Here is a 72,089-nt window from a genome sequence, read left to right on the forward strand (position 1 = left end):
CTTAACTTGGCACAACAAAACTCAAAACTAAGATAAGGAGAGGTTGCTACAGTAGTAAACAACTTCCAAGACACAAAATAAAAACAAAGTACTGTAGGTAAAAACATGGGTTGTCTCCCATAAGCGCTTTTCTTTAACGCCTTTCGGCTAGGCGCAGAAAGTGTGTATCAAGTAACATCGAGAGATGAAGCATCAACATCATAATTTGTTCTAATGATAGAATCATAAGGTACCTTCATTCTCTTTCTAGGGAAGTGTTCCATACCTTTCTTGAGAGGAAATTGATATTTTATATTTCCTTCCCTCATATCAATAATAGCACCAACGGTTCGAAGAAAAGGTCTTCCCAATATAATTGGACAAGATGCATTGCATTCAATATCCAAGACAACAAAATCAACGGGAACAAGATTATTGTTAACGGTAATGCGAACATTATCAACTTTACCCAAAGGTTTCTTTGTAGAATGATCAGCAAGATTAACATCCAAATAACAATTTTTCAGCGGTGGCAAGTCAAGCATATTATAAATTTTCTTCGGCATAACGAAATACTTGCACCAAGATCACATAAAGCATTACAATCAAAATCTTTAACCTTCATCTTAATGATGGGCTCCCAACCATCTTCTAGCTTTTTAGGAATAGAGGCTTCGCGCTCTAGTTTCTCTTCTCTAGCTTTTATGAGAGCATTTGTAATATGATGCGTGAAAGCCAAATTTATAGCACTAGCATTAGGACTTTTAGCAAGTTTTTGCAAGAACTTTATAACTTCAGAGATGTGGCAATCATCAAAATTCAAACCATTATAATCTAAAGCAATGGGATCATCATCCCCAATGTTGGAAAAAATTTCAGCGGCTTTATCGCGGGCGGTTTCAGCGGTTTTAGCGGTTTCGAGGCGGTTTTCGCGCTTTGCATTAGAAGTGGAAACATTGCTAACACCAATTCTTTTATTAGTATGAGTAGGAGGTGCAGCAACATGTGTAGCATTAGCATTACTAGTGGTGGTAATAGTCCAAACTTTAGCTATATTCTTCTCTTTAGCTAGTTTTTCATTTTCTTCTCTATCCCACCTAGCACGCGAGTTCAGCCATTAATCTTATATTCTCATTAATTCTAACTTGAATGGCATTTGCTGTAGTAACAATTTTATTTTCAATGTCCCTATTAGGCATAACTTTCGATTTCAAAAGATCAACATCGGAGGCAAGACTATCAACTCTAGAAACAAGAATATCAATTTTATTGAGCTTTTCCTCAACAGATTTGTTAAAGGCGGTTTGTGTACTAATAAATTCTTTAAGCATGGCTTCAAGTCCAGGGGTGAATTCCTATTATTGTTGTAAGAATTCCCATAAGAATTAGCATAACCGTTACCATTATTATAAGGATATGGCCTATAGTTATTACTAGAATTGTTCAGGTAAGCATTGTTGTTGAAATTATTATTTTTAATGAAGTTTACATCAACATGTTCTTCTTGTGCAACCAATGAAGCTAACGGAACATTATTAGGATCAACATTAGTCCTATCATTCGCAAGCATAGACATAATAGCATCAACCTTATCACTCAAGGAGGAGGATTCTTCGACGGAATTTACCTTCTTACCTTGTGGAGCTCTTTCCGTGTGCCATTCAGAGTAATTAACCATCATATTATCAAGAAGCTTTGTTGCTTCACCAAGTGTGATGGACATAAAGGTACCTCCAGCAGCTGAATCCAATAAATTCCGCGAAGAAAAATTTAGTCCTGCATAGAAGGTTTGGATGATCATCCAAGTAGTCAGTCCATGGGTTGGGCAATTTTTAACCGAGAGATTTCATTCTTTCCCAAGCTTGAGCAACATGTTCAGTATCTAATTGTTTAAAATTCATTATGCTACTCCTCAAAGATATAATTTTAGCGGGGGATAATATCTACCAATAAAAGCATCCTTGCATTTAGTCCATGAATCAATACTATTCTTAGGCGAGAGATAGCAACCAATCTTTAGCTCTTCCTCTTAATGAGAAAGGGAACAATTTTAGTTTAATAATATCACCATCTACATCTTTATATTTTTGCATTTCACATAGTTCAACAAAATTATTGAGATGGGCAGCGGCATCATCGGAACTAACACCGAGAAAATTGATGGTTCATAACAAGATTCGGTAAAGCAGGTTTAATTTCAAAGAATTCTGCTTGTAGTAGCAGAGTGGAGCAATAGGTGTGCATAAGAAATCATTATTATTTGTGGTTGTGAAGTCACACAACTTAGTATTTTCAGCGTTGGCCATTTTAGCAATAGTAAATAAAGCAAACTAGATAAAGTAAATGCAAGTAAACTAATTTTTTTGTGTTTTCGATATAGCAAACAAGATAGCAAATAAAGTAAAACTAGCAACTAATTTTTTTGTATTTTGATTTAGTGCAGCAAACAAAGTAGTAAATAAAATAAAGCAAGACAAAAACAAAGTAAAGAGATTGAGAAGTGGAGACTCCCCTTGCGGCGTGTCTTGATCTCCCCGACAACGGCGCCGAGAAAATATGCTTGATGGCGTGTATTTCACACGTTCGTTGGGCAACCCCAAGAGGAAGGTATGATGAGCACAGCGGCAAGTTTTCCCTCGAGAAAGAAACCAAGGTTTATCGAACCGGGAGGAGCCAAGAAGCACGTTGAAGGTTGATGGCGGCGGGATGTAGTGCGGCGCAACACCGGAGATTCCGGCGCCAACGTGGAACTGCACAACACAACCAAGCTACTTTGCCCCAACGAAACGGTGAGGTTGTCAATCTCACCGGCTTGCTGTAACAAAGGATTAACCGTATTGTGTGGAAGATGATTGTTTGCGAGAAAACGGTAGAAACAAGTATTGCGGTAGATTGTATTTCGGTAAAGAGAATTGGACCGGGGTCCACGGTTCACTAGAGGTGTCTCTCCCATAAGACGAACGGCATGTTGGGTGAACAAATTACGGTTGGGCAATTGACAAATAAAGAGAGCATGACAATGCACATACATATCATGATGAGTATAGTGAGATTTAATTGGGCATTACGACAAAGTACATAGACCGCCATCCAAGCTGCATCTATGCCTAAAAAGTCCACCTTCGGGTTATCATCCGAACCCCCTCCGGTATTAAGTTGCAAAGCAACGAGACAATTGCATTAAGTATGGTGCGTAATGTAATCAACAACTACATCCTTAGACATAGCATCAATGTTTTATCCCTAGTGGCAACGGCACAACACAACCTTAGAACTTTACGTCACTTGTCCCAGGTGTCAATGCGAGGCATGAACCCACTATCGAGCATAAGTACTCCCTCTTGGAGTTAAAAGCATCTACTTGGCCAGAGCATCTACTAATAACGGAGAGCATGCAAGATCATAAACAACACATAAGCATAACTTTGATAATCAACATAACAAGTATTCTCTATTCATCGGATCCCAACAAACGCAACATATAGAATTACATATAGATGATCTTGATCATGATAGGCAGCTCACAAGATCCAGACAATGATAGCACAATGGGGAGAAGACAACCATCTAGCTACTGCTATGGACCCATAGTCCGGGGGTAGACTACTCACTCATCACTCCGGAGGCGACCATGGCGGTGTAGAGTCCTCCGGGAGATGATTCCCCTCTCCGGCGGGGTGCGGAGAGCGATCTCCGAGGATCCCCGAGATGGGATCGGCGGCGACGGCGTCTCGGTAATGTTTTCCGTATCGTGGCTCTCGGTGCTGGGGGTTTCGTCACGGAGGCTATTTGTAGGCGGAAGGGCAGGTCAAGAGGCGGCACGGGGGCCCACACCACGGGCCGGCGCGGCCAAGGGGGGCCGCGCCGCCTAGGGTTTGGCGCCCCTGTGGCCCCTCTTCGTCTCTCCTTCGGACTTCGGAAGCTTCGTGAGAAAATAGGCCTCTGGGCTTTTATTTCGTCCAATTCCGAGAATATTTCTTTACTAGGATTTACGAAACCAAAAACAGCGAAACGACAAGCGGCACTTCGGCATCTTGTTAATAGGTTAGTTCCAGAAAATGCACGAATATGACATAAAGTGTGCATAAAACATGTAGATAACATCAATAATGTGGCATGGAACACAAGAAATTATCGATACGTTGGAGACGTATCAGTGCATACTAAGGACGATCACTTTATGGATATGCGAATATCGTTAGTGCCCAACTAGTTGGAGGATTGGGACGCCTGACGTCTTCAACCTTCGTACATTCCCATAAAACTTATGAGTTTATGTAGTATCACTAGATTATATTCTATCATCTTGCAATAAGGTCTTAGATATCACATATATCTCATACCTCGCTTATTTCTGAAAACAAAATTTCCAGCTCCTTACTTTTCAAACAGATTTGAACTTCAAGTTGCAAGGAGACAAGATGATTTTAGGTACTAATTGAAACCATTGTTCTTTGAATCAGCAATGTGAGGTTTACTAAAAGTTTGCAATAGGACTTAATCATTTCTTGATTCTTTAACAATACGGTACCAGTCCGTAAAGTTACTTGTCGGACTTAACGAGTATTTCTATCTCAATTACAAGACTAGCGCATGGTAGAAAACGGATGCCAATTCTACAAATTTAATTCAAAATACTATTCAGACTATGTTCATGATAATTAGTTCATGTTTTCATCTAATTACTAATGAACTCCCACTTAATACAACATCCCTCATAGTTGTTAAGTGGCACACGATCCATATCCACTACACCAAAACCGATCATCACGTGAGATGATGTAGCTTCAACAGTGAACATAACATGTTGATCATATCATCCATATGACTCGTGTTCAACCTTTCGGTTTCCTGTGTTCTGAGGCCATGCATGTCTGTACATGCTAGGCTCGTCAAGCAAACCCAAGTATTTCCGCGTGTGCAACATGGCTTACACCCGTTGTATGTGAACGTAGAATCTATCACATCCGATCATCACAAGATGCTTCAAAACGACGAACTGTAGCAACGGTGCATACGAGGGGAGAACACTTTATTATCTTCATATTAATGTGAGGGATCATCTTATAATGCTACCGTCGTGATCTAAGCAAGATAAGATGCATAAAGTATTAACATCACATGCAATTCAACATGTGATATGATATGGCCCTTTAGTCTTTGCGCCTTTGATCTTCATCTCCAAAGCACGGACATGATCTCCATCATCAACGGGCATGATCTCCATCATCGTCGGCGTAGCATCAAGGTCCATGGCGCCGTCTTCATGGTTGTTCACCACATGTAGCAACTATTACAACTACTTTGAAATAATAGTACTACATGAAATATAAAGACAACCATAAGGCTCTTGCCTGTTGCACAATACAATAATGATCATCTCATACATATTCATCATCACATCATGGCCATATCACATCACCAAACCCTGCAAAAACAAGTTAAACGCCTCTAATCTGGTTTGCATATTTTACGTGGTTTAGGGTTTTCGAGTAAGATCCAATCTACCTACGAACATGAACCACAACGGTGATACTAGTGTTGTCAATAGAAAGAGTAGATTGAATCTTCACTATGGTGAGAGAGACAGACACCCGCAAAGCCACTTATGCAATACAAGTTGCATGTCGAGTGTGGAGCAAGTCTCATGAACGCGGTCATGTAAAGTTAGCCCGGGCCGCTTCATCCCACCATCCCGCAAGATGCAAAGTACACTAACTAAAAACAACAAAAGCATCAACGCCCACAAATCCATTGTGTTCTACTCGTGCAACCAATCTATGCATAGACACGGCTCTGATACCACTGATGGGATTCGTAGCATAGAAAACAAAAAATTTCCTACCGCAAGAACGAATAACAAGGCAAGATCCAATCTAGAAGATGGTAGCAACGAGAACATCATGAGACTAACCCTCGAAGATTTCCAAAGCCTACGAGATTAGATCTCGTTGTTGATGTAGTCGATCACTTGCTCCTTTCAAAAGCGCATAGAAGATCTTGACGGTGCCACAGTCGGGCAGCACCTCCATACTCGGTCACACGTTCGGTGTTGATGACGACGTCCTTCTCCCCGTTCCAGCGGGCAGCAGATGTAGTAGATCCTCCTCAGAATCCCGCCAGCATGACGGCGTGGTGACGGTGGTGGTGGAGATCTCCGGCACGGCTTCGCCGTAGCCGTGCAAGAGGGAGGAGGAGGAAGGGCGGCTAGGGTTTGGGGAGAGGGGGCAAGGGCTGCGACTTGTGCACCTCTTGGGGCACCCCTTGCCCTCCTTTTATAGGTGGAAAAGGTCCTTGGGTCGTCCAAGACCTTCCCCCAAAGTTTGGGAGAGTTCCGGTAGGTTTCTGTCAGCCGAAACCTACTAGAACTAGGACTCTTTTGCCAAATCCGAATTTGCCTTAGGGGAAACTTCTTAACCCTTAAGGAAAACATGGATACACCTATTATGGAACCCTCCGGACTTCCTTAGACAGCTCGGGTCGTCCCGGACACTTCCGGAACCTTCCACAATATTCCGGACTATTCCGGTCCTTCCAAAACCTTCTAGAAGCTCCGGTCGAAAACACCGGATTTTTTCCGAACCCCGGAAAATGACTTCTCATATATGAATCTTATTCTCCGGATCATTCTTAACCTCCTCGTGATGTCTCGGATCCCATCCGAGACTCCGAACAACATTCGAACTCCATTCCATATTCCATATCTACTTAAAACGACATCAAACCTTAAGTGTGTCACCCTACGGTTCGTGAACTATGCAGACATGGTTGAGACTCCTCTCCGACCAATAACCAATAGCGGGATCTGGAGATCCATAATGGCTCCCACACATTCAATGATAACTTAGTGATCGATTGAACCATTTACATATGATATCGATTCCCTTTGTCACGTGATACATTACTTGTCTGAGGTTTGATCATCGGTATCTCCATACCTTGTTCAACCTCGTCACCAACAAGTACTCTTTACTCGTATCGTGGTATGTCATCTCTTGTGACCTAGTCACATGCTTGCAAGCTAATCAGACGACATTCCACCGAGAGGGCCCAGAGTATATCTATCCGTCATCGGGATGGACAAATCCCACTCTTGATCCATATGCCTCAACTCATACTTTCCGAATACTTAATCCCATCTTTATAACCACCCATTTACGCAGTGGCGTTTGATGTAATCAAAGTACCCTTCCGGTATAAGTGATTTACATGATCTCATGGTCGAAGGACTAGGTAACTATGTATAGAAAGCTTATAGCAAGTTGAACTTTAATGACTTGATCTTATGCTACGTTTATATGGGTATGTGTCCATTACATCATTCATCTAATGACATAACCTTGTTATTAATAACATCCAATGTTCATGATCACGAAACCATGATCATCTATTAATCAACAAGCTAGTTATACAAGAGGCTTACTAGGGACTCCTTGTTGTTTACATAACACACATGTATCAATATTTCGGTTAATACAATTATAGCATGGTATGCAAACATTTTATCATAAACACAAAGATATATTATAATAACTACTTTATTATTGCCTCTTGGGCATATCTCCAACAGTCTCATGGACTTTAAGTTACCAGTTTCATCTGAAAGCTTATTCCCACACTGATGCATAAATATGTTTCTCCATCACCTTAACTGAGCACAGCTTTAAAGTTTATTCACATTGATGCATGAATAATTTTCTCTATATATCGATTAGTAAATTCTTAAAATGAGGGAGGGGTACTGTTTTTAATTGGATTGATTTGGGGCACGCTACCCATTAGCTTTTTGATATTTTCCTTGAATGATAATCTTGAATCATGATCCACCTTTTTTATTTTTTGAACTTTGACTCTATGCATTAATGGATATTTTTTAACTTCCTAAATTTGTAGTTTGTTAGAAAGATGTATATTCAGGAGGACAGATAATATGCTGCCGTTTGTGAAAGCAAGGACAGAAACTAGAGAGCTCACAGTGGAAGCAGACTAGTTACCATTATCGGTGCTCTTCCCTTGATACGTGTAGACTGTAGTTACATTCATATTTGAGCTGAATACTGTATCTATGTTGTAATATTTTGGACAACCCTCCCAGGGTTAATTAAGAAGCAAAATGAGATCCGTTTTTTCATAGTATTCTTCACTTTCCAACTTCTTTCAAGCATATAATGAGATAATCAATAACCTGATGGAGTGGGAAATTTGTATGCAGCTTATTTCAGTAAAATTAACTTCTTTTTCTCAGAGAAGCTAATATGAGGTACCATTACCAACGCTACAATTAACAACCTGGCTCTAGGAAAACCTTAACCACTAGGGACAGTTTAGTATGAACAAACTTAGCATATAGTTCTACAACCGAATCACACATTCGATGATAAATGCATAAGTTCATACAAGGACATGTCTTATAAATTTAGGTGGAAATAGTGACACCTCTAGGACACTATCCCTAATGGGTGTGCCTACGGTTGGAACGCTCCTTTTGCAGCTCCGCCTGAAGGGAGACTATCTTCTTGTTCGCTGCCGCTAGGTCGTGGCAAAGACCCTTGGTGGCAGCAACCTCCTCTTCAACAGCCTTGACAAAGGATGATGCTCCCTGCAAGAGTCAAAAGAAGAAGTTGAAGTACTTCTATTATCAGCATCATGAACTGATGATATAGAAGCGAAAGCATACCTTCATCCCAACCGAAGTCGTCTTTATATGATCCTTCCCCTTAATATGCAGGCCCACCGGGGATAACACGGATGCACCTTCAAAAGGTATTGTCGACGAGCTCACATGTGCAACCGGAGTCTCAACCCTTGGAGGCACCACAGCCCTTCACAAAGAGGAGGGAAAGTCAGCACATGGCATGTGTTTAGACCAGAAAATCTCGAGTCAATTGTAATGATACCTTGTGGAACGAGGCTTCTTTGTGGAGGGGGAAGCCTCTACTGCCTCTTCATCCGAGGAAGACACAACCAGACGTCGCTTCCCCTTGGACTAAACCAATGAATCCGGAGAGTTAGCACGGAAAACCTTGTGGTATCGTAAGAATAGGATAAAACCAGGAAACATAAGACATCACCTTGGCAACTGGATCCCGAGCCGCAGGCGACTTCACTAGATTTTGTTTGGGGGGCTGGGCAGGCTGGTCCTGAACTTGTGGTGGAGCTGGAACCTCTTCTGCTTCTAAGGTCTTCCACATTCCAGCCGACTTCATCAGTTAAAAATATAAGTACTCAAGTTGTCACAGTAAGAAGGGAGAGTAGATTGAAATCTTACTACAACAGCATCCAGCCTGCTCTCTTTGGGAAAGTGACACGCAGACATTGGGATCCCATCTTTCCACCGCGAGAAGCCAGTGGGACGGTGCGGAAGGATACCACACGCTAGAAGATATGCAAGTCAAAAACAAAGGATCATTTGGAGGAAAAAGGTACTAATGGAAATTATATGCGGATGGGATTTGGTTTACCCGTATGATCCTTGAGGGGGTCCTTCCCGGAGGCGTGGACCAAGGCAGGATCATCTCTCTTCTTTAATGGGCTAATGCACCGCATATAAAAATCTTCAGCAACATGAGCAAGTTCATTGATCTTGCATTTCTCCTTGACAGGCACTGAGTTCACCGGCGCGGTATCTCCATTCGGGGCACGGACGATGACACCTTCCTGGCTGTTGGCGTCTGAGTAACCCATCAGGGGACCAGATCCTCTAGCCTTATGTTTAGCCCACTTAAGGACGTTCTCAGGCTTGAGAAAATTCGTATGATCAACTCCGGGACGCTTGTCGTCGGGTGGTACAACATTAACAGAAGACATGCCATCTCCCACATAGTATTGCCGGCTTACCTTCTCTGCAACTGGTTTTGCAGGTTCAACCGCTGGACCCTTCTTATCAAACTGCAGCCCTAGTTCCTGAGAGGAGCAAAGAAGCATTGTCTTCTGTGGAGATGGTTTCGCAGGTCCATCTTCAACTTTCTCCCTAGATTGCAGTGTTGGCCTAGGCGTCACCGGTACTGTTAGTACGCCTTTACCCTTGTGGCTCGATTGTTGGCTGTTCTGCGGCAGAAGCTTTGAATCAATCTCATTACGTTGAGAGAGCTTTTGCACGGTGTCAGTAGCAACAAGGGCAGTATGGATTTTGATAGCCCGATCATTAGTGACATTACCCCGGGAAGCTAGGTTTTTGATAAGCTGGTCTTCACTGATTTCTGTGTGCTCCCTCTTCTGTCCCCCATCAGTTTTTTCTTTAGGTTCCTTGGATTGCACCGCCATGGAAGAGGGTTCCCTGAAGAGTCCTTGAACAATTTCCTGGTTTGTATACCCTTGCAGTTGTGCGATGTTAAAGGGCTTGAGAGTGGTTCCCACGATCTGTCGGTGGCATAGATAGGGCTTCCATTTCTTATGGTCTTCTTCCCTTCTCTTGAAGCACTCGAAGTGCTGATAATTCAGGACTGGAGCCAGTCCCTCTACCCAATTGACCCCGATATCCTGCAGCACATTTGAGAAGAAAACCTCTCTTTCATGAACATCTGGGTGCATTTTAAAACCATGGTTGTCACTGGGTTTTTCCAGCCAACGTGCCAGCACCATGCAGTTTGCACCACCGTATTCATATAGACCTTCCACATAACCAACTTTACTCTTTGTCCCTTCTTCAGTCTTGATGTAAATAAAATCATGAACCTGCAACGGTAGCAGCACAAAAAATGTAAACTGACTCCATCCCTCGAAATGTAAACAAGGCGTATGTGCAGATGACCCAGAACGTACCGAAATTCTCATTCCATAGCGGCAAAAGGATCTGTAATGCTTCCGCCATTTATCCAAGTGCGGCACATGACCTAACCATGTAAAGCCTTCTGGATTGTTTTCAGCAGATGCTGAAGGGTCATCCTAGGTGAACAACATAAATATCATTATGTGGAAGCAATCATCAGGGACACTATAAACAGAGAAATTAAAATCATCTTGAAATCATACCTTGGATGCCGAGGCAGAGGTTATGTACGGAGAATCTGCGTAAACAGTAATTTAGGAAAGAAAGTTAGACTCACTCAGCTCAACCTCGAAAAAATATTAATTCATTCTCGAAAAGGAAATTAGTTCATTCTCGGAAAGAAAAGGTCAATTCCACGTATAGGTTGTCCCTAGACCAAACATTGGATCGGATCTATTTTGTCATATATATAGTAATAACCAACATAATAGGGAAAAGCATGCATAAATCCAATGTATTCACTCAACATCTATAACAAGGAAGCCATGATGTTTAAGCCCATGAACTTTACACGCATCTACCAACTTATTTGTCATCCTAGAGAAGGAAGACATAAACATAACATAATCCAAAAAAAAAAGGTAGATACACACAGGGAGAGCATTGTCTCACGTCCATGCATGGTATTCAGTCACCACTCATTGTTAGAAAAATTAATTCAATCTCGAAAGGAAATTAATTCATGCTCAAACAAGAAAATCCAGATCCACATATCGGCTTCCATGGACCAAACATCGGAGCAGATCTATTGTGTCATGGACCAACCATATATCAGAGCATATCTACTGAGTCATAGTAATAACCAACATAAGAAGGAAATGAACATAAACCCATGTATTCAGCCAACATCTAACGAGGATCAATTCATCAGATCTATTGTGTCATGGACCAAACATCACAGCAGATCTACTGTGTCATAGTTAAGAAGAAAAGAAAACATATATCCAATCTATTCACCCAATATCTAACGAGGAATACATCAGGTCTAGTGATCCACCTACCCGCAAAAAAAAGATCTAGTGATCTACTGTGTCATAGACCAAACATCAGAGGAGATCTATTGTGTCATAATAATGACCAACATATATAAGAAGGAAAGGAAAAAAAAGGACATGGTGTTTTGGCTCATAGGTCCAAATGCACCTATTGTAAAACATGCATTTTTAATGTATTTTAATATATCAAAAAAATCTGAAATAAATCTGTATGTACATCCGGATGTGCTATGTTCACACACGAAATTTTGAGAGAAAAAGATTTTTCTTGTAGGATGTGTAAAAAGACAAATAAATGTCTCCTGAGAAGCTATGTATGAGCACCCAAAATTGTCTTTTTTAAACAAGTCTTAAAAAGTATCACTTTTTCCGAAATTTTGTGTGGGGACAAAGAATGTATGGGACCTAGAAATTTTTTCAGATTTTTTTGATATTTTAAAATATATTGATTATGCAGTAGGTGCATCTACGCCTGTGAGCCAAAGGCCGATTTCCCAAAAAAAAAAAAAAACAATGTATTCAGTGACTTCAGTCCCAACATCTAACGAGGAATGCATGATGTGTCAGCCCTTGAACTTTACAAAAGATTTATAAGTTATAACCCAGGGAAGTAGATACCGCTAATAATAAGGGTGCATAAGCAGAGCATGCATGATCTGAGATCTCGCGTCCATGCAAGCAATGGTGTGCAATCCTTGTCTTGCATCGTGAATTCGTGATACGAGACACAAAAAAATACAGTATGAACCTTGCACTACAAGTCTAGAATATTCACCTCCGCACCTAGGAATGGAATGGGACGGGGTCGAGAAGAACGATACGTACCTGCGACGAGCGACGAGAGCCAGTCCATGACCTCTCTCCTGGACTTGCACCCCAGCTGCGTGGCCTCCACCGCCACTGCCAACGCCCTGGACGGCCCCGGCGACCGGGCCGCCGCCGCATGGATGGACCACACGAACTGGTCGTGCGCCCAGTACACCATGTTCCCCAGGTCCGACAGCTTCCCGACCACCGCTAGATCCCTCTCGACCTTGCCGCCGCCGTCGCGGGGCGGCGCGCAGCGGAGATAGTAGCGCACCTCGCTCTGCACGACCTCCTCCTCCCACCCGACCCACTTCTTCGCCGCCGTCTTGCCACTGCCCTCTCCCGCGGCTGCCGGCGGAGGAGGAGAGCGCGAGCTCTTCATCATGGGAGGGCTGAGAGTCTACCACCACTACCAGTACTGTCTACCACCACCACCACCTGGCAGTGAACAAAAACCAAACGGGAGCGGCGGAGGAAGGCTTCAAACTGGTGGAGGATCGAGGGGTGGGGTCTGGGGGCAATTTATAGGGAGTGAACGTGAGAGATTTTGCACATAGTGCCCTGGAGTTCTGAGGTATTCCATTTCCCAGGTTGGCCCAAGTGTGAAAATCGGCAGTTTTTGGCCCTAATTAATTGTGCTGGGACATTATGTCCTAGGATTTCAGGTGCTTTTTCTTATGTGTACATCCATGCGGAAAATGACGAGCATAATGCATGAATGGGAGGGGAGGGGAGGGGCCAATTTATGCGCGGGAAATGGCGACCATGATATGTGAGAGGAGGGGACTGATGGGCGGGCAAATGGCGAGCATAATGTGTGCCAAAAATGGCGATCATGATAGTTATGTGAGGACGGCAACGGGGGGAGGGGGCTGATTTGTTGGCGGGAAAATGGAAATAGGGGTAGTTTATGGCCGGAACCAACGAGCATGAAATATGAAAGTGGGAATGGTATATGGGCCGGAAAATGGCGAGCATAATACAGAAGGTGTATTTATGCGCACAGATGTGGCGAACATGATACCGACAACCGCGGCCAGGGGAGGTTTGATCCGTGGGCCAAAAATGGTGAATATAATAGGTAGGGGAGGGGCGGATTTATCGGCGAAAAACGACGGGATTGACGTATGAGAGAGGGGATTGATAGATGGATGGGAAATGGTGGTGACCCTAGTATGTAAGGAAAGGGGACTAATTAATTTATGCGCGCGCTACACGCACGAGCGGTTTCCGATAAGCCTTGACCCTTGTCATAATGCCTCGGCGGTACCACTTTTACAAGCCCACTGCCAACATTAATTTGTTGGGCCGCGGGGAGGGGGTCTAATTTGCTAGGCGGAAAATGGAGAGCCGGGGGTTTATGGGCAGGAACCAACAAGCATGATATGTGAAAGGGAGACTGGTATATGGGCTGGAAAATGGAGAGCGTAATACACATGTATGATTTATGCGCACGGATGTAGCGAGCATGATACGCGAGAGCCGTGGCAGTGGAAAGGTTTGATTCGTCGGCCGGAAAATGGTGAATATGATAATTGGGGGAGCACCTGGATTTAATTATGGGCGCGAAACAGCAAGTTTAATGTGTGTGAGAGGGCGTTCATGGATGGACGGGAAATAATGAGCCTATTATCTAGGAGGCTAATTTATGGTTCAACCAAAATACCCAACTTTAAGCTCCAAGGATCAAATTCGATTTACAAGAAAATGCAAAAAAAAAAAAATCAGAAATGTACGCCTCTATATTATTTTATCACTAGTATAGAATAGCCCAGTTGTGGAGTGGTAAACCATTAATGGTGTACATTCGCACACCACCAACATGACACCATTAGTAAGTGGTACTAGTGGCGTGCGTTTAACGTGTAACTAATAATGAACATATTGTTGGTGTTCTGACGGAACCCCACTGGTAAACTACACTAGTGGCGTGTGCCTACTACCACTTGCCACAAATGTAATGTAATTTCAAAAATATAGATGAATTGAGGGGGTTTTCCAAAAAAAAGTTGTGGGTCACCTGACCCCATGGCTACGCGCCACTGATAACAAAATAAAAATAAATATATCATCCATGTATATCTCTTTAGTGCTTTCTTGACTTGCTTCCACTATATTTCTGGCTCTGCTCTATAATCCATCACATTACTCCAGATCATCGTTATCGATATTATGTGTAAAGAGGCTGGATAATTTTGTACGTAGTACAGCCCATTTCGTATGGGTCAAACCATAGTATGGCGTGTGCTTCTGCAGTGCTCGTGGAAAGAGAAGAAGAATCCCCAGGGTTGGTATGGTGGTTCATGCCATGCACACGTGGAAAGAGACATCTCTGGCTGGTGGCGGCAGTGCAGCGCCAACGGAAACGGCCTTGACGTGGCATGCCAGCCAGAGCGTCAAGCTGAACAAGAAAAGCAACTATGCGTCTATGCCTCAGCCATACCCTCCCCGGCCGACGCCAGACTTGCTCGGCGTTTGCTCAACCTGCTGTCATAATCATCATCCTTATGGTTATCAGCAAGAAGAAAAGGTTTGGACGATCCAAAGAGACATAAAACATTTGTCTTGATCTAAATCCATGATACCTTTGACACCTTGGATGCTTGACCATTTTCTCTTATGTGTCTCCGCTGCTACAAGCAAAGGAAAAAACGACGACACCAACCCCGAATTTTGGCCCATGTAAGTGTTATCCGTCTTCTAGAAAAACGATGAACACAACATGTACGTCCTCATTTAACAGATTGATAAGATAGACAATATAAGACATGTCATGGCAAGTTGCTAAACACAATGCATCATGTGTAAACCCTAGGCCAGAAGCTATCAAAGTGATAATGCCCTATACCTTTACACGTCATGTGGGCCCCGCTTCTAGATGCTCCGACCATTTCCTCCCACGTGTCTCTACTGGTCGTGTGCAAAGGAAGACGACAGCGCCAATCACAAATTTTGGCACCTATATAATCATTTTCTCATGCAATGTATTTTATTTTCTTTCTTTACATAAAAATTGATGCCCTACATTATTCTAACTTTTGGGGTACGGTGTGTCAGATAATCCGAACCTCGTGTTCTACTGAGTTCAGCGCGAATTTCAATAAAGTGTTGTATTCTATCCAACACCCAAAAAAAAAGTCCAGCGCCAATTTTCGACAACCCAGGCCCACAAGTTTAGATTTATTTTGGGACAGAGCCCACAAGTTGGGCATCAGATGGTTGAGGAGGCGTTTTCGACAACTCTGCCCGCAAGTATGATTTTGTAACAAAATTTCGTTGAAAGTTACAAAAAAAAATCCGGAACACAGTTTGGTTAAGTATGATTCAGTTTTTGTTCTAAATAAAAGGGAGAGAGCCCCCACTGCTACCACCTGACTTGTCGGCACAGGTTAAGTATCTCACCTGACTTGTAGGCCCAGGTTATCAAAATCAGTGTCCAACTTATTAAATTATGAGATATAGATTCTGTGAAACAAATTACTCTCCCCAAAAGATTTTGTTTTGTGATAAAAAAAAATTCCCTCCTTGTGGCTTTGTGATCTATGGCCCCAATAGTTGCGGTTTCCTGAAATTTCTTGAAAATAAAAGCCATGGACAAACTTTCTTTTTAGATGCACAGACAAACTTAGTAAAGCGTCAGGTGAACGATCATTTTAATTTTGAGTGTATATTGAAAAATAAAAAAAATGCTTTTGTGATGTTGAAAAATTAAATGTTGGCTTGGAATAACCCTCTATAGCTGTTGGGCGTTAGCCCCTAGTTAACCTATAATAGAAGTCACTTTGCACATATTTTAGGTTAGCTAGGAGACAGTAGTAGCAATTGCACCAACAGACAGTGAACTTCCTCGCATTTTACCAAAACTAACACACTAAGAAATCTCAACAGTACTTTACAGAGTCATGCTCATGTATCATGGACTGAGCACTTCTTTGCCAGGATATGCCATATGTGTGTGTGTTAAGACAGGTAGCAGCCTATGCAATTTGAGTAGAGAGGGAATGCTGAAGTGGACAAAAAGTTAAATTAGCTGACAGAATAGTTAATGATATACACAACTCGACGATATTCACTACTCGACCATCTACCCTATAGCTACAAACTGGGGAAGAAACCGCAGAGCTCAACCTTACAATTGGAGCAACATTTCCCTCCCTCTATAATCGTTCCATTGGTCATTACTAAACTAAGTAGTAAGTACCCCACGCCAACACAGCATTCTCAAAATGATGCCAATCCAAAAAGGCCATCAACTTTGCAAAAAATAGGGGCAATCTCCACTGATTAAATGGGTCCTGTATTTGGTTACCCTTCAGTAGCTTGCGCCCTGGCACGCGTCTGTACTTGACAAATCATGCTTAAACTTGCTGCCTGATCTCCTTGATGATTCCCTGCCTTCACAACATGGAACAAATCCCTGATAGTAGCAAAGTTATCCTCCTTCTGTGCACAGACCATCTTATCTTTAGTCGCACAGCGTCGCTTCCCATAATTGGCCTCAAAGTCAATTGACTTCTCATTAGCCCTCTGAAGCACTGATGCAGGTATTCCTGAATTAAGACAACAATATGAGCATGCATCACTTCCTGTTTCCTCTGGGATAACTACGTGAAAAGCTTCAGGCAAAAAGAGCACTTAAAATTTGATAAACTGAGAAACATAAATATTGGCTTGGAAGTAACCTGCTAATCGAGCAACATTTACACCATAGCTTTTGGGACATGAACCAGCTGTTAATCTATAAAGAAAAGTCACTTCTTCCAAACCACCTTCTCCAATGCCCACTTCGCAAGCCATATGGCAAAGTGATACCTATTGTGAGGTATTCAAATACAAAGGTTAAAACCTGTATATGACTGAACTCAAAGTATGATATGAACACTTTACCTTGTTATCCTCGTGTTCCACTGCTAACCTATGGTAGTGAGTAGAAAACAAGCCTAGACACTGCACATGACGAACTAGATAATCCAGAACAGATGCCCTGTTATAGTCCAAAATGCAGTAAATCAATAATCGCAATGTAATAGAAAACGAGATAACAAAATAACAAAAGAGTACCAGGAGTACATAACAACACAGTGTTAGGATCATTAATTGAACTTACGCAATAGCTTGTCCATCAGAAGTTGATGTGCCCCGCCCAAGCTCATCTAAAGCCACGAGAGAATTCTTTGTAGCTGATGACTAAAGTACAAGTTGAACTCAAGTAAGAAAGCATGCAAAATGCAGACAGCCATTCATATCTGGAAGGGAAATCTTACAAGCACAGAAGCTGTCTCCATGAGCTCCACCAAGAATGTACTTTGCCCAGCCATAATATGATCCCTTGCTCCCATGCGAACAAAGATGCGGTCAACAAGAGAAAGCTCCAAGTTTTCTGCTGGTACATTTGCTCCAATCTGTCAAAGAAACTGTACCGTTAGCAAGCAATGTTGACAGATAAGATGGTGGATTACCTGTGTTAAGGTGATGGATTACCTGTGCCAATATTATGGTGAAACAAACTTGACGCAAGAGAGTTGATTTACCGCCCATATTTGGACCAGTAAGAACAATAAAGCTGGCATTCCCTGGCCCACCCATCTTAATATTATTTGGTACGAAAGAACCCTTGCTTAATGAATCACTTCGAATAATGGGATGCCCAAGATTTCTTGCATGGAAAATAGGAGTATCTTCTGGACCAGAAGATTCCCTGATGATTGGACAGCAAGTTGGCCCCTCAAAATAATCACCCGCAATAGAAAGACTAATAAGAACATCTATCTCTGCATGATAAAACCAACAAAATATTTAGTGAGCTTTTGTGACAAACCATACTTTTAGTTGTTCGTCCTCATTCCCATAAAGATTTAGCACAATAATACAGAGGTATACATCTCTCCTAAGATGCAGAAGGCATGATAAATAGTACTACATATAAAGAAAAGTGATCAGTTGATTCACAGAGTATGCAAAACTAGTAACATTATCTCAATATAAATCCATCCATCCCTTTAAATTTGATATCACCCTTGTTGCTGCCTAGTAGCTAGAAATAGGGTACCAAGAACATACAACTACAATCACTTTTTTAGTAAGAAAATCCAAAAACTGGCAGATCAGGAGTATAGTGAAAAGAACAAAGAGCAATAAGGAGTTCGGCCTAACTGAGTTACTAAAAATGGTGTACAGGACAAAAAAAATCATCAGATGCAGTGTTACCAGCAACTACAGAAACCAACTGCCTCCACTTGCTGTGATGCTCAATAAAGAGATGGATTAGCTTCTGAAGAATGCCTTTCAATATTGCTTCTTTGTCTGCCACAGCCTTGGAAAGTTCTGATAGTAGTTGTTTTACTTCTGGTGTCCAGTACCGGTAGAACCCCTGGCCAAAAGTTGAAATTATGTTTAAACTTCAATTCATAACATATATCTTACTTTAAGTAAAACAACTATAAGCCTTTAGAATACATTTCAATATGTGTTCCGGCAAAATGCACAACTGCTCTAGTGCAGAGAGGTAATACAGGACAACATTTCCAGAACACATTGCTCATACTGGAAAAGTCCAAGTTTTCGAAGTGTTTGTCTTTTAAAGCCGCATCCACACACAAAGCGTATCCTAGGAATAAGATGTCTAAAAGGGGTTTCAAAGTGAATCCCACTGATGTTGTCCAACTAACGCCAAAGATGGATAGACTGAAAGGTTATGAACAAACAGAATTGGAACTAAACACGGAGACAGAGGCATGATAGTAAGTAAACAACCACCACCACACCACACCACCCCAACGCCACCCCTTCTTTTTATTTTGCGGGTAGCCACCCCTTCTTGTTGGTGGTGTGGAGTGTGGTATGTGCACACTAATGTGAAACTGATCAACTAGAAGAATGTTAAAGGTGTTAATTCTTTTGTTTTGTAACTGAAAACAACAAAATGCATCAACGTGCCAAATAACATGTAATAGTATCAGTACAGTTCCATACTTGCTTGTATTTAAGTACAAGAAGAATCATGGCTCCTTACCTTTTTTGTAGACTGCATCTCATAGTTACTAGGAACAGAACCTTTCAGGCTCTCAGACACTTCAATAAGGTAAGTATCCTTTCCAACATTAACATAATCAACCTGCACCACAGTCAACCAATTATTAGCGGTTGCTAAAGAAACTAATAAATGATCAGCAGTTTGAAACAGAAGTGCGACATAGCACTACCGACGAATCTCCGAGCAGCTCTCTTTGCTCCTTCAGGTACTCCTGTAGACTGGATTCAATCTCCTCTATGGCAGAGCAAGTGGCGTCATATTCAGGATCACAACCTTCAAGAGGTATGATTCGGCCATTACGGTCAGCTTCTGACCAATCAAATGCTGCCCTGAAGTAATCTAAAATTGACGATACATCTGGTAACCCTTTGCCTGTAAACAGTTGGCGTTTGCAAAGTGAGCTTACACATTAGAGGCAGTTAAACAATCTAATAAGAAACCAGGCCAAAGAAAGAAACAAATGAAGAGCAAAAGAGACATCGTGTAGCTTAACTAGTAAGGAAAGTTGTTATTACTACCTGGTGAAAGCAAATCATTTAGCAGACAAGACCCCTCTGCGCCTGTCAACACCCTAAGAGAAGAACATGCTTGGAACATCTGCTGGCAACCACGAAGAGCAGCAGTGAACTCCTGGAGCAGTCTCTTTGATGTGTCTTCATACTTAACAACTGACTTAGAACTCCCATTTTCACCACTGCAAAGAATGTGTAGATGAGTCATTCAGAATAATAGAGTAGATTTCAAAGGTCCAAAAGTAGAAAGGCAAAGCAAACTTCGATAGCTAAACTAGAGAAAAAATGACAAAATGCAAATGACTCGAGCTTGTTTTATGATAACACTACTAATAAGGTGTGATATTGAATTACCAGCTGGAGAAAAGGCGTGCAAGCAGGCGCTCCATGTCTGGGAGCCTAGATAAATCCTTACGCAACTGCATAGCACAATCATGCCCAACTCCCTGGAAAGATGAATTAAGGATTAAAAATAACAACAAAGAGTAAAATGACAAGGCATAATCACCCCGTCAAAAAAAACAAGGCATAATCATGCAAAACATGAAAGAAAATTTCTGGCTGCAATCCTTAGTATATGAAGTGAAAGCAGATGCACAATCAGGATATACTATTATATGGTAATCATCAGTTTGAAATGTCATAATTTTGTTCAAACATTTATAATAATGTTGCACTTCAATTCAATCTGAGGACTACAAATTTTCGACTATGAATAAATAAGCATCATACTTGGCAAACACATAGCAGTAATTGCCTCAAGGCTAAGATAGGGTCCATATATGGAGAGGTTTCCTTTGCTACTCTGAGATGAGCAAACAACACCACATTTTCTTTAAGCCACACAGGACAAAACAAGGGAACAATGTGATACTAGCAAGCATATAAGGCAGTTATAAGTACACAAGCACTTAACACCTCAATCGTAATTAGATGCCAACAGCCTTCAAACAAACATACTGTACTGACACGTAATAAAGGGCGTCAGAAAAATAGAATGCTTTTAATTACTTCCATCAATTGTGTTGATTGGTCTACAGTATAATCCTTTGTGAGGAAAATAGTAACCATATGGAGATATTTGTGATTTTCCACATGTATATACTGAAAGATATAATGTATGCGAGAGTATCATATTTTGCTCATGCCCTCACGCTGCTCCCTGGCTGGGACGGTACCAGGGTGGCCTGAACCCTCGACCCGGTCGACGTGACTTCTTTCTTTGGGCAGGCATGTCCAAGGATATCGAATTCGCAAGGCCCCATGCAATGGTGGTGGCTTGCCCCTTTCCTTCAGCTTGGGGTGGATGCCAGAGCGGTAGTCCCATAGTATGCAGGTGGTGGTTCGGTGCAGTCAGGACTGCAGGGTGGCCAGCCAGTGCGGCAGTGCAGTCTGCTCACACTCCCTGGGTGCGTTAGTCAGCAGCATGCCAGATATTACTGGCGGTGCAGCATCCGGTGGTGCCTGGTCATCTTCACCCTTTTTTCACAATGGAACCAGTGCCAGATCTAGCTCTCTCAGCAGGAAAGATGATGCACATTGATGCCTGAGTGATGATGCACCAGGTTTTATCCTTAGCAGAGTTTGTGGTTCACACATTTTGGTGCATATTTGTTGTGGCTGGTTATGGGTGTTGTGCGTATGTCTGCAGTGTAGATCTTGTTTGTCTGCTTGAGGGCTCCAGGCAAAACTTCAGATAGGCGTCTGAGCCCGTTATATGTTTTTTGGCAGTTTTTTCCATTAATTCACTCGCCAATTATTTTGTTCTATAGTGAAATGAGATAGATGTCGCTTTAAAAATAATATAGATGCAAGCACTTACGTATCTTACGCTGTATACATTTTAAAAGAAGGAAAGAAACAAAATATGGGTTTGTGATATTATAATCTATATGGTTCATTTCAGTGCTCTCTCTCGATATGGTTCATTACATGCCTGTGATCGTTCTCTCTCAAGCTAGGTTCGGTACCAGTGAAGTCTGTATTAATTTGGGATTGGTGACTCCATCCTATGAACCGGGAAAAACTTAAGGGTATGTCATGCTTTGCCGCTTCCTACTAAGGCTTAGTGAAACAAGGTGGTATGCACGGTTTACCATCTCATGCTTCCACACTAATTTTTCACACTATCTCCTGGTACACAAACTAATGCTGCATTACTTTGGAAGTATCTGAAGCATAACTGTTGCATGTAGATCAAATTTTGCCCAAGCAAAACAAAACCCACCCAAACAATAGCTTTGTATTACTTTGTTAAGTCTTCATTGCTTTTTTGCTACAACTATGATAAAAAGAAACATCTCCATAAGATCCTACTCAAAAATAAAAACAGGCTTATGCTGTTAGGAAGATTTTTTTTACATCAAAGACACAAACCTTGAAAATAGCGATGGCACCTTGACGCTGTAGTATTGCTTTGCAATTGTACAAAGGCCTTACAATCCACCGCTTGAGCAACCTTTTTCCAAATCCAGTAACACAATGATTCAATTGTTCATACAAGGTCCTGAAAGTATACACAAAAGTATGTTGACACAGAGTTCAATTTCTAGTCAAAACTAAACAGATTGAAGCAGGCAGTACCCTGAGAGACCACCAGTTGCATTCTCTAAGATATCCAAATTTTCAAGTGCTGCTGCATCGAGTATCATATGCTTCCGGGTGTTCTTGATGATCCCAGAACAGGTAAGGGGCTCAAACTCAGCACATGGAAGCATTTTGTTATACAGAAAGACTTGCTTCAAATAAAACAAAGAACCTCCCAGAGCAGAAAGCGCATATGCTTGATCACCAGCTCCAATTAGCTCACTTAATAGTTCAGGCAGACAGCCCATATTGCTTTGTGCACCATCAGTGTTTTGCGATACAGCAAGATTATCCAATGAGCTGTAGTACTGCTCTACCTCATGAATAGTTTTCTCTGCATCCCAAAATTCTTTAGATGGAAGCAAATCATTTATCAAAGGGTTTCTTGTATTATTTTTCAGTGCCCTCTCAGTTTCTGGACTCAACATCTTAGCTGGCTTTACGATTTCCACAGGTCTCATTTCAGATAAAACTGAACATAACACATGACGCTCAGCGTCATCTTGGAACTGAAAAACAACAATTGTATAATGATAAGAGACTACACAATAAACAATGCGGTTTTCGAGAAATTCATTTAGTTTGATTGTTGTTTTTTACACGTAAGTACACCTGAAAATAAATGTAAGTAACATAAAACCACCAACCTGGCCGACAATGAATTTGCTTGTAGAAACATCAATTATACAAACACCAATTGTGTGACCATCTTGACTCTTCTTTGCGCTATATTGGGAATCTTCAGTCACAGACAAGATGTATGACGGATCTGGATTTGACAGAAGGGACTCTCCTTCTGTCAGTGTTCCTTTTGTGACCAATGCACATATTTCACGCCTCACAACCTGGAGGGAGTAAAGCAGGACAATCACAAGAATAAATATGGTCATGTTCCCAACATGCAAATAACAACATATGAATATACAAAAAAAAATACAACCACAGGACAATCACAAGAATAAATATGGTCATATACAAGGTTTTGGCTCCCGAAAGAAAAAAATTCCCGAGGGTGCTCGGGATTCCCGGTTCCCGTGGTAACCGAGAAATCCCGACCGGTTCCCAAGCAAATTCAAAAACTAAAATTTGAATTCAAAATTTGTAAGAAAGGGTTATTTCGAGTCGGAACTAGAGTTATACACAACCTGGCTTCTAACTAAATGGTCAATCTGCATCCATTGCTCTATATCCGTGCCCTAGGTCTGCGGTTCGAACTTTGTCGTCCACAATTTTTGCATAATTATGTGAAATTGACCATAAATTTGACACAGACAGAGACAATAATCGTTAAAAAGAAAGAGGAGGACAAGAAAATCGAACACTGAACCTAGCGCTGCGCACAGTTGACTGGAACCACCAGGCCATCCATACAGCTCATGCTACTTTGTAGACTATGTGTTATTTATCTACTTTTATGCGTTTAAATTCAAAAAATTCAAAACAAATCGGGATTTTTTGACCGGTTAGAGTGTTTACCGGGGGTGCTCGGGAAACCCGGTTACTGGTCGGTAACCAGATTTCCCGACCGGTAACCAAAACCCTGGTCATATATGTTCTCAAACAGAAAAAATAGTCATATTTGGAATATATATTTTAGGTCATGATAGGTATAACAGAATTGGTAACATTGACCATGGAATGTAAACAAACCTTGTCTTTTGTACCCGTCTCTTTACGGCGAAGATCAAGCTGGTCAGGAGTTTCAGTCTGCTCTACAACCAGAACGCGGTAACCCTGTGATGCAATGGATGTTATTGTCAAGATGAAAAACTCTGCTCTTGATGAATAAAATTAAATCAAATATGTCCTAACCTTCTGCGCCAGTTTCTCCAAATTCACTGCTAAATTCTTCTCTGGGAAGCCACAGTGGGGTTGGTCACCCTAACATAACAGGATGCAAAACAAATAAGCAGAAGAGTTCTGGATCACAACACAAGGGAAGATAAAAACTGGAAAGTAGAGTGATAGCAGAAAAACCAATAAGCAGAAGGAATCTTCATACCTTCATGTATTGAAGATCAAGGTCCTTTGCCCCAACATGAGCATCCATCTCATACAATTCATAGAACTTTCCCATCTGATTCAAATTCATGGAAGAATGAATAATCACTAAACTAGGCGGCCTTAATTTAGTACCCAATATGCAGTGGACAAATATAAATGTACCTTAAAGAACAGAACCTTGTCCATGTGCTGTGATTTGAATTCCCACCATTGCCTCTATTAACCAAGATTAACGGTTAGCATTACAGACAAGTTACACAATAGAAAAGGGGTGTATTGTCAACATGAGCATACTACCTGTCCACCTGTCAAGTTTTTGAGGAATTGCGGAGGTAAGGAGAGAGTTCGTGGATCATAGGCTGGGTTTCCAGGAGATCTCCCTTTTGCATCTTTGCGCCCTCTACAGTTGAAAACCCATCATAACTAGTAAGTAAATTCTAAAACCCGTAAGAAAAGAAATTTGGTAAAGCAAAGTGTATGCCTAGAATATAAAGATTCCATTAATTCTGACCATATGTTTAACCAGATATACACCTAATAGTTTGAACAATGCTGTAAAATGCCTCCACCTAGCTGTCTAACTGCTATGATTTAATCCCAACTGCTATGATATGAACTGGAAAAGGAAATAAGCTAATTAGTATCCAAAAGTACTCACTCCGCAAGGAATTTGAACTTGTCCCCCTGCCGCTGCCCAAAGCGCTCAGCCAGGTCACCAGTAAGAGCAAGGTGAGCATTCTCTAATTTGTTCTCCCCTGTAACAACATCAGCAAAATCAGAGACTGAATAACCAAACTGAATCGACAATTCAGATTCCATTGCTCACCTCTACCGCAGCTTGTTGGCACTACTTTCAATTCAGCTTTCGGAGGCGTGTTATCAAGCTGAAAGCTGAACTTTTTAGCGCAGCCCAATGTAGCGACATCCACGTTTTTCCTCTTGGTCGACAGCGTCGACCCAGACGACGCGGATGCAGAACCCAGACCAGGCGTTGACCGCAGTGTTGATGCTGCACCTGAAACGGACAGGGAGGTCCTCCTTTTCTTCCCCTTGCTCGAGCTGACGGTCAGAACCTCTTCCTCCTCGTCCAAGTCCACCTCCTCGGACTCATCCTCCGGGGCGGCGTCCTTCCTCCAGTCCTCGTCCTCGGTGTCCTCGTCCTCCGGCGCGGCCGGCGCCTTGGCCTCCGCCGTGTCGGACATACGCCGGAGCCGCCGCAGCTTCCTGGCCGGCGGCGCCGGGGGCGACGGAGGGGGAGGGGCCCACTGGAACTTCTCGTTGCCGAGGTCGACCTCCTCCTCCTCCCCGTCGTCATACGCCACGCGGTGCCGGCGGGCGGCCCCGTCGTAGGCTTCCACCCTCCCCTCGTACCACGCCTCGTCGAGCGGCCAGTACACCCGCAGCCGCCGCCCCACCGCCTCCGCCGCGGGCGCCGCCGGGGCATCCGGTTTCTTGGCCTTCGGCGGCGGCGGAGGAGGAGTGGGCTTGGGAGGGGGAGGGGAGGGCACCACGAGGGGGGGTTTCTTGGCCTTAGGGTTGAGCGGCGACGGGGAGGGCTCTGCGGCGGGCTTCGGGGTGGTGGCGGCGGCGGATGGGGGTGGGGACGGGGATGGGGAGCCGAAGAAGGCGGTGATCTGGCTCTGCTTCCGGATGAGAGGGGAGCGGCCGTTGCTGAGGCGGCGCGACGCCATTGGAGAAGGAATGGATGCTCTCTTTTCCCGAGGGGTTTAGGGCTTTGGTGGGGGATTGGTGGAGCCGTGGAGGCGGTGAAATAGGAGAGAGGTGGGTGGAGTGGAGGGAAATGGCGCGGGGTGGTGGCGGGAAACGGAGGGAAGAGATGGGGGAGGCGGCGAGGTTCTGCCGGTGTGCCGGCCGAGCGCGGGGAGGAGAAGGGCCTGGGTGCGAGCCTACTGGACCCAGGTCGGCCTCGTCTTGGGCTTCACTGGGAAAAAGAAACTACTCACTTTTATGAAAATTAAATTTCAAACCGGATAATTGCTCGAACTCTAATAAAATTATTTGCAGGTTTCTCGCTTTCTCAATATCGTGTTCCACAAAGTGAATCGTATCATTGGTGTATTGAAGAATATATATATTATACCATCGATAAGTGATGGACTACCGCTTTAATTTGCCCATGAGATTTTGCATGCTCCATAATTTTAGCTAGCATATCAGCCACTATATTAAATAGCATGGGTGATAATGGATCATCTTGCCGTAAATATTTTCTCATCTAAAAGTACTACCTTTCAAGGCCATCATTGACTTTGATGGCTACACTTCCTTTCGAAAACAAAGTTATGGAATGAAGCGTGCCACCGATAAAAAAAAACTTGCATTCTAAGTTTTTTGCTGAAGGAAGGACCACTTAGTTTTATCATAGGATTTTCAAAATCGACCTTTATGATTACTCTATTCATCTTTTTTTGCAATGTAACTGATCAAATGTTCCATGCAAGGTCACAACCCCATCAAGGATATATCTTCCTTGCATGAAGGCAGTTTGAGTAGGGCGAACCAAGACATGATCAGCCACAGAATTAAACCTAACAGTAGTTGCTTTCATGAAAATATTAACACAATCATTAAGAAGGCTATTGGCATATGATGTTAAATCTTTTCTGCTTCATTAAAATGACCTCACCGAAATTTAGCGAAAAAGCTCCAATTGTTCGGCATGGAGAGCACTGAAAAAGCTCAAGCAAGTCCGTTTTGATTATCACCTAGAAATTCGGATAGAACTCGGCTAGAAAACCATTCGGGTATGCCGCTTTATTGTGTTTCATCTGAAAAATCGCCTTATTTACTTCCTCCTCGGTATAAGGAGCAGTAAGGAGAGCATTTTTCTCGTCGAAAACTTGAGAAAGGGTCATCAATTTGGGTTTCATCCATCGAGGAGTTACCTTCCTCTAGATCCCCAAACAAATTACCTTTATGGAACAACAGCTGCAGCAGGCCGTGAAACACCGGGTGAACATGTGGGCAATGTCGCAGCGACGACCGGCCCAACTGCGGTGACCACTTTGAGCATCACTCAAAGTTGTGATCGTGCTTGGCTTGATCGTTCATTTGTTGTTGGACCTGCACTAGTAGACTGTTGCAGCTGCTGAGATCTATCTGCGGTTGTACGTATTCAGCGGCGACGACTAGGCGAATGATTAGGACGAGAGAGAATAAGCATGTGGTCGTCATGAATTTAATGAGACAAGAATGGAACATGTTAGCGCATTCTCCTTGTTATGCATTGTGAATTTGGTGATAACTACAATAAGACCTGTCCGTAGATTTTAGAGGCCCTGGGGCGACACGCCACCAAAAGCTTCTTCAGAAGAATTCCTTAAAGATATCTATCTGTACTAAATTTTTGAATATTGCTCAAGGTTTAAATTATGATTGATGTTCTTAGACCCTGTAACAATTTTCGTCAACCACCGCCACTTGGTCACACGAAAGCCAAGCTTTGGGTTACCCTAAAAAAAAGCCAAGCTTTGGGTCGAATAGAGCAAACGTAATTTAAAATATTACTTAAAGTTTAAAGGATGATTGTGGTTGTGTTACTGGTTTGCAAATATTCTGGTCTCTAGGAGCTGCATCGCTGAAGGATTTTTTTGCCTTGAGCATGTAGTCGGCTCGGTGTCATTTGGTTTTCCCTTTTCCGAGAAGACCTCCGTTTCGGGTTCCAGAAGGATCGAGCTTGGGGTTGCTACGGTTAGCCGCAAGGCCGTGCCAGTCCAAATTTGGTTTCTCTGAAAAAAGATGTCCAAATTTTGTTTCTAAAAAGGAATAAAACAGACTCCGTATATATTTTCAAAAAATATAAGGGATAAAAACGGGCCACCGTCATATGAAGCCAACCTCGCATCTCCGTTCGGCTACATACCCCAAACTCCCAAAGGACGAAGAGAAAAAAAAAATCTACAGCTTGAATCCCTCCGGTTCCTCCCGGCTCCCGCGAGTGAGGGTCTTCCGATTTGTTATTTTCTTTGGTTGGATCAGGAGATTCTGAACAAGCAACCCGGCTGCAAGACTGGGAGAAAAGTGCCTCCGTTTCCGATCCCCGGCAATGTCTCCGGCCACCTCGGCCGCAACAGCGGGGCGAAAGCGCAAAGGTGCACCCGTTCGACCACGCACCGGCTGCAAGCGCCAACGAACCCCCGCTCCAGCGCAGCAGGAAACGAGCGGCTGGGCGTTGCTCCCTGCCGACATGGTCCGCCTCATCGGCTGGCAGCTGCTGGCCGAGGACGTGGTGGACTACCTCACGTTCCGCGCCGTCTGCTCCGGCTGGCGCGCTAGCACGTCCAGGCCGGACCCTGTCTCCGCCTTGAGCAAACCGTTCCTCCGCCCGCGCGGCTGGGTCGCGCTCTGCGACGGCGACGAGGCGCCCCTAGACGGCGCCTCCTGCTGCGAGTGCGAGATCACCTTCTTCCACACGCGCACGGCTTCCACAAGGTGATCAAGGACCGCGGATCTATGCTCCACATGAGCGCCTTCGTCTGCTCTTCACCCTTGTTCCCCTTCTTCTCGGTGGTTGCCCATTTCCCCGGGAAACCCGTGGCGCTGTGGACGCAGCCAGGCCGCGTGGCGTGGAAGTTCATCCGCCATGGCCTGGATATTATGAACATCCTGCCCTTCCAAGGCATGCTCTTCGCCACCGTGAGGTCGACAAAGCAGATAGTGATGGTCTACCTGAACGAAAGTAGGGTAGAAGTATTTGGTAGGGTAAGAGCCGTGCCTCATACGGGCGGCCAGGTATCCATTATATATAGGGTAGCACATTACAAATACATGATAAAATACGTACATACGTATACAATCTATACAGGGTAGTTTAACACCCTCCCACAATCTCAGCCACTATGAAGGTTGAGATTGCGCCTGCAATGTTGAAATACTGGTAGAGGTAGAGGTTTTGTAAATATGTCAGCCAACTGATCCTTGGAAGAGATGAACTTGATCTGAAGCAACTTCTTAGCTACCCTTTCTCGAACAAAATGGAAATCCACCTCAATATGTTTAGTACGAGCATGAAACACAGGGTTCGAAGAAAGGTATGTCGCTCCAATATTATCACACCAAAGTATAGGTGGACGACTCTGAGATATGCCAAGTTCTCCAAGCAGTGCCTGTATCCAGATGATTTCAGCTGTTGCATTTGCAACAGCCTTATACTCTGATTCTGTACTGGACCGCGATACAGTGGCACCAATATAAGTAATGCGCATACCTGCTCCATTGGCTGTGTGAACATGATCCTTGCCATTGTACTGTTCCTTCACCTGAAGCTTGTCGAGCTCGTTGGTGAGATGATCTGTTGCGCCAGTATCAGCATACCAGCTGGGATCCACGGGAAAGGATGCTGTAGACCCGTGGTGGTGCGTGGAGACGGAGAAGGCAGCAATTTGTTTCTCCATGTTCCGGCCATCATTGCCAGCACCAAGGAAATTCTTGTCATATCTCTTAAAGCAGCAAGAGGCAACATGTCCTGTCTTGGTACAGATTTGACAAACAGGGCGGTTGCTAGATCCACCATTAGTAGGGACTCCGCGGTACTGTCCCGACGGCGGCTGTGAGGAGAAATTGCTCTTCGGGCGATAGGTCTGCTGCTGCTGATTTCCTTTGTAAGGTGCTTTGGAACCAGCAAGGTTTGCTGACATCTGAATATCAGACTGAAGATCAGTTTTCCTCTCATCTATGCGCTGCTCGGTGCCTAGCATCTGGGCATATATATCCTTCAGCGGCATGGGATCTGTAAGAGCACGAGCTGAGACAAGTTGCACAAGAGAATCATAGTCTTGATCGAGCCCGTGCATGAGATAACCGGTGAACTCCGCGAGTGGTAAGAGGCTGGCCAATGGACATCAGCGAATCTGCGAGAGCTTTCACCTCATTGTAGTAGACGGAGATCTTCTTGTCCTCCTTCTTGCACTTCTGGAGAGCACCACGAATCTGCATGGAGCGAGAGACAGTCTGCGAGGTAAAGCTGGCCTCAAGAGTGCTCCACGCATCAGCAGAGGAGGTAGCAAACAAGATGATTCCCTGGATGTCTTCAGTCGAGGTGGTCATAATCGCCAAGAGTAGCGCTGCATCCTGCTGGTGCCAGGCGGTAAACACCGGGTTGTACATCAGCGGAGGAGCCTTGTCATCCGTCGCCAATGCAGGGTTGGCGATCGACTCGGCTGGACATGGGAAAGTTCCATCGACGAACCCAGTAAGGAGATGGCTGCGGAGCACGTTGAGAACCTGTGCCCGCCAGTAGAGGTAGTTGCCACCATTGAGGCGTATGGTGACGTAGGGGGCGAAATTAAACGGCCCCGACGATCCGCCGGTGGAGGAGCCACCACCGCCGCCACCAAAGTTGAGGACGGGATCAGAGAGCTTGGGCGCGGATGCGGACACAGTTTTGGAACTGACCGAACCCGCGGAAGTCAGCGAGGACATCGCCATCGATTTGCAGCGGAAGAGGAGTCGCCGGCGTGAAACCGATCTAGGTCAGCCGCCGGGCTCTGATACCATGAACGAAAGTAGGGTAGAAGTATTTGGTAGGGTAAGAGCCGTGCCTCATACGGGCGGCCAGGTATCCATTATATATAGGGTAGCACATTACAAATACATGATAAAATACGTACATACGTATACAATCTATACAGGGTAGTTTAACACTACCCTCCATGCAAGTTCTCCCTCGCTTACGCTCCAGACTCATTGGCCAACAAGAAGATATGGTGCGAGTACCTCGTGGAGTTCGCCGGGCGTATGATGCTCGTGGTGCAACATGGAACCACGGAGGCTGGTGATGCGAGGGCATGGCCGAATTGCGCCTTCAAGATCTTCGAGGTGGACATCCGTGACCAGAAGCTGCTACCAATCCGCAGCCTCGGTGACCAGGCTCTGTTCCTCCACACCGACCGGTGCCTGTGTGTCCCCACCATGAACCTGCCCGTCCATCCGCGGCGACTCGGTTTATTTCACTATGCCACGCAAGCCTGTCGTGATGCAGTCTCTCGCAAGTGGTTTGTCCGAGGATCTATCTGCGCTGTGCCAGATACACGACATGGAGGAGGAGATAGTACGCCCGTCCGTGCGACCCTTCGCCATTGTTGATCATCTTCTCACGTATTGCCATCATTTAGAGTGGGCATGGGGACTCATGTTTCACGAGTTCCACTGCATACCGGAATCTTTCAAGGAGCTGCACGAGAAAATACAAGCACATTATTCTCGAGTTCGGATTCCACGCAATCTGTAGCAGCAGAAGGTGCAGAGTCCAAACTTTGTCATAGTGGATGAGTGTAAGAAATGAACTTTTGTGTAGAGAGACTCTTTTGGGTTGTTTTCTTATCACGAAGACTTTATTATTATGATGAAACCCGGAAATTCAATTTAGCTTCGGGATGCGTATGCTCCCTCTACCAAAAAAATCATATTTCGAAGTGTCGAAATTTTTTGACAAAAAATTCTACATGCATATCTCCATAATATATGTGCGTTCGTAGTTTCATGAAAAACTAATCTTTTTGTGGTCTATGTAATACAGAGAAAATTTATCTTCTAACAAGCATTATTTTTTATGAAACGACTTTGTGAGCGTGTAGCACGTAAAGGCGTACGTACGAATTTTTTATTTTAATTTTTTTATAATTCAAAATATGTGTAAGATGCATTTCAAAATGAAAGTAGTACCACTATCCGTACGCTTACCATTGACGAGATGATCTGCATATGCTCCCATGTTTCAAAACACCACTCCCAAACAATCAAACTCATAGTCTTTCCTTACGTGACTCTGTGTGATATGTGCGTGAGTTTTCTTGCAATTTTTGGTGAACACTGTTCAGTTATGGAACTGGTTTTACCAACATACTTATCTTTTTGCGTAGAATTTTTTCCTTTTAATTGTGCGACTAACAATACATGCATATAAATAATAGAATGAAGTGGCGCAAGCTTTGATATATATAGCCCCCAATAACTAGCGCTGAATGCCCGTGCCTAACTTCGGTCATCAAGTTTTTTTTCTGGCTGCATACGTAAACATCAACCTAAAACACGTGAGTATTTCAACATTTCAATGTTAACACCATTTAAAAAAGCATGCGATGTCATGGAGCATAGACAAGTTTAAGTGGCATTTAACCGAAAGGTTTCTTTGTTTCTCTTTGTTTCACTAATGGGAGCGACTACATTTTCTAACCTTGTTCCATGCATGTCTTATTTTTTCCTCCGTCGTATGCTCTTCCGGTTCTTTATCCTACCAAAGCGTCTCTTTGTCTTATCTGTTGATCTTCCTCAATTTGTCTCCCCAACTTTGCTACATTGCCCACATCCCAAAGATTCGGCATTGACTTGCCTCACCTGCTCTAGTTCATCCCCAATGTGGGGTCGTCCACCCGCCTTTTCATTCTCACGTTGCCAAGTGTCACCTTCTCTTCACCGACTTGACACTTAATGGGTTGGGGTCCTCGAAATCTTCATTGGAGTGGACACAAAATGGCTCATGCGGCGGTGATGACTGCTGCGATGACGGCAAGGCTTTGTTTGGTATGAGGACAAGGATGAATAAGAGATGGTGGGTGGTGATGGCGATTGAGGCGGCGACGGTGTCAGGACTATTTTTTCATCCTACACAATTTTACAAGATTCACGTACCATGTGTGCTAAAATTTTGTGTAGCAGTGTTGTCATAACTTTTTGTGTCCTCAGAGCATAATTCCAAAAACGGTTGTAACAGTCATCTGACAGATAGCAATCATTCATTTATTTTATCTTGTGTCGAAAAAACTTTTGATCTTTGTTAATATTGGGATAGGTAAACAAAATGGTAAGACATATATTCTATCATGCTTTGTCACATATCACCTCATGAGGCTTGCTCATGTTAAGCAAACTATATAGGCGGAAGAAACATATGGTATCATTAGATACTCTTGGGATTCTTGGTGAACACTATATATTATTAGACTTTTGAATGGGTAAACTAGCAAGGTGAAGCAGAGAGTACAACAAGAGAAGGAAGACCCCGATCTCGCGAGAATCGTACCGAATTTGCGTAAATTTCTTGATGCTATCTGCAAATTCTAATCATGCATTTTTCTTTTCATATAATATTGGATCGCGTCCAAGTTTAATTTCCAAATCATGTCCTCGATATGGAGGACACGGTATGAAATCTATCCGACAAGCCTGAAATGAAGTCCAACAGGAGAACAACAATTAAATAAATAAGAACCCTAGAAGTTAGCCCTAGAAAGACATTGATGATCTTTTATTTTACTCTGGCATACAAAATAGAAAATAAAACAAGTTGCAGATTGAAACAAAATAAGAATAAGATCTATCACACTAAAAAATATTTAAAATTGAAATATCACTTCAATTGGTGGAAGAATTATGACTCTGGGAGTTCTTTCTTAGGATTGTCGAAGCGAATATAAGCAAGTCAGATGTTTCAAAATACTTTGAACCAATTTGTTGTGTTGTAGCTCCTTAGAAAAAATAATTAATTTCAGAATGATGTCTGAATTAGAATAACTTGCGTGGACTGATATAAAATTATATGAGCAAGAACAATTGCGAGGGGCATACCTATGAATATCTCTTAGCAAAGAAGAAAACACCAATATTGTCATACGTACCAACGATCTCCTATTGATTTGATTGACACAAACCAAAATTCCTAAGTATTTTTGTACTCACTTTTTCAGTTATACCTTTGTACTGTATATGTTTTTGCAGTTCATACTGTGGGATAAAAAAATTATACCTTGAATTTGTGTAATTCAGAAAAAATAAAAAACGAAAACAGAAAAACAGTGGGACCACCCCAGAACAATTGCGAGGGGTGCACCATGACATGGGGGGTCGCTCCTTCGATTGCTTTGCGGGGGTGCCCTTCTCCTAACCGTACCTGATTTCATGACAATGACATGGACATGTTGAATATTTGCGCATTGTTGAACATATTGATGATAGTCACCCGCTTTTTTTATCAAATCATGGTTGGTATTTGTTTTTTTAATATATACCCATTACGTTTCTTCTTCCTCCACCCAACACCAAACACTAACACCGAACATAACCTCTGTTGTTACCATCTCCATGACTCCACCTTGATGTTCACTAACGACTGAAGGTTGATGCCCATGTTTAAAAAAAAATATGCCATTGTTATACCACAAACACAATGCAGGCTAACAATTAGTGAGAACTTATAGTAGCCACCGTGCAGTCTCACGAGGTGGCCATAGACCAAGAGATAGCCGGGCCATGGATACGGCGAGAGCTTCATAAAGCATTGGTCCATGCATGGTCCATGGCCATGTAGGGAGCCGCATCGGTACACCGTCTTTGGTGGGCGGAATGCTGACGCATAGGTCCAGTGGAAAAATGATGATCCAAGATCGAGCAGCAATGGTTAAGGACACCTTTTGAATATGTATGAATATCATTGCTTCATAGTATAGATGTATATATGAGTTTTGGGCTCTTAATCTGGCCTCAGTTCTTCTAATTAGTTTTAACTGTTCACATTTTCACATTTGTACGTTAGACCCATAGCTAGTACTGTGCTAAGTTCATCTCAATAAAAAAAATACCGTGCTAAGTTGCAGGAGATGGTTTGCTCGTCTTCTTCTTCTTCTTTGGCACACCAGTTGTAATGGTTGTAATACGCAGCTGCTTATCTTGCATCCTTATATTCGCCTTGAGGAGATGGTCATCAGGTATGTAACGATACTCATCAAACATGAGCCCTCTCGCCCTACAGTAAATAAGAGCACACAAAAATAGATCAGGGTGTGCTTGTGAAAAACTAGGCTCAATCTTGAATCCTACCTCCGATCTAAAATAAAGGGTTTTTAGAAACCTAATTTAGCTTTCTGAAAACGGAGGTAGTACCACTCTCGTACGCTTACCATTGAACATGATTGCAGTATGTGACGAGATGCTCGACAATGGTGAAGGGCCCCACGGAACCCAATGCCGCGACGGGGAAGGGCACGACGTGGGCAGAGCCACCGCCCAGAGAGAAGCACTCGACACCGTACTGAGAGAAGCAGTACACAGAGTTCCCGGTGATGGAGGGTAGGTCCCTGACCGAGACGGACAGGCACCTATCATGGCCGAGGATAAGCGCGCGGTCGCCGATGTCGCTAACCGGTTCCAGCCGCCGGCGGTCGAGGTCCACTTCAAAGACCTTGAAGGCCGACCTGGGGAGCGCCTTGGTCGGCGGTGTGATAGTGACACGGTGCCGGACGGTGAGCAGCATGCGGCCGCCGGACTCGACGAGGAAGTAGCGGCACAAGGCCGGTTCACCGAGCGCGTCTGGGATAGGGGTGTCCACCGCGAAGGTATTCTTGTTGGTCCGAGGGTATACCTGGAGGATATTGGTGGAGGTAATGGTGGTGGCGTAGAGGCGGCCGCGGAAGGCGAGTACGCTCTGGATGTCGAGGTCGAGGGTGACGGCGTCCCAGGCGGCGTCGCCCGGCTTGGCAAAGAGGAACCACGGGCCCGGGAACCAGGCGACAACGGCGTCGATGGTGGAGGTGGTCGCGGAGGTGGGGGTGGTGAGAACGGCAGCGTTCATGCGGAGGAGTGAGTAGCGGTCGGTGCCGAGGACGCGCAAAGTGGGGGCCATGTTGGGGAGCTCGAGGAGGATGGCGCGGTTGAAGAAGGGGTGGAGGACGCGGACGGTGTTGTAGCGCTTGTGGAGGAGGACGAGAAGGCCGGAGCTGATGGCGACGACCCTGTAGCCGGCGAGGTCACGGATGCGGACGCGGACGCGGCGGCGGGTGGCGGGCTTGAAGAAGGCGACCTGGCGGGCGTCGTCCGGGCGCACGGCGTCGCCGTCGCAGAGCGCGACCCAGCCGCGCGCGGGGAGGTAGTGGTGGCCGCCGAGGAGTGGGGAGTCCGTGCTGGCGCGCCAGTCGGAGCAGGTGGCGCGGAGGGTGATGTAGTCCACCACGTCGCCGGCGATCAGCACCCGCTCGGCCACGAGGCGGACTATGTCGCCGGGGAGCGACGCCCAGCCTCCGGCTTCCTCGGCGGCAATCTTCCGGCGCTTGCGAGCCTGGCGTGATCGGACTGATCTACGCCTTGCTGATGTCGTCCCCGCCGTGCTCGTTGTTGTCATCATCGCCATCGCCGCCGCGGCTTGGGCCATCGGAGGAGCCGCCGCGGGAGCACAGGGCGGTGCTGGGTTGTTCTCCGTCTCCATCAATACGATCTGCGACTACGTCCAACTGACTTGTAGGTACCCAAACGAAGTCTCGCTAGTCCACCCCCTCCCGGTATACGCAGACGAGACGATCCGTTTTTGTTTGTGGGTTCTGCCGTGCGATCTTGTGCACGTGCGGGAAAGGTTCCGTCACAGCTCCGTCGGCCGGCGACGCTGAAAGCCAATCGAGAAGACTGACAGTAGTCGTACGACTCGACGCGAAGCGGGCGCTTTTGGGAGCCGTGGACGCCTGTTTGCGTTGCGGGTGTATTCCTATTCCTGGTCGAGCGGAGCGGACAGGTTGGCACGCCAGACGACCTGAGCTGGTCCCTGGGCGCGCGAGGGGAGAGGACAGGCTGGCACGGACGACCTGATCGAGCTGCTGCCGAAGATGATGCGCCCCTTGTTCCAGCTACAAATTAATTAATAGCAGGTCGATCAGGGTCGTTTCGCGCGACACTTATCCAAGCCACGTACACGCACCGCTCATCTTCTGGCCGTGCTGGAAAATCAATCCCTTTTTCTTTTCTGCTCGATCAATTGGCCGGCCGGGTCGCACGCCTAGCTTATACGTAGTAGTATTAATTCACCTCCACTGCACATACACATACACCTGCTCACCTCCATCGATTCTTCTTCTTCTCTTGCCATAATGTCTGTCCGTCCTCGCGCCTCCCTCCTTTATTCTCCTTCTTGGAACCAGGAGATCGAAACTACAAGTACCTACCTAGTCTTTCAGGAATAATTCGATGGATTAGTCAAACACAAACTAGCATACGTTGTATACTAGTAGTATTGTTCATTTCTTGGACATTAATTTACATCACATAATATTGCACGTTTTAAAACGACTAATGACGTACGAGCGTCCTGCTCATCATCCACCCTCCAAGCACGTTCAAATACACACTATTATTCAAAAGATTTCGCTGCTCAAATCTTGGACATCATCATTTCTTTTTTTCATAACAAAAATTTGGGTTTCGCGTCAAGTCCAACCAAATTTTCGTTTCACCTTTCATCGGACACGACGAGGCCATCCGTCACCATCTCAGCCTTGGTGATCATACCAAGCAATCGACGCCTCCGACGGAACAACCCACACACGCCGTACATCTCCGCCCAATCCTACGGCTACATATTTTCTCTGGCTACCACCTTGTACGCCACGTCGACACTTGGGGGTCGATGACGTGCCAATGACGGCGGCGACAAGATTCAAAAGAGGTGTATATATTATTATTATTACAAAACGGGATCACGCAGAGTCCAACAACATGCGCTGTGCGACGCTACCCACATTTTCTCCACCCACCTCCCCACTTCGTCTGCTCCAGACGAGAGAGGTGGCATCGCTGCTGACCAACAACCATGGTGTCGTGGTCGGCTTGCTCGCGGGAGCACTCTTAACCATCTGATCGAATCAACGACCGGCCGAAAAAAACAAGCCCAACAGAAACCCTAATACCCAATTTTTTCCACCCACTCCGGCCGCTCCCGACGAGAGAGGCGGCACCACCCCTGGCTAAAACAGAGAAGGCGTGTGCGTTGTGTGTTTCTTCTGCATGAAAAAGAGAAGCAAGAAGATCGATGGGAGGAGAGATAAGAGAAGTGGACTCGCATGCAAGAGCTAGCTCTATCACTTGCTTCTAGGAAATTTCTGAGTGTGAAAGATGGGCCACATACTGATAAAATAGTACATATTTAGAACTAGCTATTGTACATATTGACTATAGAGCTGGCTATAGCTGACATGGCAAGTGGAATTAACCCAGCTCTAAGCGGGATCAAAAGAATGGGATTAGTGAATCTTGCTTGGCGGGATGCATGGGAGGTACCTTAAATCCTTAATCGAGTCGACGTATTCTACATTTGTGTACGTGTGCACGTACTCAAGTTTGATTTTTTCCGGTTCAACGGGAAAGATCGAACCAAATTTTGTTTGTTTCCAATCAACAGCTACACCTTTTTTGGAATCCAAAGTAGAGTAATATACTATACAGTCAGTACTCTAATTCTGTCTACATATATGCATGAATATATATTCGTGAACGTGCACATACGCATGCAAGATCCATCCATCCAACCAACCTGCTTTTTCTTTCTTTTTTCCGGTTTTCAACTTGCTAGTTGGTCATGATATATACATCCATCGAATTTGGTTTCAAAAATGAAAAGGGGATTTGGAACCAACCACGATTTGCAGTACTACTTGTGTTGCTAGTTAGATGCGCCACGACACGGTAATTCAATCCCGTGACAGCCAGCTGGGCCGCACACTCGCACCTACGTATATATGTCTCCAGTCCATGTATTAATCCACCTCGCACCATCATCCACTCACCTACACCTGCTCTCTTCTTCTTCTTGGCTGTTTTTTTCCTTCGCTTGTTTATTTACAAAAAGTAAGAGGGGAAATAAAAGTACTACTTGTAATCACTCAGAAATTATTAACTTGCTAGTTGCTCATGATCGATCGATCGACATTGGAACCAAATCCAACTACGATTAATTCGATGCTATATAGGAGTGTTAATTTTTAGATCACTCCCGTGCCAGCCAGCTTCCAGCTGGGTCGCATGTACGACTCCTGCGCAGCTAGTCCGGCCAGTATAATGCATCATTAATTTTCAATTCACCTGTGCATCCATGCCTCACACCATGTCATTCACTCACGCACATGAATCAGAACTTCTTCTTCTTCTTCTTCTTCTTCTTCTTCTTCTTCTTCTTCTTCTTCTTCTTCTTCTTCTTCTTCTTCTTCTTCAAAGCTTTATATTTTTTCCTAAAAAACCAATTTATATATTTGCACTGTCTTGTTATTTAGAACAGAAACCGAGAAAAAACACCTTGTCTATAAGAAGAAAAACAATTATAGCACTAGATGAGCTACTGCACCTACCATCTTCAAATAGTATAAACAGCACTCGATGAGCTACCTAGTGACGAACTGCTCATGATGGAGCTTCCAACACCCCTACTATACAAATACACATTATTCACAGGATTTCGCTGGTCAAGTCTTGGACAACCAAAATCAATATTTTGGAATCAAACTAACGGGAGCCGAGGAGGTCGTCCACCCTGAGATCTGCCAGCAGCCCATGTCCTGACCACCATAATCACCGCCGTCTCCCGCTCCTGAGGGGGGCTCTCTTGCGAAAGTCCTCCACCGGGGCCGTCGTGGCCCACTCCAGCGCCTCTCATTTCCCGCAATTGCTACAGAGGAATCGATAACAAACCACATGGCCGGTCGTCAAAGCTAGTCGAATGGCGCAGATCTGCTCTCGATTACTATCGATCCAGATTCTTTTGGCAAGGGGACAACGAGAAAAAGAAATATCGACTTGTTAAGTGGAGTATAGTTTGTAGTCCCAAAGATCAAAGAGGGCTTGGAGTTCATGACCTGGAGGTCAAGAATTCAGCTCTTCTGGGTAAATGGCTGTTTAAGCTACTTACTGAGGATGGGACTTGGCAAACTATTCTTCGGAGAAAGTATATCGGTTCGAAGACATTATCCCAAGTGGTTTGGAAACCCGGGGATTCTCACTTCTGGGCTGGTCTTATGGCGACAAAAAATGTATTCTTTCGCCATGGTACTTTCTCAATCAGGAATGGAGCACGGATACGGTTCGGGAAGATGCTTGGCTAGACAATGCACCCTTAAGTGAACGAGTATCCTGCTCTGTATAGGATTGCTCGTCGCCAAGGTGATACCATTGCTACTGTAATGGCTACCTCACCTCCGAATGTGACGTTCAGACGGGTTTTACTTGGACAAAGACTTGTGGCATGGAATACCCTAATTCAACGGCTCGGAGATATTCATTTATCACTCGAACCGGACGAATTTAGATGGAACCTTCATGTAGATGATATCTTTTCCGTAAAATCTTTCTACAATGCGATCCTTCTTTCTGACTTACGAGTTGACAACAATAAGAAGATTTGGAAGATGAAGATACCATTAAAAATTAAAATTTTTGGATGGTATCTTCGTCGTGGGGTTATTCTCACCAAAGACAATCTTGTTAAGCGTAATTGGCATGGAAGTACACGGTGTGTTTTTTGTCATCAGGACGAAACAATCAAACACTTATTCTTCCGGTGCCAGTTTGCGAGATCTATATGGTCTGTCATCCATGTAGCGTCTACCTTGTATCCTCCGACTAGTGTCGCCAATGTCTTTGGCAATTGGCTTCATGGTATAGATTCAAGGTTTAAGTTGCTTCTTAGGGTGGGGGCGCTAGCGAGTTATCTGGGCGCTTTGGCTATGTAGAAATGACAAGATCTTTAATGACAAAAATTGTTCTTTGTTGCAGGTCATCTACAGATGTACAAGTATTCTCCGTTCATGGTTACCTCTACAGCGAGTGGAGAACCGACAGCTATTTACGGAGGTCTGTACACGGTTGGAGGCTACGACGAGGGATACTTTTTCCCTACATGGGTGGCAGAATAGTCTACGGATAGATGCCCCACCTACACTTTAGGCGTTATATGATTCATCGTTCCGATATGTATCTCGCCTACTTTTTATTATTTATCCTTTTGGACTTGAGACAACAAAACGGCTGTGTGCATCCTGGTTATGCAGAGGCTGGATGTAATTGCTTATTAAAGTAATAAAGCATCCTTTATCGAAAAAAAGATCTGCTCTGGTTACCAACTACTACGCCACGCAGGTGCCTGGGGTCGATGATGGGTTGGATGTTCCAATGGAGGCTCCGGCAAGACTGACAAGCAATATATACAAATTATAGTAGAGACCGGGATCCACCAACTAGAAATAAATCTCCTAAAACAATTGAAAAATAATCACACACCATAAGACAAAAGGTGGGTTGGGGCCCATAGCCAAATTTAGCCCAACGTATCGCCATGAAGCCCATTCTACAACCAGCGCGCTCGAGTCTTACGGAACAAAACTACCACAACAGAAAACCTAATACCCCATTTTCTCCACTCACCTCCACACATTGACCGCTCCAGACGAGAGAGGCGGCGGTGTTGCTGGCCGACAACCATGGTGTCGACGCCAGCGCGCTCGGAGCCGCCTCGAACAAAATGTGCCCACCAACGAAACCTAATACTCCATTTTCCCCACCCACCTCTATACTTTGACCGCTCCCGATGAGAGAGGCAGCGACGCGGCCGACCAACAAACCAAGGCATCGCTGCCCGTGCACTTGTAGGATCGCGCGCTCATCGGTAGCACAATGCACATTGCTCCATCGAGATCGCCAGCCAGCATTGCTGAGGGAGTTATGAGGGCACTTCACGCCAGCGAGGGGTTGGCGGCCACCATCATGATGCGACAGGCGCCAGGCACAACAAATCTGGCAGAGCTGACGAGCAAAGAAAGGTAGGGGGAGATGGCGGCTACGTCCTTCACTGTCGCCAAGATCCTGCCTGCCTTCAAGCTCTTCTATCTGCAGATCGATAGAGATCATGCTGAGGAACCATAGGCTGGCTTGCTTCGTTGAAGTCGCCTGCTGCTCTACATGCGTGTGGTGGCTGATGGAGGGCTCTGTATGCCGGTTCTAGAATACTAAGTCCATGGCGCCCTCCTATGTTCCCCACGTCCACCTCCATGAGCATCAATGCTTGGGATCTATCCCGACTCTCTCACGGTGGCCATTTCATGTGTCGTTCATCCATTGGGCATAATTATTTTGTGCCATAGGACAACTATTGCGTCACGAGTTATCATTTTATACATGAAATTCGAGCTATTACCTATCATTTTATGCTTCGTTATGTCTTATCTCGTTGTGGCGGGGTGTTCGGATTCCCGAGGTGATCTCTTCATCAATCTGAATTTTCTACAAGTAGTAATTTTTGCATATGAGCTTCGACCGAGTTAATTTCGAAGGCATCTGAAAGCTTTCAGAGAGTAAGGATTTTTCACGACTTGTGTGTTTTGGCATATCCTCTCGCCTTCTTTTATTTTGGCATTTCGCTACCTGTTTTAGGGTGCTACAGACACAACTTTCGAGAGTTGTAGCATAATGTTTTGGACTTTTTCGGCCCAATTCTCAATGTTAGGCTTGCTTATTATCCTATGCTAGAAAATAGTTGTTTCCTATCATTTCATGTGACGTATTGTTGTCTCTCCATCCTTATTACTTTATGCATGAAATGATAACTATTACAAATTATTCCATCCGCCGTCTAATTATTGTAGCAGCGCTCTAGGATAGGCGTCAAAAATTTCAACTTGCTAGTCTTTCATGATCCATCTGGGTTGCACACCTACGTCTCCGGTCCGGCCCATACAATTCGTCATTAATTAATTCACCTACACATGCATGCACCAGCCACTCATACACAGGAATCAGATTTTTTTATTTTCTTCGCTTTTATATACAGTGTTTCCCTTGTCTGGTTTATTAACAACAAAAACTAGAAAAAAGGTACCTAGTCTTTAAGAAGAAGGAATGGTGGCAGCACATGGCCAGCGGCATCAACGACATACAACAACAACCTTCTGGATGCAGTGCTATAACATCTGCTGGAAGTTGCAAAAGGATACATATACGTTTCATGCATGTATTTATGGTGCATCGAGAAAAAAAAAGCAAATGTAGGTAGTAAATAAAATTGGAATCACACAAAGGTTAGCGGTGAAACGATTTTTGTTGTTACTGCAAGCATGGATGGTACGTAGGCTGTGTATTTTTACAATCCACATTACGTTGTTAGTTAACGAAATACACAAAAGTAGAATCGAAGCTTAGCGAGAGAACGGTTGAAGTAACCACTGAGTAGTAAAAAGCATTATTAATTTAGCCGTGAAGCATCTAAAGCACATACGGGACTGTAGGTTGAGTTGTTGAAGATGTCAATGAAGCATCTCACAATAAGGATGAAGCATATCATATATAGGAGATTATTTGAAACAGTAGAAATTAAAATGAAAGCATCGAATGATGTTATTTGAATCATCATATAACATTATTCCCGGGGCAATGTATGTAGCTTGGGCCGAGTAGTACATAATTTTGAGGTTCGGTACCAATGAAGCATTGCATATTTAGTATTGAATTATACAACATAAATACATGAATGTGAGTATTTGAAGATCTAGCTGAAAAACTTGGAACTGGAGACTTCTCCTGCTTGCTACAAACATGTGAATGCATTACCTATTTTTAAATTCAAAATAGACATGTTATTTTACAAGATATAAAAACGAAGAGTGTACATTGTTAGAATACATGTACGGCTGAGATTAGACTAGGATTAGATCTTCTTGTAGTCCAAGTCTTCTCCCATTATTGTACCTCTATATATACCCCCACAGGGTCATTGCAATACAATATACAATTCTAGGGTTCTACAATATTTCCAATATACATGATGTGCGGAGATTAAGACCTAGGCCCGTAGCAATTACTTTCTACCAATCCGTGTTGTGTTTGTGTTGTGTTTGTTGGGATCAAGGCGCCATGCAACCGGAAGCATCGTCTTGGGCGGTGCTGATCCTCCAAACTGCCTCCAAAACTGATGCGATGGCCGATGGTGATGAGGGATATCCGACAGTGATTCCTCGCGGCGGAACAACACTGGTGTTGGCACATGAATCTATCCAGGCATAGGCGGAGCGCCTTGGAGATGAAACTGGGCTATATATGACCCCTCCTTGAAAAATTGTAAATGCTTTTATAGGCATACCGCGTCAGACGTTTCCTGCTACGGAGTGTAGTATTACAGAGTAGTAGTTTCTTAGCATGCAGAAGGGAGTAACGAGAAAGAGACCTCAATTTTCTACATCAGATCTACGTTGGCCGTCTGACGAGATGAGCCTGCTGAGTAGTTCCCAGATCTAGTAGCAATAGGTTAATTTTATTTTCTTGCCTACGGAGATAGACTTATTCTATTTTTTTTTTACTTGTTGGAGATCGGGTGGACCTTGGGCGCCTACATGTAGCTTTTTTTGTGAAAAAATCAAAAAGAATATGAAAACACCTAGAAGTATGTAACGATGTATATCCTATAAAAATGAAAAACTTCAACTCAAAATAGTTTATTTTTTAGGCCGTGCAAAATAACAAATGTGAAAATCTAAAATAGTGTGTAAATTTTGGAACCTACAGATTTGTCAAATTTTGTCATTTCTGTGTTGCCCAAAATACTAGATGTTTAGGGTTGAGATTTTACATGTTGGTAGACTATCTCACTTTTAACATCTAGAATTTTTCATATTTGTTTGGAACTCAAAATTTTCGTTTTCAATTTTTTCAGAAAAGCAGTCTACATGTAGCCCGAGCTACATTTCTAGTCTCCGAATATAAATTGCTTAGTATGCCGATTTTAGGGAAATCAAGAAATCGTGGCCGGCCATCAGGAGATCTTAGGCATTTTTCTGTCTTTCTTTTGCTCTCTTCCATGCTATGTCAATTCCTATGTAAATCATGATATTAAGTCCATTTTCCCTAAGAAAACATACTAAGTGCATTTTCAAGATTGGCACATGTCCCGCACCCCCAACCCTAGCCCCCACCGCACCCACCTCCTCATGCCGCCGCCGCCGGGCAAAGCCCCGGTGGCGTGGCGGTGGCGGGGGTCTTCTTCTGCTGCGCCGGGTAGCGCCCGACTTAGTCTTCGTTTGGTGTATTGGGACGACGCCGAGATGGTGGAGGCGGCATCGCATCGGAATAAGGATGCTGGAGCTCGATCCCCATCTCGGCAAGGCCACTTGTGGCGGCGCCGGTGAGCTACTGCCCTAGTTTCCTCTCAGATCTGCAGATCGGGGGAGGGTGGATTCCCCGGGCGCGGTCGAATTTCGACCTTGCCGTGGAGTTTACGGAGTCTGTTCTGGAGTCGGAGGAGTGCTGATGATGTTGCCTTCTCCTCGGCCGGCCGTGGTGGCGAGGGAGAGGAAGGAGATGGCACCATTGTCTTCCTTTTTAGGGTTTGTGTTCTTCTGGTGGTTTGCGGCTGTCACGTTTTGTAGTTTCTTTCGGCCGGCCTTGGTGGCGAGGGGAGGAGGCGGTTCGACGTGTCGACGTCAAAATCGGCCAGATGGTGGAGCGTTCTGCTGGTGGCTTGGATTTACTGCTAGGGGATCTTTGTTTGGAGGTACTGCTTGCTCTTCCCCACCTCCCGCCCGCCCGATGGTCTGGAAAAGATTATTAGCTCTCAGCCCCCGGGGTGGGCACTCCTTCGGTGTTCAAAACCCAGTGTGGCGACGACGGCGGGCGGTGATACGATGGTGTTGAAAGATGCACTGCTTCTGGATCCGATCTATGTACTTGGTTGGTGACGACGAGGACGATGGGCTTGATTGTGCTAGGGAAGTATGGTGTGAGGTCCTTCTTGCAAAGGTTTGAGATCATATTGTATTTTCCTTTATTTTTGGAGTCGTTTGTAATCGGTTTCGCCAATGAATTTCATCAGTTGTTATCTAAAAAAAAGATTGAAAATCATTGGTTGCTGGTTACAAATAGCTTGAAATTAGCAAAATTTAAGATAAAAATTTGAATTTTGCCCCTCTTTACTTCTGGTCACGCTCCGCCACAGCATCGAGGTAGAGGTACGGGACTGCTGGTGTCTCCTGGGTTAGAAGGGCATGGTTGGGAAAAGAGTGACGGCACGGCGCGGTGGGAAATCACAAGGCGGCGAGCAAATGACTGATTTGGGGAGGAGTAACCGACCAGGAATTTCGAGAATGGAGGTAGCTAGGTAATTGTGCGGGATAATGGGTCGAATTTCTTTTTCCTGTGAGACTAAAAGCTGCATGCAGAGCGTATGATTGAAATAGAGATGGATGGCATGGAGCGGTCCGACGATTTCTATCCCATCGGACTCCGTTATATAGTGTCTACCATCTTGCGCGCGCTGACTCGATCGATACATCCTCGGATAATTAAGGCATGCATCTTATTAATTACGGGAGGCATGCATGCGCTTTCATTCCACCAGCAGCTAGCTCAACCATTCATAAAAGGTGGCCACGATGATCATCCATCGACGACCGGCAAACTAATTGACATGCAAATATATTATTAGTATATGTGCACATATATGCGCAAGATATATCCAACACGCCATGTGTAGTCAGTTGTTCATGATCGATCGATCAGAATTGAGCTTCCAAAAGTTAGTTTGGAACCAGATACGTACCATATCCAACCCCGATTAAAAGGATGCTAGCCATGCCCACAACGGAACAATGAAATCAGCCCCGCACCAGCTAGCTAGGTCGAAGGTACACCCCTCCCGCCCCGCGCAAGCACGCTAAGTCGCAGGTATGTCCCAGTCCGCCCCGTATGATGACCAGCTCCCCACTCTGACCGCTCCCGACGAGAGAGGCGGCGACGCTGCTGACCGGCAAACATGGCGTCGCTGCCGACGCGCTCGGAGCCATCCGAACAAAAGGAGACCAACAAAAACCTAAGATATCATTTTCCCCACCCACCTTCCCCACTCTGACCACTACCAACGAGACAGGCGGCGGCGATGCTGACCGGCAACCATGTCATCGATGCCGGCACGCTCTCTGGCTCACGCGTGCATCAGTAGCACAATGTGCGCCCCTCCGTTGAGCTCGCATGCCTGCGTCACCGAGAGAGTTGTGATAGCGCTGCACGCCAATGAGAGGGTACCTGCCACCATCATGACGCGACGGCGGCGACGTCCGACACGTAGAGCTCAAGCTTTCCGTCCTTCTTCCTCATTTGCACGATGAAGCTAGGCAGAGCCAACTAGCAGAGAAATACATGGGAGTAGATGGCGGCCGCGTCCTTCACTGCCACCAAGATCATTCCTGCCTTCAAGCTCTCTACGGGCATATCGACAAACATCGTGACCAGGAACCACGTCCGGCGCACTCCGTCGAACTCGCTTGCCGGTATATGCGCGTTTTTCTGTTGACGGAGGGCTCTGGATGCCGGTAAAGAGATTCCAAGTCCCTAGCGCCCTCATGTATTCCACGCATCCACCTCCACGTGTTTTGTCCCCATTGTCTCAGGGTGGCCTATCATTTCATGTGTCATTCATCCATTGGGCATTCATATTTTGTGCTATGGGACATGTGTATCATTTCATGTGCCGTTATGTCTTATCGTCGTTGCAGTGGGGTGCTCGGATTCCCATGTGTCAAGTGTTTTCTTCGTCGATGTCTTTTTCTCTAAGTAATAACTTTTGCATATGCGCTTCGATCGAGGCAATTTCGAAGGTGTTTGAAAGCTTTCAGAGAGTAAGAATTTTCAAGACTCTGAGATTTGGCGTATCCTAGCCTGCTTTTATTTTTGCATTTCACTACCCGTTTTAGGGGCTATAGACACTGATTTCGAGGGTTGTAGCACAATGTATTAAGAGTTTTCTAGCCCTAAGCTAGAACTAGAAGCTAGCGTTTTCCTATCTTTTCATGTGCCATGTGGTTGTCGTGCCTTATTACTTTATGCATGAAATGATAGCTATTACAAATAATTCCATTTGTCATCTAATTCTTGCGTCGGCCAGTAGGCGTGAAAATATTTCAGCATCAATGTATTTCCGTCAGGCATAGCTATTGCATTCTTGGAGATAGAAATTGTGTATCATTTAAGAGCAACTCTAACAGTTACTGAAAAACGAGCCAGAACCAAAAATTCCGGCGAGTTTACGGGTTCAGGCCGAAATAAGCCCAGATCGGAGCCCGAACTCGCGGCCTGGCTCGTAAACAGAGTTCGGGGGCTTGAGAAACTCGGCGGCCGTCCCGTATTAAAACGGGCCGCGGAGTGGAGTTCGATTTCCAAACCCTACTCCCCTCCGCCACTGCCACCCGCTCCGCCGCCACCAGCCACCTTTCCGGCGAGGAATCTAGCACGCAGAAACGACGCTTTGCCCCAGCTCCGCGACACCATGCCCTCGCGTGGTAGCTCTGCACGGGGCGGCGCAGGATTGGGCGGAGGGGACTCGCCGTCCCCCCCTCCCCCCCGGTGTTCCGCACTGAGGCGGAACGGCGCAAGTTCAACTGGTCGGAGGGTGCGCGGAAGCGCAGCGCCCGCCGGTGGACGAACTGGGGGCTCACGCCCCAGCAACGAGGGCTCCTCCTCCGGTGGTTCGAGCCGCCCACCGCGCCCGCCATCTACGACAACTCCGAGGAGGAGGAGCTCGTCGTCACGCGCGATCCTACACTCTCCACGGGAGCCTACATCCACGGCTCCGACGAGGACGATGCCGTGATCGCGCAGGTGGCGGCGATCACGGAGGCGGAGGCCCGCGCTTGCTTCCGCCGGGAGGAGGCCGACGCCGTCCGCCAAGTGCGGGAGTAAGAGGCGGCGCGCCGGGAGGAGTGTGTCCGCCGCGTCAAGCTCGAGATTATCGAGCTTGACTCCGAGTAGGAGCCCGTCACTTTCCTCCGCGTCGACGCCGTCCTCTGCCTCGATGCTCAAGCTCCGCCACCACCGGCACTGCCGCGCGTAGAGGCCATCGGGCCTCATTTTGCTCGGAATTAACTCGCGCGGTTAGGGCTAGTATCTAATTTAGGTTTGTAGTATATATATTATGTAAATTTTGATGCTCAATAGGAGCATCAAACTACCATTATATATGTTCATCGATAAATTCTCCCGCGAGATTTCAATTGCGCTTTTTCAGTTCGTGTTTTACGGGTTCTGTTCTGCGTCAGCTGCAAAATCATCCTAAGCCACGTTTTTGGGAGACTGAATACAGGTTTTTCTGTTCCGAATTTTTCGGTTACTATTAGAGATGCTCTAATGTGTTGTTCAGCCGTCGGGCGGTACTCCCTCCTTCCCAAAATAGGATTCCTATATTTTTTGATCAAATTCAAACTTTTAAAATTTTGATCAACTATATAGAACTAATTATCAATAGCTACAATACCAAATGCACACGGTGTGAAAATATATTTCATGATGATTCCAACAATATTAATTTAACATTATAAAAGTTGACACCTTTTCTATATAGTTAATCAAACTTTAAAATGTTTGACTTTGACTAAAAACTATATGCATCTTATTTTGGGAAGGAGGGGGTATTTTTTGTGTGCTAGGAAACAACTATTGTCTATAATAATGGTCTTATTAATGGGGTTCTTTTTTCGTCTCTCTCATACTATATACATACCTTCAATAAAGTGATCAAGGGTTTAATATTCAATAAGTATGCATGCAGCTGTCATACGCACGTGCCTACCAAGTGCCATAGCCCCAGGCTGTTGCTACTTGAAGGCGCCGTCGATCCTTGTGATCGTTTTTTCATGGAACATGTTAGCATTATGTGTGGATCTCTTCCTTCTCCACATGCTATTTCTTTCCTGATTGGTCATCATGATATGTTGGAGAGATCGGTCGTACTATAGTAGCATACTTTAATTTAGAAGATCAACGTGGATGTGGACGTGCAGAAACAAGTTGTCGCGGAGGAATTCATTCTTTAATTTGATGGTAATACATGTTATATATATATATAATAAAGATCAAGTTACAAGCCACATGGTGGCCACCCAAGAAAAAGAGGATGGATCACCTCTTCACCCAAGCTCAACATGGCTCCGTCACTGATGTGCAGCTTTGGGAACCTCCAAAGTACTTTACAAACGCAGCCCCATTGCCATTATAATAATCTGGCCGAGGCGAGCACCCTGGACATGCCATCGAACTGAAATTCTGGCACCTCTATGCGACGACATTGTAGGAGAAAACCAGACCTACCGGCCTCCACTAGTGGAAAACAGGCCTTTTGATCCGGGTGGTTAGGGCCTTTTGTCGCGGGCGGCCAGCCGCGACAAGCAAGGCGCGATAAAAGGGAGGCCTTTTATCCCGGGTCACTTACGACCCGCGACATAAGGTCCACCACGTGGCAGCCGCCCGGCGCGCAGGGCACAGGCCCTTTGTCGCGGGCGGTATTACCACCCGCGACAAAAGGCCCTCTACGTGGCGCGCGCACAACGCTTCGCTTTAGGGTTTGAGGGGTGCAGCACCCCTCCCCCCGCCACCGACCGCCCGTTATATCATTTTCTTCGTTCGAAAATAAAAGTTGCATATATTTGTACGCTACTAGAAATTGTACACGTTCATTCAATATATATATATATAGATCGATCAAACAAATGTTGGAAGCAAAAGTCGATTCCTCTTTACATGTAGCCCTTACATATATATATACATTTAGCTCACGATCGACAAGCGGTACTAACGACCGTCTATTTGGAGGTAGAGCATCTATTTGGACTAAACAAGCCTTTGTTGTTTAGTACATCTTTAATCAAAAGTCCCGCCAGCTCCTCCGCGATTCCTAGTGCGTGTTCCTTTGGTTGGAGTCCGTCCCGCATGAACTCGACCTATATACGAAAATGAGATGAGTATGACTATATCGGTGTTGATAACGAAATATTGATGATAATAAATAAAGTTGTGAACTTACGTTGAATTTATTATTGTTCTCGCTTCTCGGTGGTTAACATGCGAATGGACTCGCAAACGTAGTATCCACATAGATTCGTCCCTTGTGGCTGCCGGGGGCACGGTACAGGAGTAAATGTTAGCTTCTCCGCCCAGGTTTCGTTCTTACGATGTCTCTTGAAAGCGGTCCAAGCCCTGCCGGGCAAAAGAATGATTGAATGAGTGGATAATTAATTGATATCTCACGAATGATAAAGCGCGGCGATGAAGGAAATTACACTTGGAGCAACTTCGCAAGTCCCGGAACCCGTCCACGCCTCTACTCGGTGGGTCTTTTACCTCAACTATTCCCTTATCAGGTTTAATGTCTAGTAGAATCCAGTGGAAGCTGCACATGTTATGCATATACGTCAGGAATTACACTTAACATCGAGTAAGAAAAATTGAATGTGCATAAAGATCATTAAGACTCTCACTCGTAGTTGTAAGGAAACAATATTGAATCACAGAAATATTGCTCCCCCAAAAACCTTAGTAGGTTTCCCCCCGTTTCTTGGGCATTAAACTTTACCGTTTGAGCATGTACTTTATCTGGGTCAATAAACCCAATATTGATAATATTATTACTTTTGCATTCACTGATCTTCGATCTGCATAAGAGAACACATAAGATATAATGAGTATATATATGCAATGAAAACGAACATGAACTGAATGAAAATGAACTTATATGTAGTTAACAACTTACAAGCAATAGCAACTCATGAGAGATTTGTCGAGGGCATCTAGATTGAATAACTGCCAGAGTTCATTCATCTCAATATGGATCTCCTCCTTTCGGTAGTAATATTCCCATGGTATACTCGCCACGATGAACCTTATGTTCTCCTTGCATGCATCAAGGTACCACTGATGCAAATTCCGCATATGTGTTGGCAGTTTAAGCAGACTGCTCCGTGCTGACCAAGTCGGCCCCGTAGACAAATTTAGGAGCTATATCAGCAGTGGGTACCGCAAGCATCCGCTGCATACATCAATTCCTCCACGGTAACGTCACAGTGCAGCCGCTAGCTTTGCAGCTTCTTCCATATTGAAACCACCATGTTCCCGGTACAGCTTGGGAACATTAAGCACTTTGAGTGGTGGGATCGATTGTTTGGGCTGAGCACCGAGGAGGGGAACTTCCTTTCTCTTTTTGCCTTTTGTCGTTTGCTTGGCCTTGAGGGGTGCACTTGTTGAAGTTGACTTATTCTCGCGTTGCACTTCTAGCCGATGATTTGCTCGTGCCGGCAATGTCCTTCTCCTTAGCCTTTTCAGCATTCTTTGTGTCAATTACCTTCGCAAGAGTGCGTGTATAGTCATCCTTCTTCTCGTGTAAGTCATACCGCGATGGTGTGTTCGAAAACTAGTAGCATATGCTATTTGCTTCTCTCGTGTATGGCTCGCGCTCGGAGGTTTTGGCTTATGAAAAAAATCATAATTGATTTTCTTAACAATGGCATCATTTTCCTCCGGGGTACGATCGTAAGGACGGGGGGAGGAACCTTTGGTACTTTTGGGAGGGGCGACCTCTTGGGGATAGGACTCTTGAAACGCTTCCGGCTGGGTGCATTCCGAGTCTTTTTGGGCGGAGGCGGCGGCGCCGGAGATGGAGATGGACTACCGATGTCGTGGTCGACGTCGTACCCACGGGGTGATGGTGGCGACATGTGATCAGTAGGAGGAGGTGATGGTGGCCTCGCGATCACCCGGAGGAGGTGATGGTGACCCGTCGGGACGACCGGTACTAGGTGCTACCCAGCCTGGCAGCTTGATATTCTTCTTTTCCCGCAGAATGATTTCTCCCAAGACCTCTCTGAGTGTAAGCCCCCCATCACCTCCAGGGATATCGAGCTCCAATGTCCCCCACGACGGGACAACTGAATCCACCCCGACACGAGCATATCCAGCTGGAATCGGATTGCCATGCCATGTTGCCGGCTCACCTTCAGGTCCAAATGCCGGTAAGACATAGCCGACCGCCACCTTAACGTAAACCTTCCCGAACACCTCATGGAGATCACAAGGTGTTTGCTCCTTGATTCCATCGAAGGGGTCGCCAGGACCGGCATCTATCATCATCCGTGTAGGAGGGGCCTCCGAGTCGGCCACGCTCGTCGTCTCGTCGCCGAGATATTTCAGCGGTATTATCCGGCGGGCGCTGTCCTTTTAGTTCATTTATCTCCCGCCGCCGCCGCTGAAGCTCCCGCCGCCGCTGGTCAAGTCGGCGTTGGAACTCGGCCATCCGGTCATTCCGCACCTCCAGCCGGCGTTGTTTAGCTCTCGCTCGGCTTCTATAAGTCTCCGCGTCGGCCGGAAACCCAAGCGACCACGGAACACTAGGGCCGAAGCCTCTTGTTCGTCCTCCCTTCTCGAGATTACCGAGGACAAGCGTCGCAAGTCTTTCTCTCTATCGGGAGCAAACTTTAGTTTTCCCGCCTTTATATCCGTCGTCACTTCAATCCATTTTTGCCTCGGGTACCCTAACCCCGGTGTCACTTTCAACAATGTTCCCTGTCTTCATGTCATACTCACAGCCATGCGCGAGGAACCAATTTCGAGCCCTTGTGTCCCATCCTTCTCGCGTGGGTTCTGGAGTGATCCCGTTCAGCTCCATCTCGGCCTCTTGTGCATCCCACTTAGGCATGGCTCTTCCGTAGCCCCCGCCCCGTATGATGGTGATACTTCTTCTCGCTTGCATTCTTCTTGTTTTTCGCTGACAGGTTCACAGCCTCCTCTGATTCTTTGTACCTCACAAATTCTTCCCAGCTATGCTCCTGCTTCGCTAGGTAGTTCTCGAATAATGGAGGCTTCTTGTCTTTCTTATAATTTTTCCATAACCGGTTCTTATACGCCCGGAAAAGTTCCCCCATCTTCTTAAGAGCCCATTTCTTCACTAGCTCTCGCCGCTTAGCATTCTCGTACTCCGATCCCAAATCCGGCAAAGTGAAATGTGCCATCAGGTCTCCGAAAAGTGTGTCTTTGTACCTATCGGCAACCTGATTTTCGGACACATTCTTCGTCTTGTTCCATTCTCTCGACAGATGATCGGGACACGATCTCTAACCACAACTCCGCACTGATTTTTGAACTTCACTCCGACATTCTCGGGTACCACCGGTTGGCCTTCCGGTGATATAGCTTCAATTGTGAAGTGGTCTTTCTTGGTCAACTTCTTTGCCGGGCCTCGTTTCTCTATCTTATCTTCGGAGGCCTAAGAGAATACATATAGAATTGCATTAATGCCTCTATACTAATGCCTCAATACATATGTACATATAGAATTCCATTAATACCTCGTCATGATCGGAGCCGTCAGCTTCTCCGTCACCGGAGCCGTCGTCGGCTTCTCCGTCACCGGAGCCGTCGACTTCTCCATGACCGGAGCCGCGGGCTTCTCCATCACCGGAGTCGGCTCGGTCGGCTTTCGTACCATCGCGGATTATGTCCGCGAATATGTCTTCCTCGTTCCAAGTCCCGTTCGAATTGATCCATTGTTTCGCAAAAGAATTAAATCGATAAGTAAATGTTCAAACACAAACCAAACCCTAACCCTAATCAAACACAAACCAAACCCTAACCCTAATCAAACACAAACCAAACCCTAACCCTAATCGGCGACACGTGTTTGCGAGAGGGAGAGGGGTGTCGGCGACGCGTGTTTGCGAGAGGGAGAGGGTCTCGGCGGCGCGTGTTTGCGAGAGGGAGAGGGGTGTCGGCGCGTGTTTGCGAGAGGGAGAGTGCGCGTGTTTGCGAGAGGGAGAGGGTCTCGGCGGCGCGTGTTTGCGAGAGGGAGAGGGGTGTCGGCGCGTGTTTGCAAGAGGGAGAGTGCGCGTGTTTGCGAGAGGGAGAGGGGTGTGGGCGCGTGTTTGCGAGAGGGAGAGGGCGCGTGTTTGCGAGAGGGGGAGGTTGTCGGCGACGGGTTTTTGCGAGGGGGGAGGGAGTCGACGTTAGTTGTTTGCGAGAGGGGTCTCGGCGGGTGTTTGCGAGAGGGGTGTCGGCGGTTACAACAAAATTTAAACTACAAATTTTTTACAAAAAAAATAAACTAACTAATTACAACAAAATACTTACAACAAAATTTGAACTAACTAATTATCTAACTACAAAATTTGTACAACAAAATTTAAACTAACATACTAAAATGTCTATATACTAAAATACTTACAAAAAAATTAACCTACTAATTATCTAACTACAAAATTTATACAACAAAATTTATACTAACTAACTAATACTAAATTTAAACTAGCAATTTACTAATACAAATTTTCACTAATACATAGAAAACTTACAAAAAACTAATACAAAATTTAAAATAACTAACTATACATATACTAAATTTAAACTAGCTAACTTAATTAACTAATTAACTAACAATATTACAAAAAAGTTAAAAAAAAAATGGCCAGGGGAGCCCGGCCGGCGGCGGCTACCTCGCAGATCGAGGACGGTGGCGCGGCAGAGGGAGGTGGCGCGACCGAGGGAGGCGGCGCGGCGGCGCGGCGGATCGAGGACGGCGCGGCCGAGGGAGGCGGCGCGCGCGGCAGAGGGAGGTGGCGCGGCCGAAGGCTACCGCGGAGGCGCGCGGCAGAGGGAGGCGCGCGACGGCGGCGCGCAGAGGACTACCGCGGAGGCGCGCGGCAGAGGCGACGAAGATGGCCGGCGGCGAAGAGGCGGCGGCCGGAGGCGACGAAGATGGCCGGCGGCGGCGGTGAAATTGGGCAGCCTGGCGGCGCAATTTTGCTAAGGGAATGGCCTCCGGGTGTCGCGGGTGGGGCTCCCGCCCGCGGGGTTAGGTATTTATACCTAACCCCTTTTGTCGCGGGTGGTGGCACGACCCGTGATAAAAGGCCCCCCTTTTATCGCGGGTTGAGCTACCACCCGCGACAAAAGGGGGGGTCTTTTGTCGCGGGTTGAGCCACCGCCCGCGACTAAAGGCCCTTTTGGCCGATCCGTGGCACTCCGCATCCAACGGCTCCGGCCGTTTGAATCCAACGGCCCGGAGCAGCTTGGACACGGATCAGCTCTGTTATTTTTCTTTTTTCTTTTTTCCTTTTTTGTTTTTTCTTATTTCAATAACTTTTAAATGGTAAATCAAATAGAAAAGTGTTATATATGAAAATTTGTCGAAAAATACAATGAACATGAATATGACATCCATATAACTAGTTGCATCTTCCACGCGTCGCCGCCTCTTCCACGTGTCGCCGCCTCTTCCACGCGCCTCGCTCCGTCGCTGCCGGCGTGCGACGTGTGTAGCCGTGGCTTACACGTGCCTCGCCACGTGTCGCCGCCGCTTCCACGTGCCTCGCCCCGTCGTCGCTGCCCACGTGCGACGTGTGTACCCGTAGCTTACACGTGCCTCGCCACATGCCGCCGCCGGCGTGCGACGTGTAGCCACCGCTGACACGTGCCTCACCCCGCCGACGCCGGCGTGCGACGTGTAGCCACCGCCGACACGTGCCATGCCCCGCGGGCACTATATAGAGCGACGAGTGCGGGCGCAACCACACGTCGCCACCGCCTCCGCTCATTCATCTCCGGGATGCCTCCATGTCGTCGAGGGGCGTCCGGTTTCCGTGGCGTTCGAGTGCATCCGAGCGGTAGGTTCACCGCCGAGATACGCGCCGGTGGCTTCCGCCTCACCCTCGGCACGTACAACACGCCGGAAGAGGCGGCGCGCGCTACGACGCGGCGGCGTGGCGCTTTCGGCGGCCAGGGCACGACATGAACTTCCCGGATGTTGAATCGCTAGAGGAGGCGGAGTTCCTCGCGCCACCGCCGTGCCTCGTCACCGACGAGGACCGTCGCCGGCATCGCCGTGTGCAGCGCAGGATCGCCATCGCCGAGCGCGACGAGCAGCTGATGCGCCGCTGGAGGGCGCGGTCCCCCGACGCGTTCTTTGCTAACCTTAGGGCACAACGCAGGTCCAACAAGCGGCACCGTCGGGCCGTCGCCGCCTTCGAGCTCGAGAACTCGAATACAACTTGGACCGAAAACGACCTCGGTGGGATGACCTTTGGACGGAGACAACCTCCGACGACGAGTAGAGACTAGACTAGTAATTTATCTATTTTATTGTAATTTCAATAAAGTCGTTGTCGGTTCTATTAGTTTAAATTTAGTTTATAAAGTCGTTGTCGGTTGTTTTTGTTCAATAAAGTGGTTGACACGAAATTTATTACGATTGAACTGAAATTAAAGTACAGAGCTCAACCGAAAAATAAGATACATGGCCGCATTCGAATGTTGGAGCCATTCAATCATAGTCGTGCCTAGTCCTATACACGTCGCCACCGTAGTCATCAAAGTCGCCGACGTCATCGTCGCTAGCATCGGGGTCGCGGTTGTCGAACCTCGGCGGATGACCACGCGTGGGCTGGGATTGAGGGTAGCGCAGGCGGGGGCCACGATAGGCCAGGACGCTCTGGAGAGTCCGGCCGCGCCACCACATCCGACGGCCGGCCTCGTTGAAGTTCGAAGGAGGAGGGCCGTCCTCCTCGTACTCGGCAACCGCCCTCTCACGCCGATTGATGAAGAAGCTGTCCCAAGTCGGGCTGTAGTCGGGATGCCACCGGGGATTCCTCCGCCGCTCGGGCGTGAGCTCGAAATAGTAGTGGTTCGTGATGGCCATCTCGCGTGGCACACCTACAAGGATAGGAGGGACCGGTACGCCTCCGACGCTCAGCAACCAGCCGGTCGGGACGCGGTAGCCGGGCGGGCAGGGGTAGTTCGAGGCGCAAAGCGCCTCCGCCTCCCGGGGTGTTAGACATACGATGGAAGCCATGGGAGAGAGTGATGAGGTTTGCAGTATATGAGAGTCCAAGCCTACATATATATAGTGGAAAAATGGCGGGAATGCGGGAAGAAAATAGGCGGGAACGAAGTGGCGCGCGAAACTTTCATCCCGGGTGGAGGCTCAAACCGCGACAAAAGACCGGGGAGGCTTATCTAGGAGGGCCTTTTGTCACGGTTGGTGGCTGCAACCGCGACTAAAGATGTCGGCAGGATAATAAGGATGTGTCGGTAACCTTTTGTCACGGTTGGTGGCTGCAACCGCGACTAAAGCCGTCGGCAGGATAAGGACGCGTGGGTGGACGCACTGCTCGATGAGATAAAGCATGTAGCGCACGACGGTCCGTCGAAGGAATAAGACAAAGTACAAGCGGTGCTGTGCCTATAAAAGGAGCATCGATACGCCTTGCCAAGCGGATCAACAAGCCAAGCACAGTTTAATCTTCATTATTACATAAATGTAGAGATTGTCTTGGGAACTATATATGAAGAATACATTATTACATCGCCATCTAGTGTTGTGATCTTCTACGCCGTAGCCATGGAGAATCTTCATCATTTAGCAAGATGCTTGGGTCAATTTTCACCGTGAAGGGCGGAATTTCTTTAAACTTATTATAATCTTCCGACATGTCTGTCTTGTCATCCACTCCCACGATGTTTCTTTTCCCCGAAAGAACTATGTGGCGCTTTGGCTCCTCGATTGATGTATTCTTTTGTTGATTTCTTTTTCTTGATTTGCTAGACATGTCCTTCACGTAGAAAACTTGAGCCACCTCGCTGGCTAGGACAAAAGGCTCGTCCAGTGTACGCAAGATTGTTGGGATCCACTCGTTATCATACCGTACTTATCGTCAACATGTATAGCGCTGAGCTTCACCCATTTGCACCGAAACAAAGGGACCTTAAAAGTGGGACCATAGTCAAGTTCCCATATCTCCTCTATGTATCCATAATATGTGGTGGTCTGCCCATTCTCGTCTCGTTGCATCGAAGCGGACACCGCTGTTTTGGTTGGTGCTCTTTTTATCTTGGTCGATCGTGTAAAATGTATTCCCATTTATCTCGTACCCTTGGAATGTACATATGTTTGAAGATGGTAACCCGGCCAACAAGTACAGCTGCTCCACCGCAGATGGGTCATTAATGAGATGTCTTTGCAACCAACCGCCGAAGGTATTCATGTGTTGACGTGTAATCAAGGACTCGGGCTGGCCCGGGTTTATTTCTCGTAAAACATTCTTATGTTTCTCGATGTACGGAGCCACCAAGCTGGAATTGTATAGAACCGTGTAGTGCGCTTGATTGAAAGAAATCTTGTCCCTCCACACCGTTGTTTTCCTTCCTAGTGTGCCTTTTCCAGTCAGCCTCCCCTCATACCGAGATTCAGGAACACCAATCGGCTTAAGGTCGTGAAGAAAGTCAACACAAAACTCAATGACCTCCTCAGCTCCGTAGCCCTTTGAGATACTTCCTTCCGGCCTAGCTCGGTTATGAACATATTTCTTTAAGACTCCCATGAACCTCTCGAAGGGGAACATATTGTGTAGAAATACAGGACCGAGAATTCTAATCTCTTCAACTAGGTGAACGAGGAGGTGCGTCATAATATTGAAGAAGGATGGTGGGAACAACAACTCGAAGCCGACAAGACATTGGACCACATCTTCCCGTAATCCCGACAAAGTTTCTGGATCCATTACCTTCCGAGAAATTGCGTTCAGGAATGCACATATCTTCACAATGGCTAGTCGAACATTTTCTCGGTAGAAGTCCCCTCAATGCAATCGGAAGCAATTGTGTCATAAGCACGTGATGACTCATGGGACTTCGTGTTCTGGAATTTTTTCTCCTTCATATTTACTATCCCCTTTATATTCGACGAGAAACCGGACGGAACCTTGATACCGAATAGGGCTTCAAAAAAGATCTCCTTCTCTTGTTTGGTAAGAGCATAGCTGGCAGGCCCTACAAACTGCCCCGGATGATTGCCGTTTCGTCCTTTATGAAGTTCCTGGTCCTCCCGTGCTTCGTTGTATCTTTTGTCTTTCCATACACGCCCGTAAAACCTAGAATATTCACACAAAGATTCTTGGTCGGGTGCATCACGTCGATTGCGAGAGCGGACTTCCGGGACTTTCCAATATTCTAGCTCCCGTAAAATAGATTTCTTCTTCCACATGGGCGCGTGTCCGTCATCGTCTTTCGGAACGAGTCGACCGCCTGGACCCTTTCCAAAGATAACATTTAAATCCTTGACCATGTCAAATATATCAGCACCACTACAGGGGACAAGCTTCGGACGGCGGTCCGCCTCGCCATCGAAATGCTTGCCTTTTTTCCTTAAGGGATGCTTGCGCGGAAGGAAACGACGATTGAACGGGTACACAACTTTTCTCGCTTTTTCCCAAATATTTACTTTCGGTCTCATCTAAACAAGTGTGTGCATGCATTGTATCCTTTGTTCGTCCGTCCCGAAATGTTACCGAGAGCAGGCCAATCATTGATGGTTACGAATAGCAACGCTCGTAGGTCAAATTCTTGCTCCGTGTGCTCATCCCACACACGTACACCTGGTTTGGCCCACAACTCCAAAAGTTCATCGACTAATGGTCTTAGGTACACATCAATGTCGTTGCCCGGTTGCTTTGGGCCTTGGATAAGCACCGGCATCATAATGAACTTCCGCTTCATGCACAACCAAGGAGGAAGGTTGTAGATACATAGAGTCACGGGCCGTGTGCCGTGGATCGCAGCTCTGCTCCCCAAAAGGATTCATGCCATCCGTACTTAGACCAAAGTATAAGTTCCTTGCCTCACCCGCAAAATCCGGAAACTCTCTCCCGATGTTTCTCCACCGCCGACCATCAGCGGGGTGCCTCAACATCGCGTCTTTCTTACGTTCTTCCATGTGCCATCGCAACAACTTGGCATGCTCTTTGTTTCTGAACAAACGTTTCAACCGTGGTATTATTGGAGCATACCACATCACCTTCGCAGGAACCCTCTTCCCGGGTGGCTCGCCCTCAACATCACCAGGGTCATCTTTTCCGATCTTATACCGCAATGCACCACATATCGGACATTTATTCAAATTCTCGTACTTCTCACCGCGGTAGAGGATACAGTCATTAATGCATGCATGTATCTTCGCACATCTAATCCTAGAGGGCGGACAAGCTTCTTTGCTTCATATGTACCGACGGGCAATTCATTATTTCTTGGAAACAGACTTCTTTAATATTATCATCAATTTCTCAAATCCCGAGTCAGTCACACCGACCTCTCGCCTTCCATTTCAGCAATTCCAATATGCTACCCAGACTTTCTATGCCCATCTTCACAACCTGGGTACAACAATTTGTGGTGGTCCTCTAACATCTTGTCAAACCGCAACCTCTCCTTATCCGTGCCACAGTCTCTTCTTGCATCGAAATGGCCCGACGAAGATCATCATCAACAGGATCATCCGATGCCTCGTTCTTCACCTCCTTCTTCTTCATTGTCGTCCATTGCGGTATCAAAGCATTCGAGAGAACATAGATCGGTACTCGGTCATCATTATCTTCTTCCTCATCGCCGTCTTCCATCATAACCCCTTCTTCTCCGTGCTTGGTCCAAACATTATAGCTGGACATGAATCCAAACCGAAGCAGGTGGCTCTTAATGTCTCTTGAGCAAGAGTAATCCTTCTCGTTCTTACATTTTAGACATGGACAGCACATAAAACCTTGCTTCGACTTGTTGGCCTCGGCCACAAGCAGGAAAGAATTCACGCCCTCTCGAAAGCGGGGGCACATCGGTTACCGTACATCCATGGATGACTCATCTCGCATCATAAGTACAATTATATATGTATCGGATGCAATCACCTTGCTAAAATTAGTATTGTACGGATCTGTGCATATATATATAGTCGAGAAAATAGTTGCTAACCTTTTAGGATCAAAAAAAGGAGAAATCTTATCAAATAAAACCAAGTGGCATCCCTCTCACAAGCATTCCATCAAACACCTCTTGTGCACATGTAGAAAAAATGAGCTAGCATACACCTCCACCTTCACCACCAAGGAAAAAATGAGGTGGGGGGGGTGGCTGGCTGCTTCTATATATATATAGGGGGGACATTTTGTCGCGGGCCGTATTACGACCCGCGACAAAAGGGGTGGCCACGTCGCTCCTAACCCTTTTGTCGCGGGTCGTAGTACGGCCCGCGACAAAAGGCCGCGACAAAAGCCTCCGCGCGCTCCACATGGTTTCGGGGCGACGTGGCCAGGCCATTTGTCGCGGGTGCAGGCGCGCCCGCGACAAAAGGCTCCCACGGAAGCCCTGTTTTCCACTAGTGCTCCAATCACGAACCTTGCACAAGATTCACCAAATAAAGCATGATACTTCAATACAAATCGTTACTTTAACTGCTACCTATCATTTCATGTTCATTTCGTTGACTAATCTTTTTGTTGTGCCATTTTTCATTGGACTACCAATTGTTTTATATTATTATTTTTGGAAAACATTAAATATTGGATAATATGATATAAAGTGAAATTTGTGTAACCTTGTGCACTTGTACTTGATTGCCAGCTGTAACCTAGACGCCATCCTCATACGATACGACGAAGTGGCATCGAGATGTGTCTTGTGTTCCTTGACGAAATAATAAACACATATTATATAAGAGACCAGATGTAATAGGTTTTTATCATGATTTTGATTAGATCTGGTTGATGCAACTACTCCATCGCAGAGGTGTCCTTTGGCGTTGACCCATGTTGATATGGCATGACTTTCGTCACGAGCATGCCGAGGAGCATCTCGGACGCGATGGAGATAGCATGAAGACATGCCCAAGTGTCATTGCGTTGGTCACACTACGGCATCGAGTTGAAGATGGTCGGCACACCAATTGGGGCAATGTAGGCGCCACCACGGCGTGGGTCTCGACGTGTTACTAATTTTCCTTGCAGCAGCGCATGCACGTGCAGCTAACCAGCAGAGCTAGCATCCAAGCCCAGCTTGGAGCCACACAATAGCCACCAACAACACCATCAAGACATGGGAAATGATGGCGCGGTGAGCAAGCATGGCCAAACACGGTGGCCCGACTAGCTGACCGAGGGTACAATAGGCGGTCCGTTGCGGCCTGCGAGCCTCGTGCATGCTGTTGACGTTTGCGGGCTGTGGTTCGAGAGGTTGAAAGTCGTTCGCCGGTATCCGTGCAAGGTTGAGCGGTTCGGCTGCGCCAGGAAAGACTCAGTGGCAATAGAATCACGGCGAATGCCAAGGCGGCGGCATCACACACATAGTGCCAAACGGCTACACGACCAACCTGGTGACTCTATAGGGATGGACATGTGTGTATCTATCCTTGCAACTTGCCAAACGACTAACTACAATGACTTGGAAGTGCATGACTTCAGGGAGAAACTAGCCACGTTGACCCACACATATCCTCGCTAGCCACATTGATTGCATGCACGTATATATATCTAGCTGATACTACACTTTTATTATTGACTCCGGCTCCATCTTGCTATCCGCATAAACATGTAGTAGTAGTAGTATTTTTTTAGGAACACGTGCTAGTGATACTAATTAGTTAGCTTCATCGATCACTAGTGGAAAACAGGCCTTTTGATCCGGGTGGTTAGGGCCTTTTGTCGCGGGCGGCCAGCCGCGACAAGCAAGGCGCGATAAAAGGGAGGCCTTTTATCCCGGGTCACTTACGACCCGCGACATAAGGTCCACCACGTGGCAGCCGCCCGGCGCGCAGGGCACAGGCCCTTTGTCGCGGGCGGTATTACCACCCGCGACAAAAGGCCCCTCTACGTGGCGCGCGCACAACGCTTCGCTTTAGGGTTTGAGGGGTGCAGCACCCCTCCCCCCCGCCACCGACCGCCTGTTATATCATTTTCTTCGTTCGAAAATAAAAGTTGCATATATTTGTACGCTACTAGAAATTGTACACGTTCATTCAATATATATATATATAGATCGATCAAACAAATGTTGGAAGCAAAAGTCGATTCCTCTTTACATGTAGCCCTTACATATATATATACATTTAGCTCACGATCGACAAGCGGTACTAACGACCGTCTATTTGGAGGTAGAGCATCTATTTGGACTAAACAAGCCTTTGTTGTTTAGTACATCTTTAATCAAAAGTCCCGCCAGCTTCCTCCGCGATTCCTAGTGCGTGTTCCTTTGGTTGGAGTCTCGTCCCGCATGAACTCGACCTATATACGAAAATGAGATGAGTATGACTATATCAGTGTTGATAACGAAATATTGATGATAATAAATAAAGTTGTGAACTTACGTTGAATTTATTATTGTTCTGCTTCTCAGTGGTTAACATGCGAATGGACTCGCAAACGTAGTATCCACATAGATTCGTCCCTTGTGGCTGCCGGGGGCACGGTACAGGAGTAAATGTTAGCTTCTCCGCCTAGTGTTTCGTTCTTACGATGTCTCTTGAAAGCGGTCCAAGCCCTGCCAGGCAAAAGAATGATTGAATGAGTGGATAATTAATTGATATCTCACGAATGATAAAGCGCGGCGATGAAGGAAATTACACTTGGAGCAACTTCTGCAAGTCCCGGAACCCGTCCACGCCTCTACTCGTGGGTCTTTTACCTCAACTATTCCCTTATCAGGTTTAATGTCTAGTAGAATCCAGTGGAAGCTGCACATGTTATGCATATACGTCAGTGAATTACACTTAACATCGAGTAAGAAAAATTGAATGTGCATAAAGATCATTAAGACTCTCACTCGTAGTTGTAAGGAAACAATATTGAATCACGTAAATATTGCTCCCCCAAAAACCTTAGTAGGTTTCCCCTGTTTCTTGGGCATTAAACTTTACCGTTTGAGCATGTACTTTATCCGGGTCAATAAACCCAATATTGATAATATTATTACTTTTGCATTCACTCGATCTTCAGTCCGCATAAGAGAACACATAAGATATAATGAGTATATATATGCAATGAAAACGAACATGAACTGAATGAAAATGAACTTATATGTAGTTAACAACTTACAAGCAATAGCAACTCATGAGAGATTTGTCGAGGGCATCTAGATTGAATAACTCGCCGGAGTTCATTCATCTCAATATGGATCTCCTCCTTTCGGTAGTAATATTCCCATGGTATACTCGCCACGATGAACCTTATGTTCTCCTTGCATGCATCAAGGTACCACCGATGCAAATTCCGCATATGTGTTGGCAGTTTAAGCAGCTGCTCCGTGCCGACCAAGTCGGCCCCGTAGACAAATTTAGGAGCTATATCAGCAGTGGGTACTGCAGCATCTGCTGCATACATCAATTCCTCCACGGTAACGTCACTGTGCAGCCGCTAGCTTTGCAGCCTTCTTCCATATTGAAACCACCATGTTCCCGGTACAGCTTGGGAACATTAAGAACTTTGAGTGGTGGGATCGATTGTTTGGGCTGAGCACCGAGGAGGGGAACTTCCTTTCTCTTTTGCCTTTTGTCGTTTGCTTGGCCTTGAGGGGTGCACTTGTTGAAGTTGACTTATTCTCAGTTGCACTTCTAGCCGATGATTTGCTCGTGCCAGCAATGTCCTTCTCCTTAGCCTTTTCAGCATTCTTTGTGTCAATTACCTTCGCAAGAGTGCGTGTATAGTCATCCTTCTTCTCGTGTAAGTCATACCGCGATGGTGTGTTCGTAAAACTAGTAGCATATGCTATTTGCTTCTCTCGTGTATGGCTCTGCGCCGGAGGTTTTGGCTTATGAAAAAAATCATAATTGATTTTCTTAACAATGGCATCATTTTCCTCCGGGGTACGATCGTAAGGACGGGGGGAGGAACCTTTGGTACTTTTGGGAGGGGCGACCTCTTGGGGATAGGACTCTTGAAACGCTTCCGGCTGGGTGCATTCCGAGTCTTTTGGGCGGAGGCGGCGGCGCCGGAGATGGAGATGGACTACCGATGTCGTGGTCGACGTCGTACCCACGGGGTGATGGTGGCGACATGTGATCGGTAGGAGGAGGTGATGGTGGCCTGCGATCACCCGGAGGAGGTGATGGTGACCTGCCGGGACGACCGGTACTAGGTGCTACCCAGCCTGGCAGCTTGATATTCTTCTTTTCCCGGAGAATGATTTCTCCCAAGCACCTCTCCGAGTGTAAGCCCCCCATCACCTCCAGGGATATCGAGCTCCAATGTCCCCCACGACGGGACAACCGAATCCACCCCGACACGAGCATATCCAGCTGGAATCGGATTGCCATGCCATGTTGCCGGCTCACCTTCGAGTCCAAATGCCGGTAAGACATAGCCGACCGCCACCTTAACGTAAACCTTCCCGAACACCTCATGGAGATCACAAGGTGTTTGCTCCTTGATTCCATCGAAGGGGTCGCCAGGACCGGCATCTATCATCATCCGTGTAGGAGGGGCCTCCGAGTCGGCCACGCTCGCTGTCTCGTCGCCGAGATATTTCAGCGGTATTATCCGGCGGGCGCTGTCCTTTTAGTTCATTTATCTCCCGCTGCTGCCGCTGAAGCTCCCGCCGCTGCTGGTCAAGTCGGCGTTGGAACTCGGCCATCCGGTCATTCCGCACCTCCAGCCGGCGTTGTTTAGCTCTCGCTCGGCTTCTATAAGTCTCCGCGTCGGCCGGAAACCCAAGCGACCACGGAACACTAGGGCCGAAGCCTCTTGTTCGTCCTCCCTTCTCAGGATTACCGAGGACAAGCGTCGCAAGTCTTTCTCTCTATCGGGAGCAAACTTTAGTTTTCCCGCCTTTATATCCGTCGTCACTTCAATCCATTTTTGCCTCGGGTACCCTAACCCCGGTGTCACTTTCAACAATGTTCCCCGTCTTCATGTCATACTCACGACCATGCGCGAGGAACCAATTTCGAGCCCTTGTGTCCCATCCTTCTCGCGTGGGTTCTCGGAGTGATCCCGTTCAGCTCCATCTCGGCCTCTTGTGCATCCCACTTAGGCATGGCTCTTCCGTAGCCCCCTCGCCCCGTATGATGGTGATACTTCTTCTCGCTTGCATTCTTCTTGTTTTTCGCCGATAGGTTCACAGACCTCCTCTCGATTCTTTGTACCTCACAAATTCTTCCCGCTTATGCTCCTGCTTCGCTAGGTAGTTCTCGAATAATGGAGGCTTCTTGTCTTTCTTATAATTTTTCCATAACCGGTTCTTATACGCCCGGAAAAGTTCCCCCATCTTCTTAAGAGCCCATTTCTTCACTAGCTCTCGCTGCTTAGCATTCTCGTACTCCGATCCCAAATCCGGCAAAGTGAAATGTGCCATCGGTCTCCGAAAAGTGTGTCTTTGTACCTATCGGCAACCTGATTTTCGGACACATTCTTCGTCTTGTTCCATTCTCTCGACAATGGATCGGGACACGATCTCTAACCACAACTCCGCACTGATTTTTGAACTTCACTCCGACATTCTCGGTACCACCGGTTGGCCTTCCGGTGATATAGCTTCAATTGTGAAGTGGTCTTTCTTGGTCAACTTCTTTGCCGGGCCTCGTTTCTCTATCTTATCTTCGGAGGCCTAAGAGAATACATATAGAATTGCATTAATGCCTCTATACTAATGCCTCAATACATATGTACATATAGAATTCCATTAATACCTCGTCATGATCGGAGCCGTCAGCTTCTCCGTCACCGGAGCCGTCGTCGGCTTCTCCGTGACCGGAGCCGTCGACTTCTCCATGACCGGAGCCGCGGGCTTCTCCATCACCGGAGTCGGCTCTGGCCGGCTTTCGTACCATCGCGGATTATGTCCGCGAATATGTCTTCCTCGTTCCAAGTCCCGTTCGAATTGATCCATTGTTTCGCAAAAGAATTAAATCGATAAGTAAATGTTCAAACACAAACCAAACCCTAACCCTAATCAAACACAAACCAAACCCTAACCCTAATCAAACACAAACCAAACCCTAACCCTAATCGGCGACACGTGTTTGCGAGAGGGAGAGGGTGTCGGCGACGCGTGTTTGCGAGAGGGAGAGGGTCTCGGCGGCGCGTGTTTGCGAGAGGGAGAGGGGTGTCGGCGCGTGTTTGCGAGAGGGAGAGTGCGCGTGTTTGCGAGAGGGAGAGGGTCTCGGCGGCGCGTGTTTGCGAGAGGGAGAGGGGTGTCGGCGCGTGTTTGCAAGAGGGAGAGTGCGCGTGTTTGCGAGAGGGAGAGGGGTGTGGGCGCGTGTTTGCGAGAGGGAGAGGGCGCGTGTTTGCGAGAGGGGGAGGTTGTCGGCGACGGGTTTTTGCGAGGGGGGAGGGAGTCGACGTTAGTTGTTTGCGAGAGGGGTCTCGGCGGGTGTTTGCGAGAGGGGTGTCGGCGGTTACAACAAAATTTAAACTACAAATTTTTTACAAAAAAAATAAACTAACTAATTACAACAAAATACTTACAACAAAATTTGAACTAACTAATTATCTAACTACAAAATTTGTACAACAAAATTTAAACTAACATACTAAAATGTCTATATACTAAAATACTTACAAAAAAATTAACCTACTAATTATCTAACTACAAAATTTATACAACAAAATTTATACTAACTAACTAATACTAAATTTAAACTAGCAATTTACTAATACAAATTTTCACTAATACATAGAAAACTTACAAAAAACTAATACAAAATTTAAAATAACTAACTATACATATACTAAATTTAAACTAGCTAACTTAATTAACTAATTAACTAACAATATTACAAAAAAGTTAAAAAAAAAAATGGCCAGGGGAGCCCGGCCGGCGGCGGCTACCTCGCAGATCGAGGACGGTGGCGCGGCAGAGGGAGGTGGCGCGACCGAGGGAGGCGGCGCGGCGGCGCGGCGGATCGAGGACGCGCGCGGCCGAGGAGGCGGCGCGCGCGGCGAGGGAGGTGGCGCGGCCGAAGGCTACCGCGGAGGCGCGCGGCAGAGGGAGGCGCGCGACGGCGGCGCGCAGAGGACTACCGCGGAGGCGCGCGGCGAGGCGACGAAGATGGCCGGCGGCGAAGAGGCGGCGGCCGGAGGCGACGAAGATGGCCGGCGGCGGCGGTGAAATTGGGCAGCCCGGCGGCGCAATTTTGCTAAGGGAATGGCCTCCGGTGTCGCGGGTGGGGCTTCCGCCCGCGGGGTTAGGTATTTATACCTAACCCCTTTTGTCGCGGGTGGTGGCACGACCCGTGATAAAAGGCCCCCCTTTTATCGCGGGTTGAGCTACCACCCGCGACAAAAGGGGGGGTCTTTTGTCGCGGGTTGAGCCACCGCCCGCGACTAAAGGCCCTTTTGGCCGATCCGTGGCACTCCGCATCCAACGGCTCCGCCGTTTGAATCCAACGGCCCGGAGCAGTTGGACACGGATCAGCTCTGTTATTTTTTCTTTTTTCTTTTTTCCTTTTTTGTTTTTTCTTATTTCAATAACTTTTAAATGGTAAATCAAATAGAAAAGTGTTATATATGAAAATTTGTCGAAAAATACAATGAACATGAATATGACATCCATATAACTAGTTGCATCTTCCACGCGTCGCCGCCTCTTCCACGTGTCGCCGCCTCTTCCACGCGCCTCGCTCCGTCGCCGCCGGCGTGCGACGTGTGTAGCCGTGGCTTACACGTGCCTCGCCACGTGTCGCCGCCGCTTCCACGTGCCTCGCCCCGTCGCCGCTGCCCGCGTGCGACGTGTGTACCCGTAGCTTACACGTGCCTCGCCACATGCCGCCGCCGGCGTGCGACGTGTAGCCACCGCTGACACGTGCCTCACCCCGCCGACGCCGGCGTGCGACGTGTAGCCACCGCCGACACGTGCCATGCCCCGCGGGCACTATATAGAGCGACGAGTGCGGGCGCAACCACACGCCGCCACCGCCTCCGCTCATTCATCTCCGGGATGCCTCCATGTCGTCGAGGGGCGTCCGGTTTCCGTGGCGTTCGAGTGCATCCGAGCGGTAGGTTCACCGCCGAGATACGCGCCGGTGGCTTCCGCCTCACCCTCGGCACGTACAACACGCCGGAAGAGGCGGCGCGCGCTTACGACGCGGCGGCGTGGCGCTTTCGGCGGCCAGGGCACGACATGAACTTCCCGGATGTTGAATCGCTAGAGGAGGCGGAGTTCCTCGCGCCACCGCCGTGCCTCGTCACCGACGAGGACCGTCGCCGGCATCGCCAGTGCAGCGCAGGATCGCCATCGCCGAGCGCGACGAGCAGCTGATGCGCCAGTGGAGGGCGCGGTCCCCCGACGCGTTCTTTGCTAACCTTAGGGCACAACGCAGGTCCAACAAGCGGCACCGTCGGGCCGCCGCCGCCTTCGAGCTCGAGAACTCGAATACAACTTGGACCGAAAACGACCTCGGTGGGATGACCTTTGGACGGAGACAACCTCCGACGACGAGTAGAGACTAGACTAGTAATTTATCTATTTTATTGTAATTTCAATAAAGTCGTTGTCGGTTCTATTAGTTTAAATTTAGTTTATAAAGTCGTTGTCGGTTGTTTTTGTTCAATAAAGTGGTTGACACGAAATTTATTACGATTGAACTGAAATTAAAGTACAGTAGCTCAACCGAAAAATAAGATACATGGCCGTATTCGAATGTTGGAGCCATTCAATCATAGTCGTGCCTAGTCCTATACACGTCGCCACCGTAGTCATCAAAGTCGCCGACGTCATCGTCGCTAGCATCGGGGTCGCGGTTGTCGAACCTCGGCGGATGACCACGCGTGGGCTGGGATTGAGGGTAGCGCAGCGGGGGCCACGATAGGCCGGACGCTCCGGAGAGTCCGGCCGCGCCACCACATCCGACGGCCGGCCTCGTTGAAGTTCGAAGGAGGAGGGCCGTCCTCCTCGTACTCGGCAACCGCCCTCTCACGCCGATTGATGAAGAAGCTGTCCCAAGTCGGGCTGTAGTCGGGATGCCACCGGGGATTCCTCCGCCGCTCGGGCGTGAGCTCGAAATAGTAGTGGTTCGTGATGGCCATCTCGCGTGGCACACCTACAGGGATAGGAGGGACCGGTACGCCTCCGACGCTCAGCAACCAGCCGGCCGGGACGCGGTAGCCGGGCGGGCAGGGGTAGTTCGAGGCGCAAAGCGCCTCCGCCTCCCGGGGTGTTAGACATACGATGGAAGCCATGGGAGAGAGTGATGAGGTTTGCAGATATGAGAGTCCAAGCCTACATATATATAGTGGAAAAATGGCGGGAATGCGGGAAGAAAATAGGCGGGAACGAAGTGGCGCGCGAAACTTTCATCCCGGGTGGAGGCTCAAACCGCGACAAAAGACCGGGGAGGCTTATCTAGGAGGGCCTTTTGTCACGGTTGGTGGCTGCAACCGCGACTAAAGATGTCTGGCAGGATAATAAGGATGTGTCGGTAACCTTTTGTCACGGTTGGTAGGCCGCAACCGCGACTAAAGCTGTCTGCAGGATAAGGACGCGTGGGTGGACGCACCGCTCGATGAGATAAAGCATGTAGCGCACGACGGTCCGTCGAAGGAATAAGACAAAGTACAAGCGGTGCCGTGCCTATAAAAGGAGCATCGATACGCCTTGCCAAGCAGATCAACAAGCCAAGCACAGCTTAATCTTCATTATTACATAAATGTAGAGATTGTCTTGGGAACTATATATGAAGAATACATTATTACATCGCCATCTAGTGTTGTGATCTTCTACGCCGTAGCCATGGAGAATCTTCATCATTTAGCAAGATGCTTGGGTCAATTTTCACCGTGAAGGGCGGAATTTCTTTAAACTTATTATAATCTTCCGACATGTCTGTCTTGTCATCCACTCCCACGATGTTTCTTTTCCCGAAAGAACTATGTGGCGCTTTGGCTCCTCGATTGATGTATTCTTTTGTTGATTTCTTTTTCTTGATTTGCTAGACATGTCCTTCACGTAGAAAACTTGAGCCACCTCGCCGGCTAGGACAAAAGGCTCGTCTGTGTACGCAAGATTGTTGGGATCCACTGTTATCATACCGTACTTATCGTCAACATGTA

General features: G+C 46.4%; 1 protein-coding gene and 1 pseudogene across 1 annotated transcript; one reads left to right on the forward strand and one right to left on the reverse strand.

The window, feature by feature from the left end:
• Window positions 1–16,518: 16,518 nt before the first annotated feature.
• On the reverse strand, window positions 16,519–26,423 carry LOC124653363 (DNA mismatch repair protein MSH6). The gene is made up of 21 exons (XM_047192429.1): window positions 25,511–26,423; window positions 25,343–25,439; window positions 24,982–25,084; window positions 24,847–24,900; window positions 24,683–24,757; window positions 24,493–24,561; window positions 24,331–24,414; window positions 23,328–23,525; window positions 22,678–23,189; window positions 22,471–22,600; window positions 20,449–20,540; window positions 20,101–20,276; window positions 19,752–19,954; window positions 19,562–19,663; window positions 18,757–18,919; window positions 18,031–18,320; window positions 17,814–17,951; window positions 17,657–17,736; window positions 17,437–17,533; window positions 17,232–17,361; window positions 16,519–17,099 (listed from the first exon to the last, which is right to left on the reverse strand). The coding sequence occupies exons 1-21, from the start codon at window positions 26,373–26,375 to the stop codon at window positions 16,855–16,857; spliced, it is 3,903 nt and encodes a 1,300-aa protein (XP_047048385.1). The 5' UTR covers window positions 26,376–26,423; the 3' UTR covers window positions 16,519–16,854.
• A 2,327-nt stretch (window positions 26,424–28,750) lies between these two features.
• LOC124656894 lies at window positions 28,751–29,362 on the forward strand (annotated as a pseudogene).
• The last annotated feature ends 42,727 nt before the right edge of the window (window positions 29,363–72,089 follow it).

This window comes from Lolium rigidum, chromosome 5 (assembly GCF_022539505.1).
Source record: "Lolium rigidum isolate FL_2022 chromosome 5, APGP_CSIRO_Lrig_0.1, whole genome shotgun sequence".
Lineage (NCBI taxonomy): Eukaryota > Viridiplantae > Streptophyta > Magnoliopsida > Poales > Poaceae > Lolium > Lolium rigidum.

Coding starts and splice junctions, on each gene's coding strand:
- LOC124653363 (XM_047192429.1), bottom strand. CDS start 26,375: ATGGCGTCGCGCCGCCTCAGCAACGGCCGCTCCCCTCTCATCCGGAAG. Junction 19,955..20,100: donor AAATGATTTGCTTTCACCAG/GTAGTAATAACA, acceptor AACTGTTTACAG/GCAAAGGGTTACCAGATGTA. Junction 19,664..19,751: donor AGCTGCTCGGAGATTCGTCG/GTAGTGCTATGT, acceptor ACTGTGGTGCAG/GTTGATTATGTTAATGTTGG.